The sequence below is a fragment of the Macadamia integrifolia genome, chromosome 6 (genome assembly GCF_013358625.1).
Source record: "Macadamia integrifolia cultivar HAES 741 chromosome 6, SCU_Mint_v3, whole genome shotgun sequence".
NCBI lineage: Eukaryota > Viridiplantae > Streptophyta > Magnoliopsida > Proteales > Proteaceae > Macadamia > Macadamia integrifolia.
In genome coordinates, this window is record NC_056562.1 from 22624912 (window position 1) to 22689272 (window position 64361).

The 64361-nt window shown below is 38.1% G+C and overlaps 5 protein-coding genes across 5 annotated transcripts; 2 read left to right on the forward strand and 3 right to left on the reverse strand.

The window, feature by feature from the left end:
* The first annotated feature begins 4580 nt into the window (after positions 1 to 4580).
* LOC122082609 (glycine-rich cell wall structural protein 2) lies at positions 4581 to 5363 on the forward strand. The gene has a single exon (XM_042650289.1). The coding sequence runs from the start codon at positions 4681 to 4683 to the stop codon at positions 5152 to 5154; it is 474 nt and encodes a 157-aa protein (XP_042506223.1). The 5' UTR covers positions 4581 to 4680; the 3' UTR covers positions 5155 to 5363.
* A 15312-nt stretch (positions 5364 to 20675) lies between these two features.
* LOC122081686 (histone-lysine N-methyltransferase, H3 lysine-9 specific SUVH6-like) lies at positions 20676 to 24737 on the reverse strand. Its single transcript, XM_042648880.1, has 2 exons — positions 24470 to 24737; positions 20676 to 24334 (listed from the first exon to the last, which is right to left on the reverse strand). Exon 2 carries the CDS (start codon positions 24298 to 24300, stop codon positions 20926 to 20928), a length of 3375 nt encoding a protein of 1124 aa, XP_042504814.1. The 5' UTR covers positions 24301 to 24334; positions 24470 to 24737; the 3' UTR covers positions 20676 to 20925.
* A 4635-nt stretch (positions 24738 to 29372) lies between these two features.
* Positions 29373 to 31008, reverse strand: LOC122081687 (cyclin-U4-1-like). The gene is made up of 2 exons (XM_042648881.1): positions 30552 to 31008; positions 29373 to 29871 (listed from the first exon to the last, which is right to left on the reverse strand). The coding sequence occupies exons 1-2, from the start codon at positions 30884 to 30886 to the stop codon at positions 29616 to 29618; spliced, it is 591 nt and encodes a 196-aa protein (XP_042504815.1). The 5' UTR covers positions 30887 to 31008; the 3' UTR covers positions 29373 to 29615.
* An 11019-nt stretch (positions 31009 to 42027) lies between these two features.
* On the forward strand, positions 42028 to 43659 carry LOC122082528. Its single transcript, XM_042650148.1, has 2 exons — positions 42028 to 42446; positions 42528 to 43659. Exons 1-2 carry the CDS (start codon positions 42192 to 42194, stop codon positions 43269 to 43271), a joined length of 999 nt encoding a protein of 332 aa, XP_042506082.1. The 5' UTR covers positions 42028 to 42191; the 3' UTR covers positions 43272 to 43659.
* A 7344-nt stretch (positions 43660 to 51003) lies between these two features.
* Positions 51004 to 59239, reverse strand: LOC122082790 (GATA transcription factor 26-like). The gene is given in 9 exon segments (XM_042650564.1): positions 51004 to 51513; positions 52314 to 52434; positions 52549 to 52735; positions 53149 to 53252; positions 53441 to 53513; positions 54156 to 54597; positions 55004 to 55321; positions 55324 to 55371; positions 58639 to 59239. Coding segments are annotated over 9 exon segments (1638 nt in total). The 5' UTR covers positions 58679 to 59239; the 3' UTR covers positions 51004 to 51208.
* Between the last annotated feature and the right edge of the window lie 5122 nt (positions 59240 to 64361).

Below are 64361 nucleotides of genomic sequence, written 5' to 3' on the forward strand. Positions count from 1 at the left end.
TAGAGTTTCGATAGCTGGCTCGATTGGACGGTCTGGGCAGCCGAAGCTTAAAAGCGTCCGGGATACCCAAGGAGGCCCTCAGTTCCTCCAGTTCCGGCTCATCCATGGTGGATACGATGTGGAGAGCCTCCACCTCTAAGGGGTCCTGGGTCTGGGCTCTGGAATCGAGCATCCTCTCCCTAAATCCTACACCATTTGAGCCGCCCTCGGACCTAGATGGCGAGGCCGCAGATAATGAGTCGCGGGCAGAGGGCAAATCGGTGGAGTCTGAGGACATCCCTCGGACTTCCCCTGGACTCCGACGCCTACGGCTAGACCTTGTCCTTTCGGAGGACGACGGACTGTAGCCTAACGAACAAGACATTGAACTTACTTTCGAAGTGTTGCCAAACTAAAAGAAAGCTGAGACCGAGGGTAAGCTCTCCGAAAGAAACACCGAGACCAAAGGAAGGCTCTCTGAGGGAAAAAGAAAAGTGCCCCACAAATGGACCCCCACACTATATAAATGGAAGAAAAACGGTATGACTGCCTGAGCATTAATGGCGCCGCCACATCACCAATTACCAACCCTCGAGGTTCATACCCGAACAGACCTGACCAAAGGTCCTCACCTCGGTTGGGGGCTCAGGTAAAGGCCGAGCTGAGCTGACCGAAGTTCCTTACCTCGGTTAAGAGCTCAGGAAATGCTGAGCGCTGATCAAAGGTCCTTACCTCAGTTGGAGGCTCAAGTAAGGCCGAGCCTAACGGACCTGACCGAAGGTCCTTACCTCGGTTGGGAGTTCAGGCGAAGGCCAAATGGACCTGACCGAAGGTCTTACCTCGGTTGGGAGTTCAGGCCAAGCCCAAACGGACCTGACCGAAGGTCCTTACCTCGGTTGGGAGTTCAGGCCAAGGCCGAACGAACCTGACTGAAGGTCCTTACCTCGGTTGGGAGTTCAGGCCAAGGCCAAACGAACCTGACTGAAGGTCCTTACCTCGGTTGGGAGTTCAGGCCAAGGCCAAACGGACCTGATCAAAGGTCCTTACCTCGGTTGGGAATTCAGGTCAAGGGTGAACGGACCTGACCGAAGGTCCTTACCTCAGTTGGGAGCTCAGGCCAAGGTCGAACGGACCTGACCGAAGGTCCTTACCTCGGTCGGGAGTTCAGGCCAAGGCTGATGAACTTGACCGAAGGTCCTTACCTTAGTTGGGAGTTCAGACCAAGGCCAAACAGACCTGACCGAAGGTCCTTACCTCAGTTGGGAGTTCAGGCCAAGGTCGAACGGACATGACCAAAGGTCCTTACCTTGGTTCGGAGTTCAGGCCAAGGCCGACGGACTTGACCGAAGGTCCTTACCTCAGTTGGGAGTTCAGGCCAAGGCCGAACGGACCTGACCGGAGGTCCTTACCTCAGTTGGGAGTTCAGGCCAAGGCCGAATGGACCTGACCAAAGGTCCTTACCTCGGTTGGGAGTTCAGGCCAAGGTCGAACGGACCTGACCGAAGGTCCTTACCTTGGTTGGGAGTTCAGGCCAAGGCCAAACGGACCTGACCGAAGGTCCTTACTTCGGTTGGGAGTTCAGGCCAAGGCCGAAAGGACCTGACTGAAGGCCCTTACCTCGGTTGGGAGTTCAGGCCAAGGCTGAACAGACCTGACCAAAGGTCCCCACCTTGGTCTGAGTTCAGGCCAAGGCCGAACGGACTTGACCGAAGGCCCTTACCTTGGTTGGAAGTTCAGGCCTAGGCCGAACGGACCTGACCAAAGGTCCTTACCTCGGTTGGGAGTTCAGGCCAAGGCCGAACGGACCTGACCAAAGGTCCTTACCTCGGTTGGGAGTTCAGGCCAAGGCCGAACGGACATGACTGAAGGTCCCCACCTCGGTTTGGGCTCAGGCAAGGCCGATCCGAACTGTCCGAAGGTCTTTAACTCGGTTGGGAGCTCAGGCCAAGGCCGAGCGAACCCTACCGAAGGTCCCCACCTTGGTCGGGGGCTCGAGTAAGGCCGAGCCGAACTGGCCTAAGGTCTTCACAATGGCTAACCGAAGGTCTCGGTCGCAGGCAAAACTAAAGCCGAAGGAATAAGGCCGAAGGGACGTAAAAAAAAAGAATGAAAGAAGAGGAAAAGAGAAAAAATGACGAAAATTTTGATTACTCCCACAGAAGGAGTCTCCTAGCGGGAGTAAGGGGGCTCCTGATACGGCCAAATTGACTGCCCAGTAGGGTAAGGACACGCGTCGCCCACCTGGACACATGTCACCCACCTAATAGAGGCTGCAAGGACTCTACCACATCAACCGCGTGAAGAGAATATTCCCCACAAAGGGGATAGGACGTATCGGAGTAGGACTCTAAAAGGAAAGGAGGTGGACCCGAAGAGGACTCCTCCTAGGAGAGGAGAAATCCTAAACCCTAAGAGTTATATAAGAGGGCCCGAGAGAAAGGAAGAAGGTAAGCATCAAAACCCACACCATTACTCCTGTAAAAAAGACTGTGCTGCCGATCTCTAACTTGATTGTCGGAGGACTAACCCCAGACAAAGCTCTGGGCCTCTGCTGTCTTTGCTTGTGTAGGATCAACTCATACGGATTTTTGATAGCAACAAACACCTATACATGTGATTGAGTTGCCACTTGGCAGCTTTTTGGTGGATCATGTTCATAAATCATCCCGATTCTCAATAACCTATGCATCAAATAAAGGAAACTCACTCACTCTGTTCTAAGTCTTGGGCTACTCTGGCCCTGGAGTTTGGGCCATGAACTTTGAATCGGCTTTGATTTAATGTTGAACTAAGGTGTTGGGCCTCAAATGACAAGACCTTTGGGCAATAATACCAACTTGGTTCATGCCATGATCTATCCATTGCAGTATGGATTCAGATTGTCTCCAGTGGCACTGGAGACCTAACTTGCATCCTATTGTTGGAAGGACCTGAAGGTGTGTGTTCGTGTGTTGGAGTGCGTGTTCGAGTCTTTCAAACCATTAGATGCACACTGGGGCTCCAGTGGCATAAGAGAGGGGATTTGGATCCTTACTATATATATGGTATGTGCATAAAACGTGGTTTGTTGTGCTTGACGATGGGAAGGGTCTAAGAATGTGACATTGTGACTTGGATTCAGATCCTCTTCCATGCTGCAGAGAGCTCATCCACATCTGATGGCTGGGAACACCTCGAGCATATATACAACTCAAAGGACTCCCAACCGTTGAATGTGCACTGGACTCTCTCCAATATAAGAGAGAATCCAAATCCTTCTGACTTGCCTATAGCTTGGAGGTAAGGATTAGGGGGTTCAACCTAAGGGTGTCAAAATACAAACTTAACCAGCAAAACTATCTCCAACCGAATCAAGCCTTATTGGATCAGCTTCGGATATTGAATTATTGTGAAATAAAAAAATAAATCAAATTCTATATCAAATTGAAAAGAAATCGAATTTTCCTTTTGGTTCGATTATAGATTCACTCTTTTTCACACTAAAACCGAACCAACCGATTGACACCCCTTATTCCTAAGGGAATTGTGGTCAGTCTGAATCCTCCTCATGTGCATCTCTTGAATTTGAAGCTTTGATGGTCGTAGCCCTTGATCTCAGATTAAACCATCCAAATTCAGATTTTCTTCAACTGTATGTCTGTATCCATCTCTGTTCAATGAAGATTGAACGGCCAGACTTATATCGGAGGGTTGTAATTGTTTGGAACTCATCGTTGATCAAGGTTGTAAATAGGTCGGGTGAATGGTAAATAGTAGCTTAGCAGTCCCTCAGGATCTTTCTACCAACACATGTCGGCAAAAAAAAAATGTGGTTCAGATTTAAACACGTATGAGACTCCAGAGATCTCTTTCTAGGATGTAATATGCCCTTCCCAGAATTTACCAAACAGTCACAATACGTATCCAAAATCACAACCTGATGTGCACGTGTCATACTCTAAAAATGGAAAAAAACCAATATCAACACGTGTCAACATATTTGATCAAGAATAGATACTCTTTCTCACTCTCCTTCGACTTCCAACCAAGACCAATTATAATGAGGACGGAAAGCGAAGCGGTTAGGTTTCTGTTATTTAAGGAACTGTTTTACACGTGTCTCAACAGAAAAAAAAAAAAAAAACTATATACCTTTCGACATCAAAACAAATTGGGTGGATCAATTTCGGGATAACAAGATCTGTATAGAATCATGTGTTTTTTGTACACCACAGTTCACTAATTATATTAGATAATTTTTGTTACGATTTTAAAGGAACTCAACTTCATAAATCGATTCACAAGGTAAAAAACCTTAAGACCATATTAATTTACAATAACTCATAAGAAATCGAAGTAAAATCAACTTCATAACTGATATGGGTCCTAACAATTTCTCAATAAGCAGAAGGTCACGCTTTGGTAATGTAATCTTCACGTGGTGAGCAATTAATTTACTTTAAGCAGAGGGCGGTGGTGGGATTCTAGCGTGGGGTGCACTGTGTGGTTTAAATCCTATCCATTCAACCAGGCGTTGGGTGCTGTCAGTGTGTCACGGATTCACGGTTTTCTCTCTCTCTCTATAACCAACCAGCCACTCATGAATAAGACTCGCAATCTCATGAGAAAGAAACTTACAAACGCCAGCACTTGTACTCAGAATCAGAGAATCACAACAACCCTTATAAATTATCAAAGTCTGTGAACAAAGGCAAGAACAAAATGCAAATCAACAAGTCTCAATTTACTCATCTCCTCTTTCTCTTCATCTTCTTCTTCATCTTCTTCTTGCAATTAACCTATACTACGTCTTCACCTTCTAGCTTCAGTGGAAGAGAGGACGCAGCTCCGGTGATGTCGCCTCCTAGTTCCACCGGCGGTAGTGGCTCCGGTCATGGTAACAACTGGGACTATAACTGGGGTTGGGGATCAAGTCCTGGTGGTGGATGGGGTTATGGTTCCGGATCTGGCCGCTCTCCAACTGGGTTTGGGAGAGGGTCTGGTTATGGGTCTGGCTCTGGCACGGGTTCTGGCTCGGGGTACGGTTATGGGTCAGGCAGTGGTGGGGCTCATGGTGGTGGTTATGGCTATGGAAGTGGTTCTGGTGCTCCTGGTGGTGGTTATGGTGGTGGAGGTGGTGGTTCAGGCCATACCGGTGCCGGCAATCAAAGGAACCGCTCACCTCCCATTTCTTGATCAGCTATAGTCAGCTATAGACAACCATGGCAACTGAGCTAGTTTGGAGATTATATTTGTGAGTTATGTAGTTATATGATGCTCTTACTATACCATATATACTAATATAACTACTTATTATGCCACCAGGGAGTGAAATATTAACTATATTTAGGACAGATTATGTTTTCTATTTCCACTATAATGAATCTATGTTTAAGTTCTAGTTATCTTGTGCGACTCTCTCTCTGTCTCTCTCTAAAACCAACCATCACTGAACACCACTTTTCCCCTTTCTTCTTCTCATTATTAGTTCCTGAAAAATCCAAAAACACACACATAGACCAGTTTTATTTATCTAAGATTATGGATAAATTAGAAAAAGAAAAGGGTTTCATTTCCTACAAGTCTAGAATGATCTCAGTAGTCACAACTCACAAGTCCTTTTGAAGCTAACTTTAATGTATAAATTGTTATGTGAATTCAAACTGAATTAATCTCATTTTTTTACTAATTAATGTATAATCAGACTAATTTTATGTGATCCATCTGTTGGTTGCTCAGATGGTTAAGGTGAATTGGAGATTGTGTGGATAAACACACAGTCTCAGGTTCAATTCCCCATCTATACATCTGTAATTTAACGGTGGGATGCCCTCAATATGTGCAATGTCTTGATAAATTAATGCATATTACTACTTAAAACACTAATAGAGGTTCTACCCAAAACACACACACACTAATAGAGGACAAATTAAAGAAAAGATGTGCCTGACAAACCCAATTGTATAACCCTAATTTTCACCTGCCTTCTTCCAACAAAACTATCTCATCTTGGATCCTAGCCTTGCTCATAATTGATTTTTCATTAATTAGTTTATATTGCCGATTGATATTTAGTTTTGAGGAGTTAACTTGGGCCATGGCCGCCTAACACGCCTCTTTGGTATTGTTTTTATTTTTAATTTTACTCATGAAAACGTTTTAAATGTATTCCATTTTTTTTTTTTGAATGATCAATATATTCAACAAAGTGCAGCTATAAAAGCACTCGAAAGAGAAGAGAGAGAAAACAAGGTGGGGGAAGGGAGGGGAAAGAACCACCAAAATGATGCAGCCCTTACAGGAGATTCACCAATAAAAGGAATATTGCGACTCCAATTAGAAACGATAAAACGGTTCCTAAGGGTCTGTTTGGTATCGTTTCTGTTCCAGAAACGCCGTTTCGTGTTAAAAACGAAAATTTTAGTTTCTGTGTCAAAATGCAGTTTTTAAACGAAAAAATGGTGTTTCAAAATTTCAGATTTTTATCGGAAACTTTTTTTTTTTTTTTGATAATGGAACGAAACTGGGAAGACGAAACTCCATTTTGGAGTTCCGTCGAATCTCGTTTTTTCAGTTTTTTTTTTTTCACATTTTGTTCTAAAAAAAACAAAAACGGACCATAAGTGCACCAAACAGAAGATTCCGTTTTTTCGTTCCAATAGAACGAAAAAACTCCAAAAACGTTTTTTTAAAACGATACCAAACGGAGCCTAAGAAAGTCAGTGACAACATCGATACAATTATCAATTTTTCTTCTAAACTGAAACCCGATGGTATTCCAATTTTTTTTCTTATTAGTTCATCTCCTTAGATTCCTTTCATACCACAGATGACAAGCTTACCAAAGGCATCACAAGAAGAGTTCCCATTAAAGGAAGAGCTAGATAATCCACCCCCACTTGTGCTCGAAGCCTCTTATAGACCTCGGTAAAGACCCACACCTTCGAATGATGCCTTCCAAAAGAGATTAGAAGAAGGGATAATCAAAAAACAAATGCTACACGGATTCTAAACCACTATCAAGAAGTAGAAGCTGGAATAGACCAGGATTGGATCAAATTCGAAGTGGGAAGAGCCCTAGTAAGGGTGTGCCAAGCCATTAAGTATGCAACTTGCACATAAATAGTTGTATACATATATTGCATATTCAAAAATGACACTATATATCACATAATAAGATTAAACAATTAAGAGGAAGGCATGCAGAATGCATTATTATCCACAAACAAAGATAGTTGAAGTTCATGTTTGTGGAGACTTTTGTGCTCTAGAATAATCATTATTTCTTTGTATTGCCTTCAGAAATTATGAAAGGATAAGCTCCACTCTGGTTCAATGTTTTCCTGGATAGGGTTATAAAATGAAGACACCTATCATCACCATCATTCCCTCTCTTTTCCTATCTTGCTTTTCTTCACTACTTGGTATCAGAATTTCAAGGACGAATTCTAACAAAGTCTTGTGGATGGATATGTTAAATTACTTAAAACTTTGGAAGTTTTTATGTAAATTTCTATTCACAAAGGTAAAGTCTCATTATTATATTCATAAACTAACTTCTTGCAGTAAATATGCACCAACAATATTGAGAGATAGACTTAAACTTAATGATTTAACAATCATATTCTAACATTACTTAAGTGTAGGGAGACCTTTGACATCAATCATGAACTTCAAAACACGCCTATGATAATGTAAATGCATGTAATCATTCGGAGATATGATGGGGCTGAATCATGTCATTTGTCACTTTCCTTAAGATTGTGGTTGCCCGTATGACACATTATGGGTTCTTGTGAATTGATCTCCATGATGAAACATTTCGTTTAGGCCCTTGCAATAGATAATGCAATCTGGCCATACTGGGGCTATAAGAGTTGAGCTCAACAAGATTAGAAGAAAAAATCAAGATATATCAAAATAGTATGTGAAAATGGAAAAAATCAATTAGGGGTGAGAGTGAAAGAGATGAAACAAGTAGATGATACTTAGAACCATCCACCAAATAGCCAAGACTTCCTCCACTTATATATTAAAGGTGTCTTGGGTTTTTAAGGTGTGTCCATATGAGGGGAGAGAATACCAATTTATAGAAAAATTTTCTAATTTTCTCATAATTTTCAAGATTTTTTGGGATTGTTTAGTAATCTAATTTTCACGTTTATTTCAATTGAAAAAAAAATAATCAAAAAAAGGTTGAAATGCAACCAATACTTGAAATCGTTAGTAAGGCTGAGTCGTTACACCGATCATTCCCCTTAAGCACCCCTATGATATATGCAATGACAGATTCAAGTGAATCAAACTCCAAGATAAACACAATCCCTTTAAGCCCTACCAGTATGCACTCACTTACTAGGTCATGTTGAGACTATAGGAGTTGTACTCAACAAGATAAGAAGAAGATTTCAAGGTACATCTCAAAATAGTATGTGAAAATGGCTAAAACTAAGGGGTGAGATAGATGAAAATAAATAGATAATACTTGGAGCCTAACCTAAATGGCCAGGACATCCTCGACTCATATGGTAGAGGTGTCTTTTATCGAAAAGATGCATCTCCAAGCTGATTTTTCAAAAGAAAAAAAGCGTTGCATATTGATTGCCTTAGTGAACTAGTCAACCGTCTCCTCCTAGTCATGGTTTCAAGTATTGGTATCATATTGGTCCTTGGTCATATCGTATTGGTATCGACACCTGATCGATTCAAATTGGTTACTTATATCATTTCAGGGTAAAACAGTAAAAATAAAATTATTATTTTTAAAAGAATAAGGGCAAAAATGACTGATCCGAATCAATATCAATATCCAATATCAATACCTAAATCCTTGCTCCTAGCAGTCAAAACAATGCTATCAAGAAACTTCATCCGACCTTCAGCGAGAACATGGTCGAACTTTAAGCATCCAAACTCGTGAGAGACTATATATACAATAAAACTATGTATGAAAGGAGTTCTTTTGATTCTTAAATTCATTTCAAATACAATAATTCTAATGGATTAGAGAAATAGTATGAACCCATTTAATTTGTTCCATGAAAGACAATTTAAATAGATTTCATCAAACTCAATAATAGACTATCATAATATCATGAATTTTTTTTATAATTTAGATATCGTTAACATATTTATAATACAATAAACACACTTTTTTATGTTAACATATCTATAATACAATAAAAAATCATTTGTAGATGAGTTTCTAGCTCTTTGACTAGCGGGTAGATAGTTGGCTCTAGCATAAGTCCAGTAAAGATCAAGAGTTCAATCCTCCTATCCTTACCCTTTTTGAAATAGCAGTAATATAGTAATAAGTGTGGCCCAATGGCCCCCTTGTTAACCCCTGGAAGCTTGTTTGACCCTAGCGTGGGGGCATGGGGGCATGGGGGCTTGGCACAAAATAAAATAAAATAGAGGAAATTACACTCCCCTCCCCTGTATGTTTCAAGTGTTATACAATCATTTCCTGTGAAGTTTGAAATTACACTCCTTTCCCTTTTAAGTTATAGATTCTATCAACCGTATCCTGACCGTGAGTGAGGAAACGTTAAATATGTTACAAATTTGTTTTAAACCCCAAAATACCCTTGATCCAATGGAGATGACATATTTGCCCTTAGCCCTTATTTTCATCTCTTTCAATAAGGAAACCATTAAACGATTGGGATTTAGGGCTTTTGAACTTGGGATTTTAGGTTCTAATATCATAGAGAGGGATTTCGGGATTTCTCTGGTACTCCATTAAATTCCTCCCGAAATATTGTTATGTTAATCGCAATCTCAAATTCACTAACAATTTGATCGATTCTTTGATTTGCAACACACAAGAACTCCATGGAAAAAATGGAAATTGGAGGACAGAAGGAAAAGCAAACAAGAGTTATGGTTGATAGTTAACTAAAAACAAACAAACAAAGAGGTATGGTTGATTCAATCCCAGATGGCACACCAAAGAGCATAGACCCAGATGTCGTTCAATAAAATAATTTAGGTTTCTTTTTAATTCTTATCCAGTTCATCGACTCCCTGGATGATCAAACTCTTTCCAATCTCAAAAGAAAGAAAAGCGTCAAGACAAGCATATTTTGAACTTGATCATAGGTCAGCCACTCTGCATCCCATCTACTCATCGCTACCTTCCTCGGCTTCCCTATTTCTTTTCCTAGTACCTCTCTTGTTAGCTCTTTCAACCCGAAACTCCTAAGCTACGGCATGCTCAACCTCGTCGCCGCCAAAGAATGGAGATCCAAAGTGTTCAAGACGTTCAATTCGTGATCCTCCAATAGCCTCTCCACATCCCCTTCAATTCCTACTCCAACAAACTTCAAACTTGGGTTGTTGAGGAATTCGATTAGAAAACTGTTGGTGTACGATGTCTTGTCTTCCGTCACAAGTTAACCCAAAGAGTACTGGTGCAACGCCTCGACAAGCAGGACGGCGGTCCTGCTAGCCGGTTAGAGGGCTGTGGGCGTTGCAAGGGGGGCAGGAGGCCCCCTACATAGCAGGGGTGTAGGGGGGGCAGTCACCGCTCAAATATTTTATTTGAGGGCAATTGTGTACTTTCCGGATTAAGGTTTTTCGCTATATATTTGTAGCGAAGGTTTCTTTCTCTGTAATGCAAGCAATACTGAGAGGTGTGAGGACGAGCGCTATAACCCTATTTTCCATTGATAGTGAAGCAGAATCTCATCTCACCGGGGACGTAGACAACCTTTCCGAACCTCGTGAAATTCGTGTGCATTGTTTGTTCTTGTTTTTCCATTATCTTCTGCATCGTTTTAGGGTTGCATTTCTACAAAAACTAGGTATGTGATCTGCGTAAAGCAGTTGAAATATCAGACAACTGCGTTCCACGCAAAGCTATAAAATGGAGACCTTGTACTCCATGTTGCGGCTGTAGCTTGGGCGTCATTCGACATTGGACATTGAGACCCACGACGAGCTGCTTCTGATTAATTCTTTGATGGGGGACGCATTGGATGTCGACGATCTAGTCATCGACGATGGAGGAGGAAGAAGATCACCAGTTGGTTCCCTCTATTATTTACACAAAGGGGATGGGGTAAAAATGACATTTAACATCTGATTCTAACAGTGTTAACACCATAGGGTACGTTTATAATTACGAACTTCGTAAGGGGTCTGAGTGTAATAATTGAAACATACAGGAGAGGGGAGTGTAATTTCTTCAATAAAATAAAACCATTCCCATATGTAGTGGAACCCAAGGAATGTTGGGTTTTGATCCTTTAAACTTGAGATTGAATTATTGAATCGTCAATTCATGGGCATTCACCTTAGACCATGACAATTTTTTTTTTTTTTTTTGGCTAAGCACCTTAGATCATGACACTTAACCCAAGATGCTCAATGACTAGCGGGTAGATAGTTGGCTCTAGCATAAGTTCAAAAAATGTGGAGAGTTTAACCCTTATATCCCCACCCTTTTTTAAATAGCAATAATATAGTAATAAATGTGGCCCAATGACCTCTTGTTAACCCTTATTGGAAGCTTATTTGACCCTGACGTGGGGACTTCACGGAAAATGAAATAAAATAAAATCCTTCCCATATGTAGTGGAACCCAAGGAATGTTGGGTTTTGATCCTTTAAACTTGAGATTGAGTTATTGGATCCTCAATTCATAGTCATTCACAATCATGACACATTTTCCCTTTTTTTGCTAAACACCTTAGACCATGACACACTTAACCCAAGATGCTTCTAATTTATCTGTAAGGCCTTTCAGTGTATGTAATAAGCCTACTAACTAATTTATTTCCTTGTGTAACAATGCATTCCAATAGAAAAGTAACACAAAGAATATGGACACACGGTTCAAAAATAACTTCAAGTCTGCACACATGTATTTGTCAAATGGCAGGTTGGATTGAGTGAAAAATTTGTGGACTCGACTTGAGGTGTGTTATACACGTCAAATTTCAATCGAAATGATTCTTGTTAGGTGACAAAACATAGCACTAGAAAAATTGGGACTACCAAGAAAATGAATTGACTTTTAGAAGTTCTTAAAACACATGGGAAAAAATATATATATATATATGGGAAGGTATGTAATTTAATTTTGATTTAAAATTTGACATATGACTAATCTAAACTATCCCTTAAATATGTAAGGGTCAGACTTGTCACACCATTCTTCTTCGTAGTGACGCAAACAAACATTCTAAACGAAAAATGATCCCTAGATCCACTAGATCATGAGGACTTTTGCCAATATATATTATAACTTGGCACATCCAAATAAGTTGGTACATCCATAATAAATTTAAGAAAAGAAATGTATATTATAATGATACTTATCTGAATGTGCCAAGTTATAATGATGGAACCTCCTTGCAAGGGTGTTAATGGGGACGGTCCTGTACCAATATCGGTACCGAAGGTGCCAATCCAGTATTGTTCCATTTAGTTAATGGTACAAACCTAGATCCTACTAACGGGATGAGATGGTAACGATTCCTAAATGGTTCTAAGTATCGTGGAAAAGGCAAAACAACTTCAATGATTCCTAACGAGAGGGTTCCATAATTAGTTTTGTGGATTCTTTTATTATCATGAGATTTAAGCTGCCTTACTTTAGAACAAAAATTAAAATACAAGACCATGATGAATTTCATGGTTTTACTTCTTCAAGTCTCTAAGATCACTTGTAAGCTTCTAAGGTATAACAAGTAAAAATTAATGATAACCAAATAAACAAACCTCGATGTAGTTTTAGTGCTATCAACAAACAAATTTATAGTAATAGAACTAAAGACCATCAACTAAAACCTCTATAAGAGAAAATACCACCCAATCAATAGCCATAAAACTTGAACAATAGAACAAAAATATATATATACTGACAGTTTGGATTCCATCTGGTACCTAACCAATATTTCGGTATTGATCCCATTTGGAATCACATCCCAAAATCATCTCATCCCAATTATTTTTTGGAACCAAAATCAAATCCCGACACTATCTTGTTTATTAGTGAGATAGTCCGGTACTGGGTTTTAACGGAACGAATCTGAGACGGTTCCTGGTTCTAGCCCCAAATTCACACCCTTACCTTCCAGAAGTGATAATTGACTGTACATGAACATTTTGTTTGAGATGAATTTAAGTTTATAATTAAACATTTCATAGATTACAAATGAAAACATCAGCGGTCATGGAAGTTCTAGTTCATGCAGTGTTTCCATGATTGTTTAACAGTGAAACTAAAGTTACTATTTAAGTTCATAAACACTAGAGAAGTTTGGAGAAGCTTACTATTGGTGTACCCTTTTCCTTCAACAATTTCAGGTACATAATCCTTTTTTTTTCAAGTTAAGAACAGTCATAAACACTAAAGAAGTTAGCATACTATAGGAGTACGGAGTACCCGTCCATTCAAAATATTTAAGGTAAATAATCATAATTTTGATCAAATGGCCAGTTCTAGGGTTCTTGGGACCGATTCCTGTTTTTGAAACCCTGCCTTCCATGAGCCATTCCACACAAACACATGCAGGGAAGCATTTCCGTAAGAAAATAACATTTTATCAAGGAGAACTGAACAGAGAAGGCCCTTCAATACCACACAAAGGAGCCTTACGAAACACTGAAATGGAAAACCCTGTTGTGCCAACGCCTCTGAACTCTTTTGTAAGTGGTAGTCCCAAAAAGGTGTGTAGAAATACCTGGAAGGACTTTACCCACTTGGTTGATATGGTCTATAAGCATGCACTGCTCGATAAACGAATTCAAGACGCGCTTGTTCACGATGGATATCACCGGGTATACATATTCAACAGGCGCGCAGAGACCCTTCAATGATTTTTCCTTTAAAGCCAGATGGTCTAAGTAATGGTACCTGGAGTTTCAGAGACTATGGCCCTGTGAATAACAGACAGAGACCTTCCAGACAGCCAATCGCTTCTGTGGCAACACAGAAAGAACTTCTTGTGCAAAGGAGAGTGAAAAAGGAGTAACACAGATGCCCATCTCCCAAAAATTGAAGGCATTCCGGGCAAAGTGGCCTCTTGAGAGAAGGCAGCTATGGCTAATTGCAACCTTAACGTAGCCGTCCTTCTGGCCACGGCTTTCGTAAAGAGCTTCCAATGGGAAGGTGAGGGAAATGCTAAAGAGCTTCAAACTGAGATTCGATCAAGAAATATCCAGATTAATAAAACCACTGTAGCAATTACATTAGATTCTTGCTGTGTTCACTAGGAGATGTACCAAAGAAGGGAATTCCCAATCATTTACTAGTTTTCTCAGACCTTACAGCCAAATAATTGATTATGCATTAGCTTGATGGCCACCTGTAGTATTGAGTATAAATTGGAATCAGCAGATTCATGATTCCTGTTCAAAAACTAGTCCTGCAACTCATGTTCACAAGTGTGGTTAACCAACAATTTGAAAAACCATACTTTGTTTCAACACTATTCATGAAGGCTGGAATACACCAAGCTGAAATGAGATCATTTACTTCAGGAATTTGATCATCATAGATACATACCAAAGGCTACATCCAACTTTTATGAGTTTGCTAACTATGACAGTTCCATCCACTGCTTTTCTCCTGATAGCTTTTGGATTCCAAACTATAGTAATTGCAAAGAAATATCTAATTGTTTTTCTAGAGCATTTCTTATTTACACCACCAACAGCCAGGCAGAGGACCAGAAACACAACTCGGGCTGAGAATTGCTCAAATCCCGTTAGGCATAAATACCCTACAGCAGAATTTGGAGGACAAAAACTTCGAGAGTCCTGATCACATTACCCAATTACTATTTGTTGGCTAACAAGTAAAAATACATAACATTTTCAGTTAAATCTTAAAATGACCATAGAGGAGCTTGGCAAAACTGGTGGTAAGGTGAAGAGGTCGCTCCTTGATATTTCCAAAGCCACATGGCTCAAGAAGTTACTTGCTGTCCTAGATAGAGAGTAAGTGAAGCGATCTATGGGACCACAGGAATAATGTATAACTCAGATTGAACAATCAATGGCAGTTTCATGAATATCCAGAACAGCTTAGGATCCTTTAAAAGAGGTTAATAGAATTTCAAAGTAGAAGAGTAATTAGTTTAATCGAGGGATAAGCTGGAAATTACAGAAAAAAAACAAGGCTGGAAAGGAATTACAAGACTAGTGAAAAGATACCCAAAATACGCTTGTGTGACAGGCCGGAAATAGGCTGTGGCCAGAACAAAGCAGGGTGTTAAGCTGGGCATAAAACCAGAACTGTAGAAGGAGCTTTAATGCTTGTAACCACTAGGGACTAGTAGTCATTGATACCATATGAAGTCTGAAGACGAACCGAGAAAGATTTATGAAGGTAAGAAGAAAAATTGCAGGCTGGAAACAAGATCAAAAACATGGTATACACAGGTGAATATCACTAACTCAGAGATATATTTTGATGGGGAAATCTGGTCCTTTTGGATGCAATAGATCACAGAAGATAATGACACGGGAAGATCTGATTCAACAGAGAATGAAGAAGAGGAAGGAGATCAGTTGACTAACAGTCAAGCCATAGCAGCAACTAGAAAACAATTCTATTGATTCTAAAATCTAATATTCCCTCATAGGTTACATCCATATATATAAGAAAGAAAGAAACGTCCAACAAAAAGATAAAGAAGTGTTCATCCAGGCTAAAGCTCTCTAAAACAGAATTTAAAAGTTGTAGAACTGTTCCTAGAGTTTCCCACCTGTACAAGCAATCAATAAATAAAGAAATAAAGAAATAATGAAAGATAAACCTAAGACTAAAACTCCACGATGGACTAGTAGTAGTGAAACACTACTGGTTCAAAACAAAACCAGAAATCTGGTTTAATGCTTGTGTCTTCCTCTTAAACTGGTACTTGACGAGTATATTGGATCTGCAGCAGTAAGTATGCCAATAATATCTTGAGAACTATAAGCTTTTACAACCATGAGGGAATGAGGACAGTTGCAGAAGTTTAAAAGACCAAGGAAGACGATATGATGAAACAGCGATAGGGCATCGAGATAGGCTCACCTGGTTGCAAGGCTTACTGCAGTTGACAGTGAATCGTTCTGCCTCTTGCAAAAGATGAGGTTACAGCTAAGGTGACAAGTCAGCATTCTGGGAAAATCCAGCCTATGAAACTCCATTAAAAATCTTCTCTGAAACCTTAGGGAGAATTTAAAGTGCTGCTTCATTTAGCAAGATCCTTTAACATGCCAGAAGGAAGGCTCATTGAATTCCCCACATTTAAATCTTAAGAACATAAACGGAAAGACAACCATTACATTTTGGGGGTGCTCCAAAATTTCTCCAGGTGATAACCTTGGCCCACATACAAAGAATTATCAAAGAACAAAGCTAAACATTAATAATGAGACAAGAAACTAGTAAAAATTATGGACAAGCCTGCCCTTGACAAACAAGTGTAGATTTTTTTCAACGCAGAGATTTAGGGGATTTTATGGTCATTGAAGACCTTAACAAGTCCTACTTTAAACACCCTTAAAGTTGCATTGCATCCATGAAGCATTCCAATATTTATACTGGAAATTCCGAGAAGAAATCTGCCTCTTCTTTTTGGGGGGGTTAGAAATACATTCTGTATCAATGCTTTAATATAAATACCATTGCCGAACTTGTGATACAGAAATTGAAAAGTATACAAGCGTATGAAAAGTTTGACATTTAGGAATCAATGGTACCCTGGCACATTTGATACAATGGTTAGTAAGAAACCTTTCGAATCAAGAGTTCACGGATTTCAACACTTCTTCAAGATCAAAAATATTAAGCCTGAAAACAACTTAGATTTATGTATTTGAGTTTAGATTTAAATTACTCCAGAATTTGAGAGGCCACTAAAACTGAACCCATCAGATAAGATATTTCTTTGCCACAATGCTAAGAGCACCTTTTCCAGTGGAAAGCGATCAGAGTGACATTAAATTTCTACTATATCAGAGGGGGCGCTGAGGAAGAAGATGTCCCGACTATAAAGGGGGTGTTGATAAGCTCTCTTTCAACAATTGGGTTGCCTGTTCTCCTTTCTCAACTCATTGCTTATGTTGTTGAAAAAGTCAACAGAACCTGAAACACAGCATGTCACAAAAGCAAGGTGAGCTTTGGGACCCTACCACAAGAAGGATGTCTCATGAGCCAGAGCCGATCCACTCGTGCCTACTTCACCATCCAGTCTTCCCTTGTCCTCCCCTACTCCATCCCTTTGCTTGGCCCCAGCCTTGTCCAGACCTCCCCACCTCTCTGAGTTACTGCTCCCAGAGTTGAGCTCTGTCTCGTCAATCTGAGGCCAAGGGTGCGTCATAAGCACAAGCCCAACCTGGGAAAACAAAGTATATATCTAAGTTACTTAACCCAGCAATAGGATAACATGATCACTCTCAACAATAAGGATCTTTTAGTTTTACCTGCATATAAGGCCAAACACGTGGTGATCTCCATACATGCCACCTCCGTTCAGCTCATGAAAATGGTGTCATTCAGTCTTGACCATTATTGGAGTGAGGTATATTCATGGTGGTTACCTGAACAAGATTTTATAATTAAGTGATGAAACTGCCAAGGGTCTGCAACTTTTGAACTCATCCATTCTACGCCCATGGAAGGATCACCATAAAAAATCAATGATCTAACCAATCTGCAACCTTGAAGCCACTTCAAATCCAATAATGCAGCACTCAACTCTGCCTCAGCAACACCATTCTCCACCATAGGTCCTGTAAACATAACTTTAACCTCTCCTTGATAGTCTCCAATGACTCCACCAAGACCTGTAGGTCCTGAGTTTCTCCAGTCCCCAACAAGTGATTCCCTAACCATACCTCAAAATATGTCAAAATCACACACGCATCAAGCTGCTGTTGTGACCATGTTATAATGTCTTAGGGACTCAAATTGTCTGGTATTTAAAATTTTTAAATTGTTGTACTCTCTGTGTCCCTAGAACTGGTTTTGCATACCCCTGAGGATCAGGTTTGCAGAATAAGCAGTCAAATTTAGGTTAATTTAAGTGATTAAAAGTGATTTCCAGTTAATTCTCTCTGATGTGATGGAATAAACGTCTCCTAGGTCCACATCCTTCTTCCAATGAATAATCTAAGTACATGCAGGAGCATCAGGAAAGCAAGTTCAAGGAGTTTGTGATCATACCCGAGTGGTGGCTCCTAGATACACTTTCAAAAGGTTAGAGGAGAGAAGGCTTGAGACCCAAAGGCATTCTGGTTATTCAGAACCCAAGGATATTTTAATAACTATACCTATGTGACCAGCTTGGGATGTTTAGTAGCATTCAATCCCTCATCCAACTAGGGGTTCAGTAGAATTCTTTATTTATTTTCCTGGTTTAATTTATTTGAGTGGTATTTTTATAATTTTGTAAATTTGGTCCAGCTAAACTTCAGTTTCAATGAGTCTACTTAGGGAGGTGACAGTTTCTAGTCTTTAAAGTGGCCATTTCATGGAAAATTACCCAAAGGTTAGGACCACCTCCAATCCGGCTCCATTGGAAGCCTGGGAAAGTAGGACTGGAACTAGGTTACAAGCCCTTTCATCAAAACCATAGGGTGGTTGCAGCCAGTCCTCGAGGGTGTAGTTGAAACCAAACAGTAAATACCAGTGATTTCTGTTTGTCTGGTTAACACCTTAATAGACGAGATCCTTATGGCTAACAGCCTAACAGACCAATCTTCGTAAAGGTGGTAATCTAGGAGTTTATGAACACAACTTAATTTCAGCCCAAACCTCAAGCAGCTCAGTGCTTATTAAATCCCAGATGACCAGAAATCTAGAAGTCTGGGCAGTGCATAACTGAGGGGAAAAAACTAAGCTAAGCATCCTAGGACCCTGTTTATGAACTAACTATTCTCATCAATGCTGTCATAAAGTAAAAAAGAGAGGTAAGAGTTTTATTATTTTTTATTGAACAAGGAACTTTATTATTTTTTATTGAACAAAAGTAATAGAGGGAAACCTGAATATTAGGAGGAGTACGACTAATATGCAAGATTCCCTCAATTAAGACTCTCATCTATCCATGAGAGAACACCCCCCCCCCCAAAAAAAAAATTAAACTCATAATTATGGCAAGAAAATGGTTAACACATTCAAAAGCCTCACAAGAAACAAAATACAGTTGGGAATCCAAACAAGTGATACCCTTTAGCCACTAGTGATAAATCTACGTCACTCTCAACTTCTTTTACTACAAATAGTGACTCATAACAGGGCCAAATACCTGAAACTACAAACTCAATCCACTCCCCAAAACAATCAGGCTGCTTTCCCTACAAGAAAGAATCTAACGAATTTCCTAAAAGACCAACTTATGAACTTAAGAGCTGGTTCAAACAAGATCAAAATGGGACCAAGTAAAAGTAAGGAAAATAAAAAGTGGAATCATTTGAGTCAAATGCCTTCTGCTTCATGCAAAATCTGTATTCCTACCTTCATTTTAACTACTAATCTCTAACATTAACCTACAGATTTGAAACTGTAGTTTTAAAATGTGCAAAATATGCTATTTTCACATAAGAGACAAGAAACAAATCCCTGTTTAATACAATAACCCCACTTATATTTTCAGGGATTGATTGAACCTACAGAATAGAGAGCACATAGCTACTTTAGAAAAAATATACTAAGCTTATTGTTAGGGGATTCAAAATTGATAACGGTGATGGTAAACTGCACCAATTGCAATTTTTGGAAATAAAGCTCACGCCCAGACAAAACATCTGGCCCTCCTGCTTTCTTTCAGACTACTGATTTCTAACATTGACATAAAGATTTGAAACTCTGATTTTTAAATATGCCACATATGCTACTTTCACATAAGAAAGAAGAAACAAATCCCTGTAAATTCCTTCTAATAACCTCAAAATACCAGTGTTTGATTGAACAAACAAAATAATGACAAAATTGCAACTTTAAAAAGATAGTGACAAGTTCATATTTGGGGAATGATAGCGCAAAGTCAAAATAGAACATGGTGGTGGCACATTGCATCAAGTACTGTTATGGAAATTAAGCTCTATTGCTAACAATTCCCTGTGGAAATCCTACTGAAAACCTAATTTACCACATACCACCACAGTTAACCAAGTCTTGTGGGTCCACATCCAAATCAAAACTAAGGAGCAAACTCAAGAATGCAAAATGGATGAACAAGGTTGTCAAAGTGTCACCTAGGCATCATGGCCACTTTTATTTTTTGCAGCCTTCGCTGCCTAGGCAACGCCTAAGTGCCTTGGTGGTGTCATTTGATGTATGCGTTGACACTGCCCTTCCCTAACAGTTCAAACTTTTAGGTGAAATGGCATCAAACATGGTATCAAAGCAGGAAGGTCAAGTATTCGACTCTTGGAAGTGCATCGGAAGAGTTATCCCAACATCTTTTTCTCCCTCAGTGCACCCTTAAGTTTTCACCCCCCCCGGGCTGCGGAAGACCTTGGTTCGCCTAGCGCTTTGACAACTATGTGGATGAATACATATTAGGTTAAAAATACACCCAGAAATATTTGAAATATGATAGAAGTGAACCACAAATATGTACAAAAGACAATACATGTAATTGACAGTGGAAAGCAACATGAGAAAAACATGATTGTTTCTACATATAAGCTAGAGAGGTTGAATGTAATGTGATTAAATTCTGGGGTAATTTCAACTTATGAACAAGGTACAATACATCAGTGTATATCAAAGGAGGTGCTCAAGCTAATAATAGAATCCAAAATATCAAAAAATATGGAAATTGTTCATCAACCATGATAAATGGTGCCTCTGAGATGAGTCTGCACCTGCGATAGCATGTTGGAAACACTAAAGTATCATATTTCTAAGAAGGATTACCCATGGTGTAATTAAAATGCAAGAAATTATTTACAACCAAGTAATTGATGCATACAAAAACTACAGAGTGAAAGAAAGACAAGGATGCAAACTGCTCAATAAAGCCTCCCACTGCACTCAGCAGAACCACAGTAACATCTCTTCTCCTTCACATTGCCTTCAGCATCATAAACTTGACCTATTGTATAATTGTAGTGATAAGTTAGCTCCTGCAAGGGAGGAATGTTCTCAGCAGCAAAGAGCATTATGTGGGGCATTCTCTTGTCATCATGATCGTAAAGAACATTTTGTGCATAAAGGTTTGGAGAACAACTATGGTTGATGAATCTTCCAACACTCCCATACTGAGCTGCATCAATGGTGTAGCCCGCATCCTCGACTTCTTCACAAGTAGAACTTGGTTGCAGGTCTGGTATTACATTCTGGAGTCCCTCCCAAAGAGTAGGATCATTATAGTTATGGCCAATATCAAATAGATACTCATCATTACCAGTTCTTTGCTCAGCCTCCTTATCCTGAAGCAGTTCTCCTGTATACTCGCATACAAAACTTCCGGATGGGATGGATGTCAAAGATCTGACACCCCAGCCCCTGGATTCAGTCTTGAAAACCTCCAGCTGAAATTTGATTCCACGCTGGCTGACTCTGTTATAGCAAGAAGGAGGGCACCCGCAAGAAGGACCACACTCATAAACAAGAGGTTTTGCTTCCACAATGGCCCCATCATAGTTGAATCGGATCTCCCCTCCATTCTTGGCTGCACAGGAACATATACTGGGATCCAAGCAACGCTTGGTGCAATCACATCCCTTAGGAGAAACAGGATTGTACCAGTCAGGATATATCATTTTAGTTACGTAAGTGAATGGCTGAGGTTTCTCATCATCAATGGTGTTCACAGCTCCAATGAGCATCTTCTCTTTCCCTTCAGAAATATCAACCACACAGAGACCCTCTCTAACTTTGGATTTCCTTGACTTCTTCAACTCTTTCCAAGCAAGCTCCGGCTGGCCAGGAATTCTTCTCAACTTAAATTTAAAGACAGAAGTACCGTAACAGCTTGATTCTGTCCAATAATCCTCGACTACATAAAGCCCATCATAGGTGTATGTCATAGTTATCTTACTCTTTGAATTGACAGAATCAGAGCTACTTGCGTCCTTAAATCCACGGGTAACTCTCACAACATTTCCTGTATCCATACTGTTCTTCAGTGCAAGGTTTCCCCGCTGGAGCTTTTGATCTTCAGCTTGCTTTTGCTTCTTACCACTCATTGGCCTTCCTCCTTGACCAGAATAAATCAATACATCAGAATAGTCCATGTCATCAGCATAACCACCTGAGGCTACCACACTTATGGCCAGAACTTTTCCATCTTTCTCCATGGACTCTATACCATTCTGAAAGGGTCCATGAATACCAACAATAGCAAGCTCAACCCTATAATGAAATTCATCACCAACTTCGACCCCAGGGACAGGACCTATGAATTTCTCTGTGTTAACCCATTTTTTTGCCTCCTTGAGGATATTTGAAGCATGTAGATCTATCCGTTTGATATTGCTCCCTTGATCTTTTGAATGCGCTTCCTCTCCCTGTAAGAACTTCCGAAAGATCACTTGGAAGAGACGTAGAGTCTCCCTAACTTTTTCCCGAGTAACTTTAGCACCATCCCGACCAAATGGAATAAGGTTCGCTTCGAAATCTTGTGGTTTTTCATCCAAAAGAACATTTTCATCCTCTTGATGATGCTCCACGGTAAAATCCTCATCCCTCAGAACCAGTTGACCCAGAATTTCAGCAGGAAGCAATTTCTTACTTTTAGATTTTCCTTCCGAATTTTCTGATCCAGATCTTCTTTTCTTGGGAATGGAAGCAGTTTTGTCCTGTACCATGACCATGAGTTCATCCTTCTTTGCTTTGTTCCTGGCCGTGCCAATTATTGGGCTAGATTTTATAGCACTTTTCCCTTGCCTCCATGGACAGTATGGCGCAGCCATCAAAGCTAGCACAATCTCCTTCTTACCAGAAGGGTCCAAACTAACAATTTCTGTTCCATGAGATTGATTAACAGCATTTACTTCATCTTGAATCTCATGCATTCTCTTGGAACTCTTGTCCTTGCTGCGCTTTACTTCCTTTCCGAGTTTCCCATTTGGAATTCCAACTTCTGTAATAGTCTGCCTTGGAGATCTGATGCTGTTTTCTTTCATAACTTTCTGTTTTAATTTAATGCCAGAAGTTGTTCTAACTTGAACTTGCTCCGCCTTTTCTTTGCCAAAACCCTCATCCGCATTTGTGTCTCTCAAAGAATCAATTGCTTTCAGATTCTCTTCCCTGCTCGAAGTATGAGAATTTATCCCACAACCTGGAGGGAATTCTCGGATAACCGAAGCTCTTCTACTAGAAACTTTAAGAATCAGACGGCTCTTAACAGTAGCTTCAACAATTGGCACAGACAGTTGTGGTTGATCTGAAACCTTTGACACATCAGAAGTCCCCGGTAGAACAGAACCTCCTGGCAGCACCAACCCACTGTCACTCGTGTTTTGAGATTCTAAATATTTGGACAATTCAGGCAGTTCTATCTGGCGTGAATGCTCAGGCCACTTTGTTGCCACTGACTCCTCAACATTTTGGGTTTGTCCTGGCATTTTCATCTGATCCAAAGTGGCCAACAGCTTCACAGTCTGATAATACAGTTTTTGAGATATACGGTCCAATCTTTCATATTCCAGAGGTTTCATCGTTTCAAGCTCTTCCACCTCAGAAATTTCCAAGGGTTTCGCAGCCTCAGAACACAGAACTTGGGAGTTGTGGGCCGATGTTTCATGCTCCACAGCTTTCACGGTTTCAAGCTCTTCCACCTGCTCAGAAGTTTTTAACGGTTTCGCAGCCTCGGAATCCAGAGCTTGGGACTTGTAGGCCAATGCTTCATGCTCCACGGCTTTCACTGTTTCAAGCTCTTCAACCTGATCTGAAGTTTCTGAAGGCTTCGAAGCTTCAGAATCCAGAGATTGGGATATGCGGGTCGATTCTACATGCTCTACAGCTTTCACTGGTTGAATCACTTCCAACTTACCTGAAATCTTCGAAGTTTCTGACCCTGCCTCAACCGAACCGTTCAACGATTCCGAAGCTTGAGACCCGCCAAAAACTCCAGAATCCCTGACAGATTCAAGTTCAACAATGTTGTCACTCTCTTCCCCAACACTAGACTGGCTAGATTTCCCATCTCCTTCCTTCGAAACCCCTTTCATCATTTCTGAAAATAGTACTCCACAACCCCTAGGGAAATCCCGCTTTGCAACCACGTTCCGCCGCTTATACTTAAGAGGACAACTACCACCACCACCACCACCACCACCACCAAGCTCATCCTCCAATGGACGTCTCTTCAACGTTTCACCAGTTGCAACACCATTGAAACCCATCCTCGAGAATCCTGGAGAGCTCTCAACTTCTGCCATCCCCCAAATCAAAATTTAGGGAGAACAGTAATAACTAACCCAAGACAAAACCACAAGCAAAAAAACATCAGTCAGTGTTAAATTGTAAAACCATACCAGATCAGAAAGATTTAAACACAGAAATAGGAAAATATAACATCAAATCATTCATTCAGTTGTTTTATCTTACATGAACAAGAGAGCCAAACAACAAGTGGATGATCTATAAGAGGGAAAAAAATCGTCTGCAAATCATTTCCTCGTTCTGCAAGTAACGGAGAAACTCCAAGCAAAGGCGGAAATCTCCGTGAGAAGTCTGGGAGATGATGAAGAAGAAAACATCAAAAGGTGGGGGTTAACAGTTGCGTTTGGCGGGTTAATGTGTAACACACGAGACTGGGGGAGTGGGAAACTGGGAAAAATGGAAAAGAAAAAGGTAACGGAAAAGCTGTACTGAACATTGATGTCTGAAGCCTGAAACGTTTTCTGAATCTGTAAGGGGTTACTTTAGTGTGTAGCTATCTTAACCATGTGGATGTTAGGGAGAGTTGCTACTGTCCGATGATTTAGTATCTATTTTCCTTTCTCGAATTGGCTTGTATATTGTTATTTCACTTTTGATCGTTAGATAGAGACTTTTTTGGATAGTGTGTAGTATAGTTGATAAACTACATAACATGTTATACATACTGTGACTTACCACGGTCCCACGGCCATAAGCCATCAAGAGGAACCCCATGAGTATGCGGGAGCACGTCCTCTCACAACCCAGCTTTGGTCCCCACACACACTCTCTCTCTATTATTAAATGCCCATTCTACCCATCCAAGTGGTCAGGTAGGTCTAATATGAGTCCACATCTCTTTCAGCGAACGGTGTGATGTAATGAACAACAAATGACTCAGAGTATTTGGACATGCATGAACTTCTAAGTCACTTGATGCTCACTACACCGATACAGTGTTGCAAACATTTTTCACAGTCTAGATCATGGTTTCAAGTATTGATCTCATATGAGCCATATCAGATTTGTACCGATTGAATTTGAGACCAATCCTTGATCCCTAATCCATTCGGATCAATTATCCATGTTGTATCAGTGGTAAAATAGTAAAAAATTAGTACTTTTTAAAAAAAGCAAGGGCAAGATCGATCGATATCCACTTTAAATTGGTATCTATCGATACTAATACCGTCCCCTAAATCCATGGTCTTGAAGCATACCTCAAACGGTGAAAACAGGGCTGGTGTTTTATCGAGTTTCTTAAAACCCAATCCTAACTTTGAATCCCCTTAAGTCAATCTAGTTCAATTCGATCTTTAGGTCGGGCTGAGATATCTCATCTCAAGCCCCACTTCAGACTTGAAACATCCAACCTAGGCCTGCCCTTTTAGCCCTTGCTTAGCTATTGTTGTGGCTTAAGGCAGGTTTGGGTTCACATAGCCAAATTTATACTGTTTTTTTTTTCTCCTCTGTGTGGTAGATTGGATTGGATTGGAAGTTGAAACTTCGAATGATAAAAGAAAATCATTTAGAAATCTAATAATGATTAATGAATTGCCAGACGTAGACATAGACACATGAATGGATTCAATACATATTAATATGAAAGGGTAAATGATTGATTTTTTCTTTTGTAAATATAAATGATTGAACAAAAAAAAAAAAAAAAAAAAGACCTTTGCTTGGTTATTTCAATTAATTACATTATTTGCTTTCCAATTTTACAGTAATACCATATCGATGCTAACTGAGAAAATAACCTAAATGACAGTTTAAAATTCCAATCCCAATTAAACAAAAAAAGAAAAAAAAATTCTCTTGACCGTGGGGTTTAGATTGTGTTTACAAAGTATCATGCATATGTGGAACCATTCCCATTGATCCATGAATCTCGTACAATAAAAGGAGAGAGAGGTGGGGAGTGATGGGTGTCACATTTGGATTATCCCATCATTCAATAGCCAATGAAGGAAAACTTTGTCTAATTAATTATAGATGATTTTTTTTTTTCTTTCTTTTATAGATAAGCCAAAAGGAGAGTACAACTCATGACCTCTTAACATTAAGTCCAAGGGCAAATGTTTGAACTCCTCTACACCTCATCCTTCTATATAGTAATTGGGAAACAAAATGCTACCCCACTGGCGCAAGCGCGTGCCAACACATGACCAATGGGAGGGAATGCGGGAGCATCTTCAGCACATGGTGGGGTGGGGGCAGCATGGTCTTTTCTACGTCCTATTCTGTTTCGTAGTGGGGGAACACAAGTGGTTGGCATTCTTTCTCTCGTAATATAATAGTATAATTAGTAATAAGAGTAGTAACTATAGTTTGAATAAGTGGGCCTATTGGCCCTCTCTGTGGTTCATTATTTGGCCCCTCGATGGGTCTTGTACTCTTGTATGACCATAGTGGTAAAACAAAACTTACTAGTTGCCGCAGTTGCAACCCTTGCTTATAGTCAAAGAAATGGAACCTTGAAGGGTAAATGTAGTTATTTTGATGCAACTTGGGTAACGGCTAAACTTGTTTCATAGTGGCTTTCTTACCTTACACTGGAAATAATAATAATAATAATAATAATAATAATAATAATAATAATAATAATAATAATAATAATAATAAAAGGTGATGGTCCTCAATTCCTTATCAAATGGTGTTTTAAGAATCAATATCAAATCAGTTGTATCGGTGGATTTGTATCAAACTTAACCAATATGGATCAACCGATATGGTATAGATATGATTTTTATGAGAAAAAAAATATTTTTTTATATGTCTAATAAGTATTGCATGAACTAAATTCACATAGCCAACAAGGTTGGTAGTCTAGTGGAAGGAAGCCCTTGCCCCATCTCCACTTGGGTTGGCTAGTTGTGGGTTCGAGTCAACATGCCTTACTATCGCTTGTTGATCCTACGAAAGCACTTCTTGCCATATGGGGACTTTGATCTAAGGGCTATGATCACTACCATAGAGCATTTTTTTCTTTAATAAAAAATGAAAAATAAAAAATAAATCGACATTACCAACTAAGCTACCCTTGTGGTCCAACTTTAATTTTTCTATCAATACGGAAACTTATGGGGGGATATAAGCTCAATATTCAATATAAAACTTTAATGACAACAAATGAAAAAGAATTTACAGATCAACTTTAATTTTACAATCCACATGGAAATTTGTAGGCTCCGTTTGAGTTGTTTGTAATCATTACCTATGTGATTGTATAAACTACTTAATTGTTTTAACCTTATTAAGTAATGATATATTTACATGTAATTTTTTGTTACATATTATAGCAAAGTGTTTTGGATGCAAAATAAAGTGAAATTTTATAATCAAATATAGAATGATTTGAAGTGAATGTTAAAGTCACATGGGTAATAATTACATATATTTCTTTTTTAAATATGAAAATTTCACTTCTCTTCCCTTTAATTCTCTTTACAATCAAACATAGCCGCAAGGAAAATGAAATTAAAATTTAATGAAAAGTTATAATGGTTGAAAATTTTAATTGTAACCATGGTTTGATTCTGCCACATGGAAGAATGATGTAAAAAAATTTAGTGTTTGACTCGTAAAAAATTACCGAAAGCTTCCACACATTCGAATATCAGCTTCAAGCTCAATCATTTATCACAATTTCATGTTTTCACATATTTATCCATACACCCCATTGCATTCTTTTTGAAAAAGATTTTTTCCCAATCGGTTGGATAACCATCTTTTGAAAGAGTTCACTAATGTGTATTTGTTGGACCCATCTAATACACCAACACGTCTAGTATACATCAGATGGCTGGCAGCATTTGAGTACACACCCCCAGCCATCTGATGCTCGCTCACTGAATGCACTGGCACGGTGAAGAAGATATGATTTTTATATTTTCAACATCCATTTAGCATAGAAAACAATTAAGTCTATGCCATTTCTCTTTTAAAACCTATAGATACCCACATAGACATGACCAATTTATTTAACTCTCATGATGGTCCGACCTGTTTGACCTTTGGGTCAATCACCCAAAATTCCACCCAAAACCAAACTGATAACTGGTCCAGTTTAATAAATGTGCTCACATGACCCCCATCTAGTTTACAAGGTTGCACCAACAAGGTCACCTACCCATTTAGTTGCCCACAAGGCCACATATGTGCCTTGCCTCCTCACCAAAAGAATATAAACCACTATCTTCTTCAGAAGAAACTGTCTTCACCAACAAATAAGGTAACCACAAACCCAAACTCACAAACTCTCTCTAATGCTGCTCCATGCATTTTTTCATATAACCAGTCTCCAAATATAGTTTTTCCTACTTACTATAATTTCCCCCTCAAGATTGGCCCCAAGAGCCCCAACAAGAGTCTAATACAGGACTAGTACATTTACCGAATGGGTAAAAGATTTGCACACTGCCAGCTGATATTCGAAACTGTATGCGGGCACCCCTTTTAAGACTCATATTATTGTAGCAATTAGCAACATCCTAGTAGAATGACTTATATACCCCTCCCTCGAAGGCCTGAAATTACACGAGCAGCAGAGGTAACCCTCCCCCCAAAGAACAAGGTTATATGAGTTAGTGTTAAGTTTGTCTCAAATTCTTGACCCGTTTTGAAGATTGACCCAATCCGACATATTTTGCTGACGACCAAAATGGGAATTTTTTTGAGATCTGTGATGGAAGCAAAGGGGTTGGCCGATAGGCCCAAGCCCGGAGCCCATCACTGATCTCGTATGGGGGTGTAGGGGCTACGCCCCTGTGGTATGGTTTGACCGGATCGACCGCGACCCAATTGGTCGACCCACGATTTTGGAGTATATATAATGTACTATTGCTTGTTGAGAAAGTCATTGTATTCCAGGGTTTTCACGCAACTAGGGTTTCAGGGCGAGTTTTTCCTCGTGGCTGCTAGGGTGTAATTTCTCTTCTGCATAGTGAATCATCTTCTTCTTCATCCAAGGACGTAGCACAGCACCCTGGTGTGTGAACCTCGTTAAATCTCTGTGTCGTACGAATCTATTGTCTCTTTATTATTCGTGTTTCTTGGTGTTTGATCTTACAATTAGCCATATCCAATCTGCAAAGAAGAAATTCCTATATGTTTATACTCACTGCTTGAAGTCCAAAAACAAGAAAAGGAACACAAAAAGACAGATAGATGATGCCTTTAGTACACATGGTCATGGGTTCCATCTTCCAACCCAGAAATGGCAAAAAAAAAAAAGGAAAGAAGAAAAAGAGAGAGATTGAGAGGGAGTCTCTCTCTATCTCTATCTCTACATCTAACTTGGGAAATTTTCAAATTCCCAATTCCAACACCTTTAAACAGCTAGTTGTTTTTTTCGGTGGGTGGAATCATCTTCAGTGAAGCAACAATGGAGTTTCAAAGATCTTCCTAAATTTAGAGGAGGTTCCAGGAAGATCATCTCTCTTTGGAGGTAAGAACAGTACGTCTGGAAAGTGATTGGTGTCACATTCAAGTGGAAGCTCAAACCAAACAGGAAGTCCACCTCAAGGAAGTTCATCTCTGTAATGCCGATCCCTCCAACTTTTGCATAGTAAGCATTGTTGTAATACCTGAAATTTCCAATAAATAAATAAACAAATACCAATATATCCATTAATTTCATTTTTTGAGACTTTTATATGAATCTGTTAACAGGTTATGTTGGATCTTGGATGCTTTATGAGAGAGAGAGAGAGAGAGAGAGAGAGGGGGGGGGAATATTAATTTTAATTTTAATTTTTTTTTAAAGGAAGTTACATGAATGTCCTTCATCATGGACAGCATTACCACGTCTTAGGTGGTTGTGTGAGAATGATGAAAGGCATTCACATGGCTAAGGGTTGTCTTCCTCTTCTTTGGCGGTGGTTATGTGATTAGAAAGAAATTAATCAAAACCTGGCTTTATCAGGGAAGAACAGAGCAATTCAAAAAATTAGGGTGATCAAATTCTTAATTCTTCTTCTGAAAGCTCAAATTCACGGGAACCCATAACACATTTGAATTCAGAGACACAAACTCTTCTAAAAAAAATCCATCAAAGAAGAATTCTTTCCCACTGTCGCTAAAACAGAGCAGAAGAAATCAAGCCCAGATGTAGAAAACAAAAGAAAGAAACAGAGAAAAGATCATCAAAATTCAATCCAGCAATTGCAGAAAAACCCCTTTAAAAAAAATGAAAACCCATGAGAAGGATCCAAGAATTTCAATTTAAATGATTGAAAAGAAAAAAGTAAATTCTTGAGCAACTTACATGTCATCCATGAATTTAGCAGCGACCATAACGCTGGTGATGAGCAATCGATGAACATTATATGAATTGATCGGCAACAAGGGTTGCCTCTGTCCGAATCGATCCAGGTAAACATAAGCGACGACGAAGCAAGAAGGGCTGCAATTGGCGTACTTGAAGATCCTCTCCAGGTAGCTCTGTATTGAGATGGTCGGCCGGGTGAGACCATGGAAAACCGAGATCTTCTGAGGCTCAAACCGTCGGTTCACGTCGTTCGATTCAGCTACTCTCTGAAGGAGAGAGGAGAGGAAGGTGATCACCCTGGGCATCTCATGAGAGTTCTCGAGCTCAGCCATTTCCGTTTTCTTGAGTTGCAGAGTTTCAGATGCTTCCAAGTGCTTATGTTTCTTTCTTTTCTGGTTTCTGTGGGCTCTTTCTCTCTCTCTCTTTCTCTGAGCTGTCTTGAGAGAGAAACTTGTCTAACGAGAAATCAGAAATGGGCCTCTCATATATAACAACCGGTATTTGCGGGAAGGTGGTCGTTGGTGGTTCCTTGATTTACCAAAATGTCCTCAAATATTAATCTATGACAGATCTATCCCCTCCCATGGTATTGAATACTTAACCAGAGCTTACCTTGTTTAAGAAGGAAATATAAGGGATCACTGTCACTTGTTAAGGAAGAAATTTGAAAACAAAAGCCTACTACTAGGGTTGTCCATGGATTGATTGAGAATACAGATTACCATTGTCATTTACCACTAATTCATGTATATGGTTCAGTTGGTGACATCAATGGAGATTTAGAAATGCTCAAAGATTTTTTTTTTTTTTTTTGAACTGGTGGCAATAATTAGTTGATGTTATAGTACACTTAATGCAATTGGATTGGAGTCATAAAGAATAGTATATGTTTTATCATTTTCAAAATTAACAGTGGATAAATAAAAATAGAGAGAGGGTCAGACATGTCGCCCGCTTGCTATAAATTAAAGACGTGCACCAATAGGAGTACAGAACATATAGGTGCAATGATTTCTATAAAGGGGAGAGAAACACCCCAGGTTTGGGCACCGTGTTCTCAGACTATTACCATAAAAATAAAAAACTGTTTTTTATTTATTATTATGAATATTTTTTATTTTATTTTATATACCTACAATAATAATTTCCTAACAAATAAACTTTTTTTTTTCATCCAAATATTGAAAAATGTATTATATATTTTTCAGCTCCAACATTGGTTTAGCCTCAGGTACATAAAAATAAAACTAGGATTGTGGTTCTCTCCTTTTACAAACCATAAAACCAAAAGATTTTATTCAAGTCAAATTGGATTATAAGACATTTCGGTAACTTCATTCAATAGTGGATGTAATTTATGCCTATTCCACATTGGATGACTCCAGACCACAATAAAATTTTCTCCTCAAACAGATACTAAAATAAAAATCACTTTCCAAAGTTAGAGTAATTGAAATTTCAAGCTCATATTTACACCCAAAAAAAAATTTTAAATTAAAATCCATAAAAAACCAAAAAATAAAGTTTACAAGCAACTCAAAACCCAATTAAGCCATACCAAACCATCATTAAGGGGAGAATATGATGGATCACCTTAATAACCTTCATCACTGCCATTCCATTCAAGACTGTTATTTGAATTAGTGCCCATTACTTTTCTTCTTCATGATGGAGTCTCCTGAAAGGTGGTTACGTTTGGGTAAAAATGGGTTACCCACTTTTCTTGGCCTTCTTATAACTTGTATAATTCAGCTAGGGGAGGCTTCCAGTGTACATCTCAAAAGATAAGGGGTGTTCTTGGAAAGAAGAAGTGGAGTTAGATAAAAGAGGAAAAGAAGAGAGTTCATGGTCCTTACTCCTTGCAGCAATGATGCTACCAAAATGCAGATATACCCTCCAGTCTCCACCTTGTCTGCCGCGTTCATTTTTCCATTAGATTAGTTGTCTTTAACAAATTGACCCTTTCATTCCATAATTTTTCTGTTGTATTATGGCTTATTAATTAAAGGGTAAAAGATTTGCACACCGTCAGTTGAAATTTGAAAACTTATAGATGCCTCTTTGAAGACTCAAATTAGTATAAAAAAAAATGTATTCGATGCACGAGGCTCTCCATGTGCAAGTATACCCCTATTTCAAATTCTCCTAGTACCCACCTCCAAGGCCTGAAATTGCACATGGCGATGAAGGGAACCTCATTTAATTATTTAAAGGAAAATCATGTGGCCCTTGCATCAACATGGGGTCAATGAGGTAAAGAGGTTTTTTATACACCCTTGTATGTCTGATCAGGGCCACGCGACTAGGTAAAGTTCTTTTCCCTTTAATTCAATTAATTAAAATGTAGTCAATATCTACCTTACGAAGTATCATCAATTAATATCATTAATATTAACAAAAATATGTTACGCTTTGCACGAGCACTCACATCGCCACTATTAAAATTTGGGTAAAGAAAGTGAGACATCAATGCCCAACCTAAGTGAGCTGAAGTTGCAATTTGTGGCCACCTTGAGAACTTCGTTGTTCACTTCTTAGCCACCACAAGACCACTCTCTCTCTCTCTCTCTCTCTCTCTCTCTCTCTCTCTCTCTCTCTCTCTCTCTCTCTCTCTCTCTCTCTCTCTCTCTCTCTGATGAGAAAGATTGTTGATGCATGATAAATAAAAAGATGGAGACACATGAATGATAATTAGTTGTGAACAAGAAATTAAGTTTGTCAATTAATGCATACTTCACACTTTTTATCCAATATATAAGATGCTTTATTGGTAATCTTTATTTTGGGTTAATTATTAGTATGGATCCTCCTATACAAAACAAAAATATTTCATAGTTTAGCTTGGATCTAACCTTAATGGTTCTGGAAGCCTTATTTTTTTTTTTTTTGTTAAGTTAATTATGAAGAGATTTGGAACTTATCTTTCAAATCCATCTCATAAATTTTGTGACATCATGAAGTGTGAGCTATGTGAAACTATCCTAGTTTTTCACACTTTCATGAAAAATATATCAATTATGTATGGAATTTTGACTTCCTTTTACATGTTTCTTGTTTCCATCAATGAACAGTATTTGGATATACCTAATTAGAATTTAGATAAGTTTTGTTAAGCCTTCCACTCTACACCATTGGCTTCAAACTCTCACCTTCTAATCATGCATCAGCTTGCAATTTTATCATCAACAAATGAATAAATATGTTACATACTTTTTTCTTATTGTATGGCCAATCTTTACCTGATAAAATTTCAAAAAGTGTATCGTAATGATTTTCTAGTTAAAAATGATAAGTTTGGACATTCTATGGGATAGAGATGGGCAAAGATAGGAAAATGATCACTTAAGAAAAGATAGAAAAGAGAATAGAATATTCCTTTAGTGTTGATCATATTGTTTATGCAGGTTGATATCATAAACTTGCGATTGAAAATTACCCCCAAACTTCTTTTCCTAGACCAGCCAGTACCTTTTAGACTAAAGCTTTAAAGTTTAAAGTATTATTATCTGATAGCATATTAGAAAGCTGATTTCAAGTAACGTACTGGATTTGTATTGGGATAAGTATGACTGTGCTTGGATGTGTATGGATGCCTTTAAGGTATACCTAAACTAGTGTTTTAGGCATTATAAGCTATAAATAAGCAATAATTAATATTTAAAAACTAAAATATGGCATATTTTAGAATCGTAAAAGAAACCCTAATTTTCATGTACATTTGAAGTTCGAAGGATAGAAACAATTCAATACATGCTACTATCCTTGTAATTTTATAAGATTTGTATTGGGATAAGTATGGATGTGCTTGGATGTGTATGGATGCCTTTAAGGTATACCTAAACTAGTGTTTTAGGCATTATAAGCTATAAATAAGCAATAATTAATATTTAAAAACTAAAACAGGGCATATTTTAGAATCGTAAAAGAAACCCTAATTTTCATGTACATTTGAAGTTTGAACGATAGAAACAATTCAATACATGCTACTATCCTTGTAATTTTATAAGACATTGATATGCCTTAAAAATCTAGTTTGAATAAACCATATAGATCATTATGCCCAATGAAATATTTTTTTTTAAATCTCAAAAATCTTGGAAGTTCTATAAAATATCAATAGTATATGTTACTGAGGAAAGTTTTTTCTATGATTCTATGTTCTTCAAATTTTGCAAAATAAAAAATAAAAAAAAATCTTATTTTTAGCTTTGAGGAAAATCCAAAGAAGTAAATACAAAAATTATAGTTTTTTCTTATATTTTTATAGATCTTGGTGGTGATACTGGGAAAAATGAGTAAGAAAAACCAAAGTATCCTCCAAAAGATATTTTTTTTTGACATACCCAATATGCGGCTTTGATATTCGATCACCACTTTGATGAAAATTAATGTACACTTTTTCTTGTTTAATCCCTCCTAAATCATTTTCAAGTGTTGATGAGATCCCCCTTAGATTTGAAACACACCCACCAGAAAAAAAAAAAAAAAGAGGTTAAGAATTTGGGTGAAGATATGAGCTATGTTTCTACTTCAAACTTAGCTAGGTTTTAGATATTGTCTCAAGTACTGTAGTAAACATATCAGACGTATCAACTAAATCTGTTCTATTGGATAATTGATACGATATGATTGATACATATGATGCTGAAATAATTTTTCATATATCAACCATATCTTTTCACCCAAAAAATAAATTAAATATCGGTATGGTCAAAACTCGATATGTATCATACTAATATTGTTGATTTAATCTAAAAACTTCAAACCTTGATTGGACTTGCAAATTTGTGTTCTTTGTTAAAGCCTCTTGCATGAGCAATATAGCAATCACACATGAATTTCTTTACCAATTGCAATTATCCCTAGTGGACCTTCTTTCCCGTTTCTAGATATCCTATGGACTAGCCTATATACTTGAAAAAGAGAGAAAGAAACACTCAAGTACTAAATTGAGTAATATATAATTATTAACAAGAAAATTGTAGCTTATTCATATATTTTTTCTTATTATGCAATTAATTTATTTACTTTTAATTAAGAATAATTTTATATTCAGTTTTAGTTTAATAAAATATTCATTAGCTTAATTATTTAAATTGACCTGGTGAGAACGCTTAACGATATGTATTCATGTATACATATGATTGATAGAAATGTTTTTATGGTATCAATCACTTGATTAAAAAATTAATAGTATAGAGAAATTTTCTTAAAGTTCATTGCTAAAAGGGGTAAGGAGCACCATCTATAAGATATCTAACCAATATTTATCCATAAATTTTGTTAATATAAGAGCTTAATTATATGATTGAAAATGTTAATTTTAAATTCTAATGAAGTCTATTCTACTATGGAGGCCACCATTATGGATAGACATAAACTTGATAATTAGCATAACCTAAACTTCTAAAGAAACAATTAGGTTGATTGCCATTAGTGTGCTCTTAGTATAATTAGTAAACTAAATAGACAGTCGAGGGATCAAATGTCAAACCAAATGTGGTGAGACTATGTGATAAAGTGTAGCAAACCATACTAGCAGGAATTCTAGAATGACCACTAGTTTTAAAATATTTCCTGGTCAATAAGCATAAATTGATTCTGACAATTAGATGTTGTTTCCGAAATTTTGGTATAAAATATAGAATATAAAATTAATGTAATTAGTAATTTTTTTTCCTAGGATCACTATTTAGTAGTGTGGTTATTGTACTGTGTGAGACCAATTAGGGTAGAAGCACATGCATCATTCGGAGCACGCTGATTTTTTCACCCCTTTGTTTAGGCATAGACGTGTGATTGGATAGCGTTTTTTAAAACCCTTTTTGGAGTTAAATACTTTCAAGTACTTAACTATATAATGATATAATTAATCAAATTATGGTTAACCATGATCCAACTAATTAGATATAAAAGTAGTTTAATCAACTTTTCACTTATGAAATAGTGGTTGAAAATTATTTAAGGAGATAACAATTATCAGATTGAATAATGACTTCCACACTTCTAGAAGCAGCTATTAGGCAGCTCTAGACCAAGTGGTGTTTTTCATGCCAAACAAAACCAGCTAATGCATTCTTTTTTTTTTTTTTCAAACTATTGGACCAACATATGACTTAGGACTAGTTTAATTCTTACAAGTCGTTATCATGCAGTAGATCAGAAGGGGTTCAAATTTTATATATTAGACCTTAAATTATCGTTTAATCATCACATACCAAGTTTTAGTTATTTTGAAGTTTACCACAGGGCAAACAAAGTTTTGAAAATCCAAGACTATGAGAGAATGCACATTGTACATAAAGTGTCTTACAAGAGCATGTTAAGACCTTTTTTGGGAACAACCGGATATCAATTGGACTTGACCTAACTTTGTCGGACTCCATGATAGCCATTAGCTGAAGAGATTCCTCTTTCACCCTAATTGTACAAAAGAAAAAACTCTGTACTAAAGAGATTAGGCATTTAGAGAGAGAGAGAGAGAGAGAGAGAGAGAGAGAGAGAGAGAGAAAGATGATACCAAGCTGTAAACGTGGTTGGAGTAAGAGTGAGATGGAAGAGTGTCATAAACATGAAGAGCTTTTCCGTTTCTGTACGGAAGAACTTCTCTCATCATGTGATGTCCATGTGAAGGTGAAGCCCCCACCTTCTTTTACAACCCACATAATATGCTTACCAGCTCATCCTTTAATTAATTAATGGGAGAGAGAGCCCTATTTGCACCAGCGTGGGTCCAATGAGACTTTTTAAAGCATTAATTTTCTTAGCGAAGGGAACACTATTTTTTATTTCCTTAATTTTGAGAAGTAAATATTTTCTTTCATTTCTTAAAAAAAATTTTAAAATAATGGATCAAGTATTCTTTAAATCACTTGATCATGGGTTTCAGATGCTATCGAAAAAACATTGAAAGGAACATACTAACCTTCTCATGTAGTAGAGGAGAATTTTTTCTTAAAATTATTTATTTATTATTCTATTCTTTTCTATACTCTTCATTGCTAGCTATGAGTAGTCTTTGCAAATAAAAAAAAAAAAAAAAAAAAGAAAAATCCCAAATGCCATTGACATGGACAAGAACCTTAGTTGCCAAATCCCATCCAATGGGATTTCATCACCTCACTTCATGGGGTCTATGTTACTTGTAGTCATGTAATGCATGTTAATGGGTATGAGATTTGGTGAATCAATGTTGAGTACATTTAAGCTTCTAACCCCACCACAACCCCACCCCCTCAAAAAAAATAAAAATAAAAAAATAAATTATAAGCTAAAGAAAGAAAAACGAAAAAAACATTATTTTAATATAGTTCTTCCCTGTATATTTCTTCATGGTCAATACAATGACTTGGAGGAAGAAAAGCATCAGATTAGTGGGTCCCACCCCATTATAAGTACTATGCTTAGTTCCATTGCTAAGTCCCATGCCTTTTGATCCATTTGCCGGCCCAATTGGCATTATGTATCAGATATTGGTTCACCCTTGAACCAGAAGCACCAGGGCTCCTGTTTGCTAGCTTTGTGTAGGATCATCTGAGCTGAAGATGCTGGAGTGCTGGACTAGTTATGTATTTAGAAAAAAGAAAAAGAAGGTCACCTGAACAACTAGACTAACCAATCCAACTCCTTATCCGGTCTGATTCCTTTTTTTTTTTTGCTAATGAGGTATGAAAGCAGTGAAGAGCACTAAACATCCCGTGTGAGTGCCAAGGTTGTCTGTGGAAGTTGAACTTAGAACGACCGAGTTATGGCTCATACCAATTCGTTCTCACCACCCTCTTGGGTTAATCGGTTGATCATATGGGTTGTACTAATCATGAGTTTCCTTTCATATGGGCTGTTTTTATTGCTAATGTGGCTGGCATGCATCAATTTTTGACACAAATCAAATGGGTAATACTAATGAGATTATGATTTTGGAAAATGTCTCCTAATAGTCCAATGAGTATCACTTCACTTGTATAATTTTGATAATATCTATTAATTTCTCTTTGGTAGGTGGGGGACATTTCATTAATAATATCTCATTAGCTTGGGAAACAGATCTAAGCAATCTGTTTTGCAAATATTCTTAGATCTGTTTCCTAACCAAATATGGATTTAGGGATTAAGATTTATCAAAGTTGCTTAAGGATGCTTGCCAACCATAATCCATCTGGACTGTTCAATCAGTGGGCCATCTCTTAATATAATGTGATATTCTGATGGATATCCTTTTATTTTTTATTTTTATTTTTTTCAATGTAAAGTTTACTTGGGTGGGAGGAATCAGTTTCTTATAAGAGATTACAGAATGAATGCTTAGGTACTGCAAGTAGAATCTGGATCTAATGTCATATGATAAGAGAAATAAATAGTGAAATATCCCAATAACAGGAACTGATAAATCCAGGGGGGAGGTTTAACTTTGGATACTTCCTCATGCGTTCTCATCAGTTCTCACGTAACATAGAAATTGCACTCCCCACAAAATACTTTCCCTAATAAAAAGATGGGGGTGTAGATCGAGCTCAATAATTTTTCAGAACCCAAAAAATACTTCTAGGGAAAAAGATTTGTAAAACGTCAGTCTAAAATGAAATTGCACATAGGCATCCTCATCCCCGCCCAAATTACTATAGCACCCCTTAAAATGTCCTAAATATCCCCCCTACGTACAAGTTTTCAGTATTCCCTCCTCCAATGCCTGAAACTACGCACATGCATAAGAGGGAATCCTCCCCCATACTTCTACGAGTTAAAATTCATTAAGACTCCAAAGACTGTCCCAACATCAACCTCACACGTAGCTTGGTAGGACCTAAAATAACTTGTTGAGGCCTACTTGGGCTGGTCCATTTTATCAGTACTTAAACACTACCAAAAGGGCAGTTTATGAAAGCTACCCATAGATATAGACCGGTTGATTAAGTAAGCCTAGCTATCACACTTCACACCCATCGCCATCTTCATCTTTCCTGCCTTTTCCTGGTGATGGATGTTGGCAGATGAACGGCTACGCCACACTTCTGTGCCAACTGTGCCAACCAATGGTTCAATATATGTAAACATCCTACTTGCTTCAAAGCTTTCTTTCTAGCCATGTAAGCTTCCTCTTGAGAGAGAACAGGTCCCACTTTGATGTGCCTGCCCACACTCCTATCACCACCCCCATTCCCACCCTAAAAGGACCTATGTCATCTTGAGCTATGGTTTTTTTTTTTTTCAATCCTTTCAATATATCATTATGGCTCCGCATGATAACAAAGGAAAGTGAAATTAATTAATACTTATAATAATAATCGAAGGTTGGCACACTCTTGGGTGTCAACTCATTTCATTCTCTTCCTCTTCTTTAGAAATGATCGTAGTACCCCTCCCATCCTAGCCCTTTCATTGATTGAACTGCTAGTTAGTTTCCTAGAAGCTAATGTCATGCCAAATCTTCTCCCATATATATATATATATAGTTTTGGGGTGGTGGGGGTGCGTGAGAGCACCACTGCTCTATGTTGGATCATACCTATTAATGAACTCTTAATAAAAGTCTAGAGCAGCTTCATCCAATAATGCATTGAGTAAGGAAGCTTGAAAGACAAATAGAAGAACCAAGTAGGATTTGGTAACAGCAATAGGGAGGTGCTATCGGCTATTGAGAGTTGGGATTTTGATGGGTTGGACACTGGAGTTACTCAAGAATACGGATATTTTTGGAAATCTAGATAAAATATTGAAAAAGAGAGATGTGCACGCATATTAGTTGTAGGTGAAATGAGCCAACTGAGTTTCGCATGATTGGTTTAGTTCACATGGATTTGAGTTGAATTTTGAGCTATTTTAAAGAATAATTAGAGAAATAATATTCTAAAAAATTTAGATATTTAAAAATGTCCAACTATTTTAATTAAGTAGGACGAAGCTCTAGATGGGATTCACACGCAGCTTTCTAGCAATCGAAAGGACCGGTCAAACTCTTTAGAGCCTAGTCTCGATCGATTTCGCACCGTATCGGTCGGCCAAAATTAAGATAGTATCGGATGGTATCGTATCGTATCGAAGATACGCTAAAGATACACACATAAATGGATAGGAAACATTTTTTTAAAACTTTTGCATAAAGAATTTGTTAAAAAAAACTATTGATAACATGTATTATTCATCGTGTTTTCTGACAAATTACCCATCTTGGCCATTATATGACCATAGCGCACTGTATCGGTACATACTGATACTCACCAATACGTACTGATCGATACATACCTCGTATCGGTCAGTTAAATTTAAGATACGTATCGGAGGGTATCGTATCGGTATCGGAGATACTTTAAACCATGATTCTCACACTTCCATCTGACCAAAATTCACAAACCTTAAGATTTCAGAAATTTTAAAGAATTCATGCCAAAAGGGGGGAATAAGCAAACCCTAAACATGGGGATACCTCAGTGCAGATGTGGGACGAAGGAACCTGCACCTCACTGGCTCGTCTGCTCAAGTTGAAGAAGAAATACCACAACGGCTTTAGCGATGGCATCCTTGGGATCGTTTTGGAAGGTCTACAGCAGACTCCTCGCCGTGAGATCTGACCTCGTCGGTGGTTTACAACTTCCTTTTGATTAAAGTTATTGATTGAAGGTTCCATTTGGTGTTTGGACTGATTAATTGTTTTGATTTTCTGGTAAGCTTTAAAAGTAACAATTTGTGAAGTGATGCATTTATGTTTTGATGTTTATTTTCATTATTTGGTAGTAGTAAAACATTCATCAAAATAGTGTTCACATTCCCAGTTGAGAATGTATTATTTGAATTCTATTTTTTGAGAATGGGAACAATCTCTTCCATTCATAATCTCTTTCTTCTTGTTTTTCTTATTCTTTAAACTCTTTATCGTACTTAATCTCCTTCTTCAACTGTTGTACCTTATTGTAGTCAAATCCATGCCTGATTTCCTCTAATGTCTTAGTCTCATTATTTGAAGGCCATCATCATAGTTCTTTTCTTATAATTCTTTTCTCATATTCTTAAAACATATATTAGGGTTGGAAGAACAAAAGTAAAAAATAAGGTATGGTGAAAACGTTGATCAATCAGTTGTTAACTTGTTATAAACAAAAATCATGCCAATATAACGTGATTTTATGTATCCATTCCTCATAACAAATGTATTTATTTCAAGTTTCAATGATTGTTCTACACCACACACACACATGTATTTGATGAAGGTAATGAAAAAAAAAATCTATTTTTTTTCACTGTTAAAAAAAAATAATAATAATATTAAGACATTCAGCAAGAGAAACTATGTACTCTTAATATGATTTTTTATTTGTGAGGCTAGTGCATGTTTCTCGCAGGTTGAGATATTGGCTTCCGTAGAGAACGTCTTTCCGCTTTCTCCTTTTATACTAGGTGACTTTTCTCTCTCTCTCTCTCTCTCTCTCTCTCCAGTGGCAGGAATAAACCCTAGTTGCTTTTGAGTTCTCCTCTCCCGAATCGAACCCTGAAAGAGTGGAAGAGGACCCATTTCCCGAAATCAAGCAGAAGTGCGAGCATTCTTCTTCTTCTCTAGAAGAACGCCTTCGCCATCGATCGTTCTTCCCCGAATCGGGAGGTTGCTTTGAGTTTTCTCCAGGCGTCGAATCTTCTCGAGGAGATCGAATGTCAGGTGCCTCCGCTGGAATCATGATGTGCTCTCTTCCGGAAACTTCAAGTGATGGTGGTGGTCGCAGCCCATCAGAGGAGTTTCAAACAGCGCAGGAAACCCTCTTTTTGAGCTCGCAAGAACTGACAGTGAATCTCTCTGGTAGAGTAGTTAATGATCATTACAAAGAGCTTAAAGCGAGTGTTGATGTCTCTACTGAATTCGTTAAAACCGTTGATTTGGGCAAAGATAGTGATCCTGGTTTTTCACAGGTAAATTCTCTATCAGACAAGAGTTTCTCTCCTAGGAAGGAATTTTTGGCATTCTCAGGCGAGTCTTCTTTTGTGAAGCAGAAAACCTTTAGGGGAATTTTGGATTTACAGTCGATGAGGGTAGATGATGCTGCAGAACAATCTGGTGACTCTACTTTGGGGAAAAATGTAGGGCTTTTGAAACCAAAATTTGGGGAGATTATTAGTCTGAAATGTGGAGAAGTCACTGGAGAAATTACAGTTGGAAACTCAAAGGAAGAATCACCTGCAAAAAATAGAAAGGAGTCTAAGGATTACCAGATTGGTGCAATGAATACAGCTCATGGGATTTTAACTTCACCATTGAAAGCAATGGATAAAGACCCAGAGATGGACATACCTAAAGAAACAGAAGTACGCAGTAATGAAGAGAGAGGTTCAAGTAAGAAGACCTCCAAGGGCCAGTCAATTCTTGAAACTTCATTGGAAGAGTTTCAAACAGCACAGGAAACCCTCCAGATTAACTCGCAGGAACAAACGATGAATTCTCCCGGTAGAGTAGTTGAAGATCATCACTGTGATGTTTCTACTGAGCACATTGAAACCATTGATTTAGGAAAAGATAGTGGTGATCCTGGATTTTGGGGAGCTTGTGTAGACAATGTTGCAAAAACAATTGACAACTCTGCTTTGGGAAAAACCATAGGGCTTTTTAAGCAAAAAATTGAGGAGTCTGTTAGTCTGCAATGTAGAGGACCCGCTGGAGAAATTGTTGTTGGCAACTTGAAGGAAGAATCATTGCAGAAAAGAGAAAGTGGTCTGGGGACTACCAATTTGGTGCAGTGAATGCAGCTCCTGGGTTTTCAACTTCACCATTGAAAGCAATGGACAAAGACCCAGAGATTGGCATAGCTAGAGACAAGGAAATATGTAGTAGTGCAGAGAGAGGTTCAAGTAAGAAAACCTCCAAGGGCCAGTCAACTTGTAAAAATCCATCCGAGGATGCAAAGGGATGGTGTGAACTGCCTGCAACAATTCAAGGCCTAATGCAGAGTGAAGCTAAGCATTTGGTTTCGGACGACTCTTCCTCTGAAAATCAGTCCTTGGAGTCTCTTATGGATGCCATTTTCGGGCTTTCTGGGGAAAGCAATGCAACTACTGATCTTAGAAATGATGACATTTTGAAAACAGCCAAACAAAGAGGTATAGAATTCCCTCGGCCTCGATGGTGGCCACCGGACAATCAGAGACATCTTCATTAGAAGTACCGGGTCAGTTTGAATTTTGAAACCCTGGATAGGCCAAAGCTGAAACTTTTGAAACAGAGGTGTCTTTTTCAGTATGTAAGTTGATCTATTTGTATGAGGATAGGTATTGTTTTGTAAAACTTTGATATTATATATGGATCCCGTATTGTGCAGAAAATGAATGTCTACTTCACTTAAACATGAAGGATCTATATATGTTTCCATTCCTTTAATGAATGAAGCTGGAGGGAAAAGAGGAGCATAATTTCCATGTAACATCAACAAATTCCACTCTTATTTCTATAGATCTTCAATTGATTTTAGCTAAAATATGTAACTAATCTCACGAGCTCTGGACAAAGTAATATACTTGTACATTAAACTAAACCGGTGATTCTGATTCAGAATCATGGTCATGGTGGATTTCCTTGTACACTAAGGGAACCAATTCCCCTGCTGAAGAAGCCTCCTCATTCACAGAAAGATCATCAGTTACTCTCAAAACCGCATGAAAAAGAATGATAGGTATTCCAATGGAGAGTGACACAAGAAGATGAATGGCGGCACGGGTTATGATGAGCTCAACGGCAGTTCCAATGGTTAGCAATGCTAGAACCAGGTATTTGTGGATAATTTTATGGAGGATAATCGAATAGGACCAAATTCTGTCGCTTGCCTGTTGATCTACTTGCAGTTCAGGTGAGCCATGGAGCAGAACTTGAGGAGGTTGACGACCGGTGTAGATAGGAACCGGAGGAGCTGTCCATGTTCTACTAACCTCAGCAGCTGAAACAGGAATATGAGGCTAAACCACCCTTTAATTTGCTACCATCATGGACCCTATGAGCAGCTATAATCACATCAGATGGAGTCCAAGTCTCTTGAGAAAAAATAAGGTTGTTCTTGGTCCTCCAAAGGTACCAAATGAGAAAGGCACACAAGCTAAGGCATTCTTTGCTTTGTTTCTTCCCACAGTGGTTGAAAGCATCCCAACTTTTTATCCAAGAATGAATAGAAGAAATATCACTTAAACTCACCCTGTGGGATAGAAAGCTTCTGAAACCATACAACTTTTGCAAAAGAACAATTTAGAAAGACATGAGCTGGAGTCTTTTCTTCAACCCCACAATGCTAACACAACGAATCCACATGCATTCGTTGTTGACAAAGGAAATTTCCTTATTGGTTCCCTACTCTTGGTTACGGCGTTAGTCTTCTTCTTCTTCTTCTTAGTCTTCTTCTTCTTCTCACTCTCTCTTGGTTACAAGAAGGAAATTTCCTTATTGGTTTAGTTTCGACTTCGTCATTCCCACATTGAAACTAAACCACCAGTTCGATTGATTGACACACCTAAGTGAGGAGATTGATTACTCACGTTTTATGACCTTGTAAGCACCTCTTGCAATTCCCCACTTGACAAGACAGTCATGAAGAAGGTGTGGCCATTTTCTGGCCTACCGTCGTCGTCGTCTTCTTCTCTCTCTCTCTCTCTCTCTCATGGTTATATGAGTGTTTGACAAGGCAGAGTCCGTAGTGGAAGCGAAATGCAAAAGTGATGCCACCTTAGTCGACACGTCCTCACTCGTCTTCTTTGTGGAACCTTTGTATATGGTCTTGGAACTACCATAAAGAGTCAACAGGTTCCAAACTTACCTCACTCTCCATGGTATGGCTTTAATAGGCTTACATTGAGGTAGGAGCTTCACGAGTACCAAATCACTAACCTTCATCTAGCTTTGCTTGCCACTCTTTGACAATGTTAAACATCGAAGGGCTCTTCCCTGTGTAGCCAGTCATCACCGTGTTTGGCATTAAGGGTTTTGTCCCGTGGTAATCTCGAATGGACTTTGGTTTCTCGATCACTTATTATGGATCGTGGCACACCCCAATGCTTGACGACGTGCTTTAGAAATAGCCTTGATAGACCTCTATGTCATCCAGCATCTAAGGCCAATAATAAGCCGTTTCTAGCAATGCCCGTGTGTGCCGTTATCCTCGGTGGCCAACCCATTTAGTGTCATTGGTTGGCTAAGGGAAGCTAACTCCACCTTCCTACTAAGCGATCGGCCACCTCGTTAGCCTTGCCTAGCTTACGTGTCTAACCAAACCCATAGTCGGTTCTTCTTTAGTAAGTGGTGAGTGGACTGCCTTTCTTGAGTAACCTTGAATAAACTCCAAAGAAAGACCTTAGCTCGTCATCTTGGTAGTGGCTCCCATTCTTGAATTGCGGTCCCTTAGTTCCTTGAAGATGGTCTTCAAGTGTTGTCCACCATGTTTCTGTTGGAAGAGAACCAGGGCACTGTAGGGAGCTTTAGAAGGACAAATGAATCCCACATCCAGTAACTCCTTGAGTTGCTTCCTTAGCTACATTCTATAAGATGCCATTCTGTGGCTTGGGACCTAGCTCCAACTCGATGGCATGATCCACCTCCTCCTAGGTGGAAGCCTCTTACAGTGTTTTTTCACGTCATAATACTCATCTCAACCCCTAGAGTAATGCCATGTATGGGACGCGCTTGGGAGTTGACTGCCTTGAGCCATCCTCCCTCCTTTTTTCTCTTCAAGCAAGGCATTAAGAGCCTTTCTCTTGTGGCAATCTCTGGTCCAATGTGGCCCATCACACAAGAAGCACTTGTCTTTAGGTGTAAACTTGTCCTTCTTGTCGTGCCTGGGTCTACCCTCCTTGTTTAAAGATGGTTTACTAGTGCCTTCCTTTGGAGGGTAGGTCTTGGACCCTTTTTCTCCTCCACATTTTCTCCACCAATGACTCCACCCTGTAATGGCTAAAAGGTCCTCACGCCTCGCTTGTAGTTCCTGCCACCCAGCCTTGAGCCATCCATAAGTTAAAGAGTTCTTCCTTATCAGTAAGGTAGAGATTAATAGTCCGTACCTTTGATGTCTCATCATCGAGTTCTATTGCCTCAAAGTACCTCTCCATATGCCAAAAGAAGTTGTCGACTTCTCGCATATCTCTCTTCTCGAAAAATGGCTTAGGCCTTGGTGCCTCCACCCTAGGCATTTTATGAGAAGTAGTGGCTACCCTGGCCACTGCCCTCCTACATATCCTTGAATGTGGCAATCTCCTCCCACACTTAAGCCTTGAAGGTTGCAAGCTCCTCCTTTTAATGGTTGCTATGTGTTGAGAACAGTTATAGGGATCCTTGAGCTCCCCCATCTGGCCTTCGAGCTCCCCCACTTGCTCCATAGCACCACAACGTCCACGGACTTGTTTTGCTCCTCCTTTGCTTCCCTGTGTTGGGCCTCCCTTCCACAATTTTGCTCACATGTTGCTGCATCGTGCACTTCTGAAACGTTTAATATAATATCTCCTATCAGGCTCCCTTATAACTAAATACACTCCTTAAGGGACTTGGAAAGAGAAAAAGTGAACACAAGTGTGAGTTTGGAAAGAATGAACTTGTGTTGCACTTAGAAAGCTTGAGTACAAGGCTTGGAGAGCACCTCTATTTGTAGGCACTCATAGTTACAATGAATGGCTAGGATATGTACATGTGTCTTACATCCAACGGTTACTTCCAACCTAGAGTTCCACACTTTGGTAGAATTTCTAGAAACTTGGCTTACTAAGCCTAATGGCTAAGTCATACCTTGTCATGTGACCCTATACCAACATGGGGGTCAATGAAGTCATGTTGAGCATTAAAATGGATGCGATTCTTGATTTTATGGAAGTGGGGTAGTTTAAATTATATTATTTTTTAATATTTCAATCAATGTGGATTGTAAACTCTATTTTTTAATGTTTGGAAAAGGTTTAGTCAATTATGACCTAACAAATAAGAATTTTTTTTATTTTATAAAGATGTAAAAGTTCTCAAATTGGAACTAAATCGAATAAAAATCAAACCAAAGTTGGCTTTTTTTTTTTTTTTTTTTTGGTAAAGGATACCAAACCAATTGACATCCTTAAATTTAACCATGTTAATTCTCCTTCCCTCTTGTATCGAAGCCCAACTAAATTTTTTATTCATGTCTCTTATGGCTCATGTGTGATGGTAAAGTGTTAATCGTTGATTCTAGTGTAAACGATTCAATGTAAGATTTTTCGGTTTCGATCTAAACCTAATCCTTTTCTTAAGAATTGCAATAACCTCGCCTGAGAACTTCCCCCTAACCTTTAACCTTGTCTTTTATTAAGGAATATGGATTTTTTATAGGGGGTTTGGAAAGGGAGAATTACAATAACCTACCCTGAGAACTTCCCCCTTGTATCAGGAATTACACTTGACTCTCCCGTTAATCAAAGACTGTTAAGTAGTGATGTCATTTCCCAATTTTTTTTTTAAGACTTAAAATACACTTCAAATGAACTACCTATTCTACCCCTACCAAAAAATTGAAGTACCTATTCTACCCCTTTTACTAATGATTATAATTTTTCAATACGCTTCCTTTGACTTCATTTCTAACCAAATGCCTTACCGTTACTTCTAATCAACCTTTCAAGATAATATACTTGTTCTCTTTCTTTTTTTCTTTTTTGGTGAGAAAAAAAAAAGCTTATATTAAGGGAAAGTTAGATACAGTTCTAAGATGAACAACTCCTATGGAATCAGCTAATAACAGATGGGGGAGAAAAGGTGGGGGAGAAGATTACCAAAAAAAGGATGACCTATTAGAGATCCAAAATTGCTAATCAATCAGCCGAAAAGTTCCCTTGCCGCACAAGACATGAACAATTTCAATATAGTTGAATTGCCGGGATAGAGTAAGACAATATGACTAATCCTCCATGTAGTCTGACTTTGAAGTTGCTTCAACAGTTGATGATAAGAAGATTGTCTTCTTCCACAATGATATTCTGAAAGTCACATTGAATTACGCCAAAGAACTCTTCGAACTGCAGGGCTTCAGCCACATAAGCATAGGTAGTACCCATGTATTCGGAAAAACCAATAATAAACGCCCTTGATAAGTACTCTTCCAATACTAGTAGCTCCCGGACATCCGAGCGAGGAACCATCGACATTAATTTTGATAATGCCTTGAGGTGGAGGTTTCCAACAAATGTCAACTTGAAGTAAATGGGCAACTGAGAAAAATATGATCTAAAGTCATCTCCAGAGTCGAGCAAATGGGCACTGATTATTGAGATTAAACCCCCTCTGATTCAAAATAGCTGGAATAGGAATGCTTTCGAGCAGAAGCTTCCAAATAAACATACGGGCCTTAGAAGCATTGGAATATGCCACACTGCTGCCATATATGATTAGTTGTCGAATCATGAAATTCCAATGTCAACCTGTCTACTGAGAAACAGTGAATTTCCCAGAAGCAGTTTGAGCCCAAACATAATGATCATCACAACCAGAACAGAGATTGGAGTTGAAATGATTTTATCAACCATGTAGGGAAATATTTTGCTTTCATCATACGACCCATGCAAAATTCCCAAGCTTGCCAATAAAGCCTATTTCATCTTAGAAGAACTCTTAATGTTCAATCCACCAGATTTTTTACATCTATAGATCTTAGACCAGCTAACTGTGGGAACAATTTACTCTCCCCATTTGACCAGAAAAAATTTCTGCGAGAGGTATCCAATGATTTACAAACAGTAATTGGCAATTTAAAGCAAGACATATAGCAGAGAGGTAATGTTGATAGAGTACTTTGGATTAATACTTGCTTTCCCGCAAAACTTAGGAACTTGGATTTCCAATGAGAGACGAGAATTCACCCTTTGAAATAATTCTTGGCAATGAGAGTTTGTAATTCTTTTGTTTAAGAACGGAATGCCAAGATAGGAATCAATGTTCGAAGAAGAATGAATCTGGAATCTCTCAAAAATGAGGAAAACTAGATGAGACATTTGGGCTGAAATGAGCTCGAGTTTTGCTAATATTCGGAGCTTGCCCTGAGTAAGAGCAATAAGTGTTCAAGATAGATTGAAAGACATGAATTTCTTCGCTATTAGCACGCCCAAAAAGAATGAGATCATCTGCAAAGGCCATATGGGAATAGGATCCCCAAGACGAGAGGGAGGAATACCATGTATATTCTTGTGATGAAGAGCAATTGATAGATGATAAAACCTCAGCACATAACAAGAACAAATAAGAAGAGAGAGGATCACCTTTGCATAGACCTCAATGGGGAACCCTTGAGGAGAATAGCCAAGTGAGTGCTCTCCACACAAAACATGACCAGATTAAGCCATTGGAGATCAAAACCAAAGCTAGACAGTGTATTCGGCCCAATCAATCAGCTGATGCATAATAGGACGAGAAGGGGATGCTAATACTCTATATTTTAATCTCACCACTGTTCGGAGAAGAGCTAGGAACCACATTTCATTTCTCAATCATAATGAATCACCCTCATAGAAAGACTTGTTCTCTGAGCATAGAGAGCGTATTTTATAATTATTTTTTTTTTGTTGGAAACTTCCACTTCCTATTTGATTCCAAAGATGCAGTAAAACACTTTTGTTCTATACCCTACATAAATAAGTCTATAGTGCCAATAATTATAAGATCAATTGACAGTTGATTATCCCTCTCCTTGAATTCAGAATCAAGGAAGCCCCATGGCAATCCCAAGCTTTCCCAGCTTTGCCCCAAATCTGAAATACTGCTTCCCTCACATTGTTACATAAGAAAAGGATAAGGTTTTAGAAAGCCCATCAATCAATTGCTTATGAAAACCTGTTTCATTCTTATGGTGGTCCACAATGTTCCTAACTGCTATATATAGCATTGTAGTTAAAAAGAGTAACAATGTGGCTGCGACAACAACTTCAGGAGTGATATTTGAAGACCACATCTCCAAACCTAGGCAACAAGCACTGATCCACAACCTGTATTAGCAACTCCTACATGGTATAATTAAAGTTCTAATTAACAGTTATGTCCAACAATTAGATTCTTAACAAGCAATGAAAGAAGCTGAGACACATCTTGGCATGAGCTTCAACCTGACAGTTTTAACTTAACATTACAGCTTTAAGAGCCATGGCGGAGCTAAGTATGCACTATTTAGCATTCCTGTTCTTAACAAATCATTTTTCAAAGAAAAAAAAAAAGTGGCAGAACTTTTTCACTCAAAAATGATCCAAGATATTATTTTAGATGAGAAAAACTCCTTCATAGTATTATAAAAGTGAGCTATTAAAGCCTATCTCAAATTTTATTTTCAAAGGCAACGACTAAAATAAGTACATGTTGAACTCTTCTCCTTCAAGCTCTAGAGGAAAACGCTTTCTCTACAATACTGAGCTATATATTACAAACTCCTATCAACCTATACAGAAAACAAGAGGAAAGAAGGGGACCCAAAAAAAAAAAAAAAGAGAGAGAGATCCACCCACATTCGTCAACAATCCAAAGCATTAACAGGTCAGGATACTGATCCAGGAATCAGCAGGTTTAGTAAGAAAAGAAACCTTGAAACTGCATTTACATAGACCCCTTCACTCTAACAAGCAAAAAGCATGGACCATGGATACTCTCCCCAGGTCCCAGCAGAAGTGTACACGCTCTTGTTATTCAAAAAGTACGGTATGAACAAGCAATATCACGGACGTCTAAGATTTTGGTGTCCTACACTGCAAGTGCCTTCCTGTTGAGTGCTGAAACTTGATGTGGGTAGAAGCTCCGCCTGAGGGAAGGCACCATTGGATGGAATATCCAATAGTAGAACTTGATCAGAACTGTCATCAGTGAATTGAAAAGAATCCAGTATGAGAGAGCTCCCATCAGTAGGTAGAGCAAATAAGGTTCTTGGACTGAAGCAAGAGCCATCATTGTCGACAGGATCCTTAGTCTCATAACCAGCCCTCATGAACCCCCTCCTGGGGCTTTTCATACTGGCTTTTGGTTCTGAAATATACAAGATATCTGTTAAAGAAAATCTTTATGGAGTACATAACAGGTTTTTAGGAACAACTATTGATTTATGATTGATGGGATAGAATTATGTTTATTTTTCCACCATAGGCTTGTCAGATTGAAGCAAAAATGTATATATGTCAAAGGGTTTTACAAGGTTAATTTTCTTGAGCTTTTGACTTCTTTTATCACCTCTAGGTGATGATAACTCATTTTAAATTGATAAAGTTAATAACAGGAGTTAATTTATTTTTTGCACAAACCGATGCAAAGGATAGATGGACTCATATCAAGTCCTTGACTCAAACAGCTGCAGCTGCAGCTTTGTTGATGACTGAATATTTGGATTACAGAAATCTCAAACTACAGTGGAAAGCGGAAAAATGTCTCTTGACTGTCGAGCTTTTATTCATTTCTTTTTGCGTGTTCATGGGAACCATAACCTTGATCCATTCAGCAGCCTAAGTTTGGCCCTAAAAGAAAGTTCAAGGTGTTATAGCTGGTCTGCTTTGAGGCTTATATACTGTCCCATACATGGCCTGCTGATTGAACAATTTGAATGATATATCAGTGAGCCCTACTGAACAACCCTATTTATAGTCATGTAAATCTAGATCTAAATATGTAAAATGTATTGCAGTACAGTATCAAAAAAGAAGATAAGAGATACGGTGAGGTCTTTACTTGTAACAGTTGCAGATATGTAGTTGTGTGAAGAAATGTACATAGTTTCCATAAATAAGTTTGCACAAGGTATAAAGAAAGACATGGTAAATTGGGAAATGTCTTACCTGAAAAGTAATAATTTTGGCCATCCCGTGGTCTTTTGCCAGGTTTAAGATCACTTGACCCTGGGAGGCTGATTCCATTTGCAACTCCCTTATCTTCTTTTATCTTTGTACCTCTTATATCCTAGAGCCAAGAAATCAAAGAACGAAATTATGTAGAAAACAATATTTTTCAATTTCCGAATAAACCATATCAAATTAACTTCATGGATATAAGATCACTATCGTATAGAAATACCTTGAGCAGATTATACTGTTCTACCCATTTTGACTTTGCCAAATTGACCAACACAAGCCTCTTTAGAGCTTTACAGTCTTCATCGTTCACTCCTGAGAAAGAGAGATCAAAGACCCCTTCCGCAAGCAATTGCTGGAAGGACGATAGGTTCTCCTTGAATTGAGGGCTATCAAACATGCTTTTGAGGCTATAAATATGCTAGCATGATACAGAAATTAGTTTTGAAGCATAAGCAATGAACTTTTAAATTTACAATTCACATATTAGATGACATTATGCAAAGTGGTTTTGCATTGAAAAACTTATGGAAAACAACATAAATGAGAAAATAATCTGAAAGCATCAGAAATAAGTAATGACATTTTATTGCATACAATATGAGAAATAGATTTTAATGAGATTCAGTTCTGTAATTTCAATATATAAAATCATAGAGAAATAGTCTTCCCAGTAATACAAAAAAAGCGATAAACTATTTGTCACATTCGATGTATAAAGTATTGCTTATGGCCCAATGCATTCGTATCAGATCATATATTCAGGTTCTTTTTTTTTTTGCATCACCATTAACAAAAAAAAGATCTTAAAAAGGGCTCTAACCTATCAGGAAGCCGGAAAGTATCCACATGAGGTAAATACTTCATCAATTGCCCTTGTTCTTCACGAGTCAAATGACCCATAAACTCCTCAAAGCTAAGAACATCCTACAAACATGGATTGAATCATGTGAGCTACACAACAACTGAGGACAAAACAACACACCAACAATTCCTGTTCCAACAATCGATTTTCATCAAATCACAATGAATGAAACTAGTAGATGCAGAACATCCAGAATGGAGGAATTGCTTCTTCATACAATCATATAAATAGTTTAGAAGTGTAATCTTACTTTTAGATTTAAGGATTTGAGTGGTGAGTTGCAACTTCGTAGAAGTTGTGATCTCTCAACAAGACATTTGTCCCTGCAATGTCAAAGACACCAATACTAGAAGTGAGATCCAGTTCATAAGAAGGCTTTAGATTCGGCTAATCCGATTGTGTGAGCTTAGGTCATTAGCTTAAACTAAGCCTAAAAATGCTTATATGTTGCATCCAAAGAGATGCCAGCCAAAAAAAATTTGCATTTGTCATCGAAATAAGTTGAACTTTCTGCATAAGCTTCATCTTAGGTATTTTTTTAGCTTCCGGCTTTTGTGGGAGATGAATAAAGCAAGTGCGTGGTTTTGAAAGGCTTCTGTAAAAAAGAGAAAACAATCCCTTCGTTTCTTCACCGAATACTTTCCAATGATTAAACTGCCCCTAATCTTTGTATTGCATAACTAAGTTCCGATGAACCCTTCTCATTCCACTGAACATCCAAGAGCAGTCACTAGGTGGTTATAGCTTGAGCCTAAGCACTTTGCCATACCTAGTCCATATGAGCTTATGAGCACATGGATATACCCAGTAAAATTGGGGCCTCATTCTACCAGGGCACTACCAGTTAAGCATCAGGGGCCCATAAGACATATCCATACTTGATTCCCCACTATTGCTGGAAAATTAGGATGACTAATGAGAATCTCTAGTCACTTTTAACTTAAAACAAAATTATCAGTAAGAACCTTTTGGCGTGGTCTTGTTGTACCCCTTGTCCAGTAGACTTCTTCAGTTTCTCATTGCTGATGCTTGGAAAAGTTATGCCTTTATCATCATCATCATTATGTACAGGAAGAGATGCAGAACCCCAATAAACCTTATTTACTGGGTTAGGTTTGTTATCTACTGAAAGGGAGCTGGCTTCAGATTCCTCCTCTCGAGCTGCCGAGCTTGGGTGCTTGATGAGAACACCTCCATGCCCTATCTCTACAGAGACCATTGGGGTGTCACTTTCGAAAATCAAGTCCTCTTCCGAAGATCCAGAGAAGTTAGATGAAGCCTGCTGCTCATGTAAAATAAAGCATAGGTCTTTTGTCAGCTTTTCAACAGGAGATGGCTTGGGGCGACTCACGCAAGTCCTCTTCCTTGATGGCACCAGTGTATCCCACACGACGGATTGGGCTGGCCCTGAAAAATATTTAATTGGATAAAGTGGGAAAAATGTACAAAAGGATCCAAGCAATGAGTTTATACACTATATGAATGAAATCTGATCATGAGATCATCACAATTACTTGAATGTGCATAGATGAAACAAATTTGATTTTATCCAATATAGGAAACAAATTTGGTTCCGTGCATTCTCCAAAGGTTAATTCACATTCCAGCCAGGATATCACTTTTTATGTCACAAGTGACATGGGTTGTTTATCCGATTCTGCCTTCCAATGATGAAGTCCATCACCAGCAATTAAGGCAAATTGAACAAATATGCACCTATTACCTTACAGATTTAAAACTTACAGCTAAGTATCTCAATGAAGCTCCAATAAAATTAACATAGGACCCACAACACTCTTAAGGACAGTCCAACCTGTTAAATCACTTGCATCTGTACTACCAAACTGGGCACAGCTCTCAGAGTATGATATGGCTGATCCTGAACTTGATCTATTACTTGCATCATCCTCCAGAACCTTCCGGAAGTTCTGGTCACATTCTTGGGCCTCCCCTTGCATTTCCACATTATCATGAGTTTGTTTTCTTTTCTGTAACTTCAAATCTCTAGCCTTGATGGATACGATTTTCACTTTGGGAACTTTGTACTCTTCAAGATCATCCGTATCTATCCGGGCATGTAGTGGGGTGTAGTTTGCAAGTGTTCCCTTTGTTCTCCATCGAGAACCACAGCATTGCACAGTACTGGCTTCTCCGGTGGTCCATTACGCCAAAGAGGGGTGCCTGTTGCATTACTTGATTGTCAGCAATGAATTAAAACAAACATCAAACCAAGAGCAACTAAACCTGTAGAATGGATTAAATGTAGAATAACAAAAAGGAAAGAAGCCCTCCCATCCAGCTATGAAAAAGGAGCTTGAAGACAAAGATTACATAACTCTCAATGGCTTCATTTCAAAGTTAAAGAATAATCACAGTTTCATCTTAATGAGATTCCATTTCTCAACAGCTTAAAACACATCTTCTTTAGCAGCAATATTACTAAAGCTGTATGTCTTGCAAGTCTTCCTATGAAGGACAATCTTCAAATTTGATTTGCAAGTGATTTGAGAGAAAAATAATGACTCAAATGGCTAAAGACTATATGCAAAATCACTGAACATCCCATGTGCTTAAAGAATGTCTCTATTGCATAGCATGGCCAGGGTTGTTGCACAGACAATGCTATGAAGGCCCACCAAGAGTACAATGGAACCACCTCATGACTGTTAGTAACTCAAACAGAGCCTCTGAGGATACCTGTGCTCTTTTGCAAGACTGAAGTGTGCGTGCACACAATTGCACACCATGCAAGCTCAAAATTAGTCTTTCCATTGAATAGTGTTTGCAAAACTCCAGCAAATACATGCTATAAAAGCCCACATATAGGATGTTTCATGCCACACAGCCCTATCTAGCACATGACAAATGGTCAGGCGAAACTGGAAAGTCTATATGGATCCTAGGATTCTGCACTGCAAAACCAAGTCACTCTGATCCTTTGAAAAGTGAAAAACATCAAGCACTAATTTTTTCTAGCAGTAAGATGGTTACTATTCTAAGTCACGGATCTATTGGAAACATCCAATTCTCATATGATCACATTTAGTTCATCACTTGGTCCTTCACACTGGAAAATAACAGCAAAAACCAAAACACTGTATATTTCAAATAGAATGGCTCCAACTTCCCAAGTCATGCATAAGGGCTCTAGTTGAGGTATGTATTAGGACTAGTATAGGGTTGACAGATAACTGATTCCGATATGCATATCTTACAGGCACAAAATTTCATACTGAGAAAGATGACAATTTGAACCATACCATACGTAATGTAACATTGGTTATGATCCATGCATTGAAGACTTAGAAAACCATACCAACTTCAAATCAGACTATTAACTCACCTGCAGGTAATTGTTTAAGGAAAAAAAGATGATATTGAGGTTGTCTGTTTATTGCGTTCTCAAGATCGACCCTAGAGAACTTGTCTTCCCAACCATCACTAACAAACCGAGTGACAGGAAATCCAGTAGTTTGCTCACATCAATTCATTTGTACTTGGTGAAGTCCCCATGTCAAACATGTGTAAGATAGGAAGCAATTTTTCTCCCCCCACCCCCCAAAAAAAAATGCAAAATGAACTATTAAGTTTTGCTCTTCTCAGTGGAGAGATCATACGAAGAATATAATACTATCTAGGCATTTGAGGCTATTTTTAATGGATAATATGATAATGTCCATTTATGAAACCATAACCCCATACCTATATCAACATACACCTCTCTTTTTTATGTCAAGGATTTTTAAGTTTTGTGAATTCAACATTCCACAACTGTGCCAATGCTCAATCATGTGCAACACATAATGAGGAAAGGAAAAGTGGTGAAAGCCATCTAGGCATGTGAGGTTACTTTCACTAGATCTTATGATATTGTACATGCACTTATAGCCCCAAACTTGTATCAAGAAACACCTCTTCTACAGTTTTTATATTTCTAAGCCCCTGAAATCAACACTCAACAGTTAACCATCCAACCAATCCCCACAATTGCAGCAAAGGATGGAGAGAGAAAATGTATCAAATAAGAATTATCAGACTATTGAAACAGGGCGACGAAGCTAAGGAATGAAGCCTGAATGAACAAAACCTTTGATAAGATGTTTAACAAAGGAAACATGGAGATGCCCCATTATCTGGAGTTCAACACATTAAAGAAATAAAGAACCACAGAGCACAAGTTAAAGAATATCAAAGAAATATATTTACAAGTCCTTAGGATGCCGTGGCACAATTCACAGTTGAAACGAGAATAATGCTGGGCCTGAGTTAACCGCGAGGTTGATGCCAAAGCAATATCATTTGGGCTAAAAGCTCAGCCTAACCAAATATACATTATTATGATAATGGTGATAGCAGTTCCAATGTTTTGGGTGTTCATCATTTCAACAGCAATATTTGCCAGTGTTTAGCTAAAATGAGAGGTGTAGAAACTACCAAACATATCCTCATCCTTTCCAAATTCATCTGAGGTTAAATCTTCTCATTTAGACCCTAAGCTCTTCAAAGGACATACTAAGTTAAGAATATTGATATTGAGGACCACTCCCTGAAACTTCTAACTGTAATGAACTAGGTCTACAAAAAAGGCATTTTGGAAGGACTACAAGTCCAGCAAACAAAAAAACAGACTTCTTTATAAGTGAGTAGTTCATGGCAGTGACATTCACTGTTGTAAGCACTTGATAATTAGCTTTAAAGATACAATTAGAAGTGCGAAAAGGGTCTTTCAGGTAGAAAATAGAATTGTTAAAATGTAGTAAATGGTTAGCACTGATTTGAGAGCTCACTGAAATTATCTATTCCAAGAAACAGATAGAACAGAGAAAATGATTTGGGAGGAACATGAGGGTGGATGTTCAGAAGTCATTATTGAATGTAGCAAGAAGAGCACAAAACTTGGAAAATTTCTCCTAGAAGCAGTAAAGGATTTCAAACATGGGTTCACCAGAGTACATAGAACAGAAAGAATCAAAGGGTAGATTCTGTTAACAACCATTTTCACTGTATCTGCAATATCACTAGCACAACTACACTAAGGGACTAGAGGTTCAGCGGAAAATAGACACCAAAGAAGAAGTGGGACTGGGGGAAGGAGAGAAAAATCAATTATATACAGAAATTCACTAGTATAAACATTCAAAGAGAAACAAAGCACTCAATAGAATTCTTTCACTCAATTTAATTTAGAAATGACAAGATTAAGAAGAAAAAAGAGATGCATATTTCCCCACATATCCTTATTGTTCTTCTGGTTCGAACAGTCTCATTGAAATACACAAGCATATTGGTCCTTCCTCCATAAAATTACTTATTTATTCAAATTCATAAATCCCAATTATGAACGAAAGAAGAGAGAAAAGTAATAAAAAAAAAAAAGGATCCAATATTTTCCTTGAATATTCAGGAAAAAAAAAATCGAGAGAACACGGAAAACGAACAAAGACTCACTTGTAACTCCACAGTGGTAGCAAGGTCCTTGCTTACCCATGCGTCTTCCACTCCTTAATCTCCAAACAAAGATTCCCAAAACAAAAAATGGAGGAATAAAACTGATTTTCTTGCCGATAATTCAACAAAAAATGAAAAAAGAGAAGGGAAAAAAAAAAACGTTTATTCTCTCAACCCTTTTTAGTGAATATTACTGGGTCTGTAAGCCTTTCTGCTAAAACCCAGGTAGAGTTTGCAGAAGATACCAAAAACCCAGGAAAGTATGTCTTGAGACTTGAGAAAATTGCATAAAATAGCAGAATCAAAGAAAATTCAGAAGGATTGAAATGGGTTTCTAGCCTGGAACCTATACAATCTAATGGAAGAGAAAATACCCTTATAGGAATCCTATTAAAGGTGGAGGAAGGAAGGTGAAATGGAGACTGTTTCTAACTTTCCATGACCTCTAGTTGTAGCTATCAATTGCATATAGGTGTAAATGCAGCTTTCATTGTTATTTTGATGTTATGGAAAATCTTTCAATTTCTTTCTTTTTATTTAAAAAAAAATCATTTTTTTCTTAATTTTATAATGGTGTGAGTAGAGGAATATTATTATTACATATATCCTGTTGACTCTGGACTTTTTCGCTTTTGTTTTCAAAAATCAAAACCACAAAAATATGTAAAAATTGAGATACAAATAATAATAAAAAAAAAATTGAATAATAACAAATCTAGAACCAAACAAACAGGGAGAATTCCATTCATTTATTTTGAGAAAAAAATGAAGCCATGAAGGAAAAAAGGGAAAAGAAAAAGCTAATACTTCTGTATCTGACTCACCGTGTTGTTGATGGGAAAAATAACTTTTTATTTTATCCTTACCTTTTGAATTTATTTTTATTTTTTATTATTATTAATTTCTCTATTTGTGTGTCAAGTTGAAAGTGTGTGAACTGATGAGCACAGATTGAACCAGTAAAGTATTTGTACATTGATGATACTCTGCATCACTTATTCATATCAGCCCTATGCCATCAATGATCAATACCTTTGACTTGTGGGGCCTTTCTAGGAAATTAGACCAAATATCATTCTGCTCCAATCAATGCCATTCATCCTGTGGGTTAGGCCCAAATATCATATTATTCTAAGATTCTGGCCGTCCGATATACTGACTCTGTTTAAAGAAGATAATCACGGTTTTATCTAGCCATCCATAATCAAATTATGATATTTTTCTGCCTGATAGTCAAGAAAGATGACGGTTATAAACATACTATATAGATATAAATTGAGGTTATAATGCATTGATGTAGCAAGTCCTATGATGCACATCCCTATATAGTTGAATTGCCTAATAAAATATTTTAGTTAAATTAACTTCCCAATTGTAAATCTTTACCTAGTCAGATTCATTGGTGGGTCCCACCAAAACTCATAACTGCTTGGCTTTGGTCGACTCATTCTTAATTTTTTTTGAATAAAAAATTAAAAAGACAAAGGGGTAGTAGTCTTTAGGCTTTAACAGGGCAAGCCGGCAAGGAAGAAACCCCCAATTTCCGCTTCAACCAATGACCATTTTGCATTTTTTATCACTCTAGAACGGATAGCCACAAAACATTGAAATGACAAAAAGACCCATAAATATCCAATTTAATGAAATTCCAGTTATGACCCTCCCACCAACAACCCATCTTCCATTACTCATGGTATTGTCATAGTGTGTCGTACTAACTAGTAAGGTCTTGTCCAAGGATTAACTAAGGGTAATGTTTCATATCCTTAACGGCGCTGGTTAATTGGTACACATCTCTATCAATTGACCTATCTTCTTGGGTGTTTTGCCCCTTCTTCCAGGGCTATTGGCATTTTGATTAAGTTTGTAGAATATCATACTTTCGAGATATGGGCATGGTTTTAGGAATCAGTATTGATCCGTGAATTGAATTAATATCAATTGACATCGATATTAATACTTGATCGATTCTGGATAATTGTTGCCATCTGGGGTTAAAAAAAAAAACCCTAAAATTTTAGGGGCATAATCGTCTGATAGTGTACACTGAATCCATGGATATGGGCCTTTCAAGAGTGGCCCATATCCATTGGCAGTCAATCATATTCTGAAATGTAGACCACTGGATCATATGACCACATTTTAGAGGGTTATGGAACATATTTATGGGAGACCATTTGCTAGAACTTTGAAGGGAATGAAGAAATGGGTATAGATTAGGTGGTTAGATCCATCTAATGGCCTTAACTTGATGTTTATATGGCCCACTGATTAAATGGTCCAGACTAATTAATGGGACATACTTTTTTTCAGGAAGAAGAAAATAATAAGTTAAGAACATCTCATCACCACAAATAGAGGAATAAATGACTTGTTTGGTCTATTTTTTATTTAGAAACTTTTAGCTCCAAATTGAGTGGTACATCATTTTCCTCATGGAGCCATCTGTCTATTTTTTAAATATTTACATATTTAAATTTGACCCCAAAATAGAATATTTTACACTTAAATATCAAAAAACAGCTCTATCAATGTCTGACATTGACTCATTCCTATTTGAATTATGATCATTAAAAAAAAAAAATTTAGGGCAAGAAAACGTTGTCCGCCCTTTATACCTAGACACGATTAGGTGTGAAAAGACTTAATACCCCCCATATACGTTTAGTATTTTCACGCTCAGGTGTGTCTGGACGTAGAATTTTTTTTTTTTCTAAAAATAAATTAAGAGAAAAATTACAATATTTCATGAATGTGTTTGAAAAATGTCGATCCGAGGAATAGAAACAATCTAATCAAATTTAAAGGTGAAACGTATTGACATTTTTGGGGGTTCAAATTATTTGCAGTGAGCAATGAGATGCAATGAGTATCCAGTCACTAGGACAACCAAGCAAGTTCTAAAGAACTCTCAACCACTTGATGTTCACTGCGATAGTGCAGTGATTGCGGAGATTTTTCCAGAGTTGTTTGAAAGCGTAATGATGGGTCCAACAAATATTAATATTGGTCAAAAATACGAAAAAGATATGATCTAGACTACATCAAACATGGTAGCTTTCTATTCAATGAGTGATCCTTCTAAGTGGGGCCACTGGGGCCTATAACCCCATATTTAGAGCATGTTTGGTACTGTCGCAACAAAAGTTAAGGATAGTTTGTTATTTTTAGATGGAAGTGGAGGACATTTTGGTCATTTCAATGATTAGCTGCTCATTCAAGAATAGATTTCCATGGCTCATTTGTCCGTTTACTAATGTCATTGTCGCCATTTGGAAAATAGAAAGGGGTATTTTAGTAATTAGACTTAGAGGAATAACAGGAACGTTGCCGGCGGTGATTGGACGTTTGTTTCAAACCACCCAATTAAAGCAAACGGGAAACTTTCCTGAATTCACGGATATACGCTCGATCATTAAGCTAAATACCGGATATACCCCTGTCTTTCTTAGTTATCCCAATTCCCAAAGCACCTTATGCCATGGTAGGTGGGAGGCACGAGGGCCTCACCAGGAAAGCTAAGCTCAATCAAGTGAATAACGGACAAGTGGAGGTTTCTCATTGGTGTAGTAAATTACATTCAAATGATCCAAGCCGTTCACCAGCCAAACTGGACCCGCAAACAATCATGATTCATGACTCATGCCAATTCCCCAACCCATGAGCTGGGCACTTGGGTAGGTTTTCCAAGGCAAATTTTTAAATGGCAGACATAAGCTTTTGTCATTGTTAGATCAAAATGGGAAGGCACTGAGGTATGATTTTTATTTTTTATTTTTTTATTTTTTTATTTTTTAAATTAGGGAGAAGGCTGGGCACACCGCCCGAGTATGGTAAGTTAGCGTTGTATATGTCTATCTCTTTTCCCCCTTTGAAATGATCACCTACACTCCTCCTCTATGATGCCCTGACTCTTGCCTTCGTTGGTGTCACTTACTATTTTGCCGCATATGAACGATGTGCTTATCCCTCTCCATTAGTATAAATTTTGAGAGAGGGTTCTTTGAAGGGCAGTATGACTGCATGGAAGCATCAGTATGGACAATTTTTTTGCAAGGAAGCATGGGCAGTCATTTTGCCCCTCCTTTATGTCTAACGTAGGGTTCTGTTGTCTTTCAAGCTGCTTTTTCCCTAATTTTTAGCTTTTCAAAACTAACTTTTAGAGTCATTCTTCTACTTTTAAATTCCTTGCTTGCATAATAATAATAATGAGAAATGGATTTTGTTTGGGACCGTAACCCCTGCATCAATTCCCCAACGATAAGAACACGTGTGTATGCAATAACAAAGAGAACAGGTGCAGTGGTCATTTCATACCCTCTCTGTTTGGGCACAAGGGTGTGCTCTCGGACAGAGAAAAGGTTCCCTAGTAATAATAGGAGAAAAATAACGTTGCCTAGCAACATCACCCTGTGCACTCTCACATGGCTACTGCAATGACCACCCTTCCATCCCCTTGGATGCTTGTTCATGCATTGCCATTGGCCCTCGCGTTGGCACAAGGGCCATGCATCCTGGTAACAAACCTCTTCCTAATAATGATAATAAAAGAGAGGGTTCTCTCAGCAAGTAGCACATAAAGGCATCAATGAGATACAACAAAATGGTTTCATACATAGGAGAGCAATGAAGTCATTTCATGTGAGGAGAGAGATAGACACATGAATGCTAACATACCCTACCCCAATAGCTCAGATAAACTTTTCTCTAACAATAATAAAGGGAGAAAGAATGCTACCAGGATGCATAGTGTATGCTAGCACCTCCCTATGTCTATCTCTTGCCTCTCTCTTATGAAATGACATACATGCCCCTTTTGTGGAAGGAGAGTGATAGACATAATGAGGCATTAGCATATGCTTGTTAAAGTGGAAATCAAGATTGGGAACAATGATTTTACATTTATGGGGCAATTACAAACCTTGGATTCTTAGTGCGATACTCTTAATTTACTGTGTGTATAAAAAAATGTTTCCTATCCATTTATGTGCGTATCTTTAGGATACGTATCTTAATTTTGGCTGACGATATGACGACCGATACCGATACTTTAATCCTTGAGTAGAAGTATTAGGGTATCAAAATATAACCGAAACCGTTTATCGGAACCGAAATCGATTGGTTATAACTGAACTGAACCGCACCATAGTAAATTGATCCGATTTTGGTTTTATAGGCCATAATTTTGGTTCGGTTCAGAACCAGAAATTAACAAAAAAAAAAAGGAAGACAAAAAAAAAAAAACCCGAGAAGAGAGCTTCCTTTCACACAATCACACTTCATGATTTCCTAATCTCTAGGATCATAGTTAATTAGTTATCATATGTATAGTCTTTACATGGAAAGTATATTGTCTGGACTCTTTAGGAAATTTAATATATGTAGATTCACACTAGTTGTAGGATGCAAACCACACTATTAACAGCATGTAAACCGATTGTGAACCGAATAACAAAAACCTATTAGAAAATGCTAAAATTGAAACCGGATGAAAACGATTTTGATTTCACCTTATTCGTATTTGGTAAAATTGCGCCGTTTGACACCGGTAGGATTTTTCACCTTTCATGAGGGGTGGGATAGTCATTTTCTCCTATTGCCTCTAGGTGTAGGAGCCATGCTGCATTTTAGGCTTCTTTTTTCCTAAATAATAATAATAATAATAATAATAATAATAATAATAATAATAATAATAATATATATATATTATTATTAGAGAGGGG

Excerpts from the sequence above, each read along its gene's own strand:
- LOC122082528 (XM_042650148.1), top strand. The coding sequence starts at position 42,192 with ATGTCAGGTGCCTCCGCTGGAATCATGATGTGCTCTCTTCCGGAAACT. Across the intron at positions 42,447-42,527 it reads GTGATCCTGGTTTTTCACAG|AAAACCTTTAGGGGAATTTT; the intron begins GTAAATTCTCTA and ends TTTGTGAAGCAG.
- LOC122081686 (XM_042648880.1), bottom strand. The coding sequence starts at position 24,300 with ATGGCAGAAGTTGAGAGCTCTCCAGGATTCTCGAGGATGGGTTTCAAT.
- LOC122082609 (XM_042650289.1), top strand. The coding sequence starts at position 4,681 with ATGCAAATCAACAAGTCTCAATTTACTCATCTCCTCTTTCTCTTCATC.
- LOC122081687 (XM_042648881.1), bottom strand. The coding sequence starts at position 30,886 with ATGGCTGAGCTCGAGAACTCTCATGAGATGCCCAGGGTGATCACCTTC. Across the intron at positions 29,872-30,551 it reads GCTAAATTCATGGATGACAT|GTATTACAACAATGCTTACT; the intron begins GTAAGTTGCTCA and ends TGGAAATTTCAG.